The sequence below is a fragment of the Natrix helvetica genome (assembly GCF_964273705.1).
Source record: "Natrix helvetica genome assembly, chromosome: 1".
Lineage (NCBI taxonomy): Eukaryota > Metazoa > Chordata > Lepidosauria > Squamata > Natricidae > Natrix > Natrix helvetica.
Window position 1 is genome coordinate 202,879,012 of NC_138548.1, and position 62,413 is coordinate 202,941,424.

At 42.4% G+C, this 62,413-nt stretch overlaps 2 protein-coding genes and 1 gene segment (V, D, J or C); 2 read left to right on the forward strand and 1 right to left on the reverse strand.

Annotated features, from left to right (window-relative positions):
- Positions 1-9,524: 9,524 nt before the first annotated feature.
- LOC309385052 (lysozyme C-like) lies at positions 9,525-21,546 on the forward strand (the record flags this gene model as incomplete). The annotated part of the gene is made up of 4 exons (XM_081939124.1): positions 9,525-9,666; positions 17,413-17,571; positions 20,879-20,957; positions 21,447-21,546. 4 exons carry the CDS (start codon positions 9,525-9,527, stop codon positions 21,511-21,513), a joined length of 447 nt encoding a protein of 148 aa, XP_081795250.1. The 3' UTR covers positions 21,514-21,546.
- A 5,922-nt stretch (positions 21,547-27,468) lies between these two features.
- Positions 27,469-32,798, forward strand: LOC309394920 (lysozyme C-like; the record flags this gene model as incomplete). Its single annotated transcript, XM_081958632.1, has 3 exons — positions 27,469-27,610; positions 30,010-30,168; positions 32,716-32,798. 3 exons carry the CDS (start codon positions 27,469-27,471, stop codon positions 32,796-32,798), a joined length of 384 nt encoding a protein of 127 aa, XP_081814758.1.
- A 5,106-nt stretch (positions 32,799-37,904) lies between these two features.
- Positions 37,905-43,372, reverse strand: LOC309382665 (T-cell receptor beta chain V region 3H.25-like). The segment is given in 3 exons: positions 43,281-43,372; positions 40,361-40,719; positions 37,905-38,328 (listed from the first exon to the last, which is right to left on the reverse strand).
- Positions 43,373-62,413: the final 19,041 nt, after the last annotated feature.

The window sequence follows — 62,413 nt, forward strand, 5'->3', positions numbered from 1 at the left end:
ATATTAGTTATAGTGTACTAATACATACATTATAAAACATGTCCTCACTATACAAATGCTACATTTTAAATATTCTCTATGTTGGTATACCTTAATATCCTTTTTAAAAGATAAATTAATGTTTTCTTTCTGCACTCTAACATAATGTCTTGCAGACCCCTGGGTGCTCTTTGAAGACCATTGGTTTAAGAAACAGTACTGAGTGAATCACCTGTGGTGTTAAGTTCCTAGGATTGTCTATGAAAGGATACCTTACTTTCACTGGCACTGTTTGGTACAGCAAAATACCTCTTAAGAAAAGCCAACATGTTGTGTATCTTTGGCTGGGCATTTTATATTTTAATGTTTTTTAATGCTGGCAGATGGCAGCATCAGACACTGTGATATATTGATAATGAAATCCTGTGATAGAAACAGTATTTTTCTCTCTCAGTTCCATCTCACCCAAATAGCTAGGATTAAGCTTGGGAAATGTGATGCTTCATCCCCCACTCTCTGGGAGAACTTGAGATCGTGAGAGCCAAGGCAACACAATGGCCTTGCCTGAGAAACTAATTAATTTGGGTTTGCAGTGTTGAGGAATTTGAGCATCCAGGTTTGGAGCCAAAGACCTTTCTCATTAAGAAGTGTGCATCCCTCAGTTTGGGGAGGACCTTTGCGGTGGATTATAAATATTATAAACACTGTCAATCTCCCCCTACTATCTTCTTGTTGAGGAGGCCTTCTGTGATGGGGAAAAAATCCACCTTCCTTCCACCTAGTGCCATGTTTTTGTTTTGTAAGAAAGTTGCCCAGCTTAACAGAGCTGCCAGCCAAACCACACCAAGCAGGGCCACGGTTCTGTCCTGAATACAGGAATCCTAGATTAACCAACCCTGCTCCTCCAAAAGTCCGAGAAAGCCCTTTTCTAGGAACGAGGAGGTCACACAGTGGTCCGCAGCCCTGTAAAGTGTGGGTCCCCCCTCCCTCCTGCCCCCACCATTGCAGTGCAAAGAGAAAAACTGGAGGCAAATGCAAGAGACACTATCTCTGAAGGTTTTGTGCAGTGAATCAGGCTGCAAGATTTTTAGAGTTGGATTTACAGGACAGAATCAATCAGGTAGTGCTTGGATATGGCTTTTTGTTGTGTTATTCTGTCCAAGTCAATTTTTGCTTTAGAAAAAATATAGGAAAGCTTTAATTTGGAGTTCTGCTCTGTGGAAAGAGTGGACTAGATAGTCAAAATGGCCTGCTTAAAATTTAGATAAATTTCCTGGCATATATATGCTGTGCTATACCTTGGGGAGATTAAATGGGAAGGGAGGGAAGGAGAGAAAGAAAGAAGGGAAGGGAAGAAGTAAGTTAAAAAAAAAAAAACCACAGCAAGCATCGTTAATTTAGTAAGGAACCAAAGCACAGAAATGAAAACAATTTCAATCCTAGTGGTTTAGAAAAAAAGTATTCCTCAATTTATCCTGAACATGTTCATGGATTCTAACTCCTAGTTTCCATGATCTTTCATTTGGGAATGGATCAGCAATGTGCTGGCTCTCAATAAGTACAACCCTGAAATCCTTTTCAACAGCAACCTTTCCCTAAGTTGTTGGTTGATCTTTTCATCAACCCACCTTCTTCTACTCAATCTGCTTTGCATCTAGGTGCCCTTTGAATATCCCTGTTGCCTGTAGACCAAAGTTCTTCAACTCACCAGCTCTCTCAGGATATGCTTCAGTGAACCCCACACTCTTCCTCTTGCCTGCTTGTCCACCCTCCATCTCCTTTAAGATCTTCAGTGCTCCCCATTCCCAAACTTATAAGTGAAGGCTGACGTCACTTTTTTCACCTGACTATGGGGGTGTGTCAGGTGCATCTTGCAGCTTCCCGAGATGCCTTCTTGGCCTGGAGGGCACCATTCAGTGGTGGAGATCTTCAACAAAGGGAAGGAATAAAGCAAGACTAAGGAGCCTGGCGTATTTGAAATCCGGCCATGGCTACAGCTTGGCAGGTCGGTTTGTGTACCTATGAAAGCATCAAAGGTAGCTGCCCTTTACACAGACAACGGATGTGCACAGGTGCTTTAGATGAGTCTTGCTCAGCTAAAATTCCCAATAATTCCTTCTGGAGGCCAGGGTCTTTGTTAAGAGTTTATTGCAACCCTCTGTTGAGGCTAGGCTGGTGTAAGTGTGTTTTTCTTACCATTTCTGCAACATTCTCTGATTGATCTGGGAGCACTGAGGCATGCCAATCACTTTGGGAACGGTTTCCCTGCCTAACAGTGCATTGGAGGCCCCTCTGTGGGTGGCTGCCCAGGACTGAGATAAGGTTCCAGCAATCATGGCTGTCTATTGTCAGGGCAAATCCCTTGAAATAGCAGAACTACCCAGCCTCAAAGGAAGACCCTGCCTACATCACCGCCTCCTACCTCTGCCGCTTGAGTTTAATTCATGGCCTCAACAGCCTCGCCACATTCAGATTCTGGATATCCCACACAGAGGTGGTGTGTCCCCAGCGGTCCAGCCCTTGTTATTCTGCAGGGCTTTAATATTAACAATTACACAGCTTAAGAACAAATCCAGGCACAAAAGGGCAAGATGGAAGCAAACAGGTCTAGCAGCTGTGTGAATGTGGAGGGTGGGATGTATAGATGTGCGAGTGCGGAATTCTCAATTAGTCCAGATTTGTGGGTAATGCTTTCTGGCTATGGAATGAATTCCAGCAGTGTTTTGTTTTAATGTCTTACTTAGCCAGGTTGGTTTTGCTTATGTTTGTTCCTTGGCTGCCCAGGATAATCCAGTAATATAGAACAGGAGTGTGAAAGAGCTCCCAGTTCTTCAAAAAGGCAAGATTTCATTCGGAGGGTCAACTTAAATAGAAGAGGCTAGAAGAAGCTGTTTCAATTCCGTTGCATGCTTTTACCCCTACCATTGTTTGAATGTGATGGGTTGCAAAGGGGAAAGATGGGCTATGGGGTGGGTGGGGGAAACTATCACAGCTGTGTCTGTATCTCATTATGTTCAGTGGTCTTCCAGAAGCCAGAAAATAGATTCTAATTTACATGTAGATGGTAAACATAGAAGGCTACACTCGTGACCTCTGCACATCTGCTGGTCCTGTTTGGCTGAAAGCGATAAACACGCACATACTGTATAACTGAATGTGCCAGTCCTTTTCTGTCCTTTCTGCTAAACATGAGATCATGTGCTGAAGTTTGAATACCACTGTGCCTTGGTAAGGCCACACTTGGAATACTGCATTCAGTTCTGGTCGCCACGATGTAAAAAAGATGTGGAGATTCTAGAAAGAGTGCAGAGAAGAGCAACAAAGATGATTAGGGGACTGGAGACTAAAACATATGAAGAACGGTTGCAGGAACTGGGTATGTCTAGCTTAAGAGAAAGAAGGACTAGGGGGAGACATGATAGCATTGTTCCAATATCTCAGAGGTTGCCACAAAGAAGAGGGAGTCAAACTATTCTCCAAGGCACCTGAGGGTAGAACAAGAAGCAATGGGTGGAAACTAATCAAGGAGAGAAGCAACTTAGAACTGAGGAGAAACTTCCTGACAGTTAGAACAGTTCATCAGTGGAACAGCTTGCCTCCAGAAGCTGTGAATGCCCCAACACTGGAAGTCTTTAAGAAGATGTTGGATAGCTATTTGTCTGAAACGGTATAGGGTTTCCTGCCTAGGCAGGGGGTTGGACTAGAAGACCTCCAAGGTCCCTTCCAACTCTGCTATTGTATTGTATTGTATTGTATTGAATAGAAGGTGCAGTTGCAATCTAGCATCTTGTATTACAGAGGCATTTGCAGGGTGTCTCGGAACTTGGTAGTCTCTTCTCTCCTTTTTATCATCTGCATCACATGAATGAGGTCATCCATCAGTTTGAGGCCTGGTATCATCAATAGGTGGATGATGTCCCATTGTGTATCTTGAATCTGAGCTGGCCAACTGATGCTATCCGTGTCTTATCTCAGTGTCTGAAGTCTGGGTGAATCTGGATGGGGAGGAGCACACTCAAGCTCAATCCTGCCAAGATGGAGTGGATGTGGATTTGGGGTCCCTTGAATCTCTGGATTTTCTGTCTTAGATGGAGTTAATAGTGGTGCTCAGTTTGGGGGGGGGATCTTGGATTCACAACTCTTGCTTAAAGAATAGATGAAATCTGTGATGAAGAAGTCTTTTTACAAAGCTTGAGTTAATGTGGTAGTTGCACACATTCCTGGATTGGGAGGCCCTTCAGATGGTCATTCAAACCCTAGTTACTTCATTGTTTGACTACTGCAGTGCATTACACATGGCGTTGCTGTTGAAGGCCATTCAAAAGCTGCAAATAGCCCATAATACAGGCGGTGTTGGTCATGCTTCAATATGCCCACGTGAGATCATTTTTCTGTTGCCTGTAGAGTTGCTAGTAGGATTTTGATACACTTCAAAGTATAAGCTTGTATAAGCTATAAGCTCTTCATGGCATTGGCCAGGTTACTTGAGGGACTGCCCATCTCTGCCTGTATGGTAAGGTTCCCCCAGAAATACATATCATTCCATTATGATGATGTTCTGCAAGTTGTTGAAAACCCAGACACTCCTAAGCCTGGAGGTAGGGTGCTTGTGGAGCCCTATTTGGCCTGCTATTGGGTAGTCTGTCCAGATGCTGAAGTTCTTCTTATTGTTTTCCTGTGTTAAGTGTGAACCATCTGTAGACATTTTAGAAATGAGCATCTTCTAAATCAACCAACCAACCAATCAATCAACCAACCAACCAGCCATCCAGCCAGATAATTCAGGGCTGGTTTCATTCATCAAAGTTAAGATGGATTTTCAGAGGAGAGATAAAATCAGGAATGGCTGCCATTGCATGAATATGACAGATGAGAATGCCATTTCCCATTCCAAGAGGTTGAGCTTGAGGCTGAGAGTAGATATAGGCTATGACATCAAAGGATGACCTCAGAGCTGAGGTTCTAGAAGTCAGGTGAACTGCCATCTCTTCATGGAGTACATTGGCAAGACTGTCTTGCTGGGCCGATTAAAAACTTTGTTGTGGCCTGGAGAAGTTCGAGCTGGAAAGTTGGAGCCTCACTTTGTCAGCTGTCACTCAGAATCTTCTGCAGCTCATGATTTGGCACCCACAAAGGATAATACCCTGAATGCTTCTTTCTTTCATTTTACCTGGCTGCTATGCTAACTTGAAATTTGCTTGGACTTGACCTGCATGAGGCAAGCTATTTACTTATGGTTAACTTCAGGGCTGAGATAACAGATGGGCCACTCATAAAATTAGCCTTCCTCAATTCTTTGTCCTCCTCAGAGGGTAAACATTATGGGCTTGTTGTCCTGCATCAAAAGCCAGAGGACTGGCTTGAAATATAAATTGCTTGCTGTAGATCTGTTTAAATGGCTTTTGTTGAGGAGCTCTTTCTACCTTTTTGAGTGTGAGAAGTACCTGTATAGTCAAGTAAGTTTGGGAAAACAGTATCCCTCACCATTTGTTGGAGTTGAGGGCAGATTGGGCCCAGCAACACCTGGAAGAGCATAGGCAGGCATATTTCTGAATGCCCATTCACAGAGACTGTACAGAGAGTGATTATACAGCCATCCACATCTAACTGAACTGAAAGTATTGTTTATTTGTTTGTTCCCATGATCTTTCTACATGTTGATCATTGAGTGCTGATGGGACATATGATATCTGTATATAATTGTATTTTCCACATCATAAGCAGAGGGCAGTTTATTTCTCCTGAGTTTCTTCCTTAGTGTTATCATGCAGTTCTGTTTCTACCTTATTTCTCTATGGAATTGACTGGGACACCCATCAGGAGCATGACCAGTAGACCATAACATAGAATGATAATCATCTAATACCTACCCAAATAAACCAGTGTATAAATCTTACACACATTTAAGATATATCCGAAAGGGGCTAGGGTAGGCCAGCATTTGAATCTGAAAGATCTAGTTAGATCCTGAAGTACATAAGTCTGTTTCGTTTAGCTTGCACTGAGAGTTGCTCCCTGCAATCCTTTGCTGGGTGACTGTAACTAAGAACACTGCTGATTAGGTCAGGCCCAACAGATCCATGAATTCATTGGAGCCCTATGTACAATGGAGCTTTAAGTCACAAATTCATCCTTAGTTTACATTTGGATCTCTCATCCTAAAGCTTTCACCCATTGGTTCTTGTCTTATTATCAAGTGCCAGGGGGAATAAATCTACTCTCTCATTCCTGGGACATCCCTTCATGTATCAGAAGACTGCTCTCATGTCTCCCCTCAATCTTCTCTTCTATAAATTAAACATACCAACTTCTTAAACTATCCAAACTGTCCAAATATCATGCAGAATTAAATCAGAGTCTAAGGCAGAGCTATCCTTAAAGTTCCAATTTAATAAGACAGACATGTTGGCACATCTGGGGAAAATCCCAAATCTGAAGAACTTCCTGGGATTCCACCCAGTTGAAGGTTCATGATCTTATCCCCACACCCATAAATCCATCACATGGTCCAATCTTCTTCTTCCATGCTGGCACCTCCACCCAGCTGCTTCCGGTCAGGTGTCGAGGTGTGGAGACAAAAGATGACCTTGAGCTTCTAGAAAAGAATGACAACAACACATTCCACAATTCTACTCCTTTCTATTCCCCCCTCCTAATTACTACACTAATGAAACAGCATAATGAAATAATAGAAAGTGTGGCAGGCCAAAGATCCTAAAAAGGAATATAACTGCAGGCCTGACACTACTATTTGTAGGATTTAGCCTCCAAATCCCTTCATGTCCCCCCCCTCTCTCTCACACACACACATACACACCATGTATGTATGTATGTATGTATGTATGTATGTATGTATGTATTTGTGTTACAACCCCTGGTATGCCTAAATATAGGAGGAAGGTCACTACTCCCTCTTTCTGTCCTTCGGCTTATCACAGAAGACCATGCAGGCAGAAAACCATATTTTTATTTTTAATGTTGCCTTTTTATATTTGTGTTGTATTTGTACTGATAAATAAATAAAGGGAGACTAGTATAGATCTATTTCGAGCTAATTAGCTCTCATCAGCTAGCCATACCCTTACTGGGATTCGAACCTGGGCTGTATTATCTCTTAGGCAGGAGTCTTAGCCACTAAGCCACAGGCTGTCCTCCTTATCAGTTGAGCCAGGGAAATAGGTATGTATTTGTGTTACAACCCCTGGTATGCCTAAATATGGGAGGAAGGTCACTACTCCCTCTTTCTGTCCTTCGGCTTATCACAGAAGACCATGCAGACAGAAAACCATATTTTTATTTTTAATGTTGCCTTTTTATATTTGTGTTGTATTTGTACTGATAAATAAATAAAGAGAGACTAGTATATATATATATATATATATATATATATATATATATATATATATATATATATATATATATATATATATATATATATATATATACATACATACATACATACATATATATATACACATACATACATACAGATATATATACATATACACACACACACACACACACACACATATATATATACATACATACATATATACATATACATATACATATATATATACATACATACATACATACATACATATATATGTAATATGTAATATGTAATATTATAATAGTAATATGGGTGGTAAGATGGGCAGCCAATAACTCTTACAAATAAATAAATATAAAATAAGGAAGGAAAAGGAAAAACACAAAGAGAAAGTCTAAGAATAAGAAAGCTAAAGAAAAATAGAAAACAAAGAAATAAAATACAAAGAAATGGCTTCAAATACAGGTAGTCCTTGATGTATGACCACCATTGAGCCTGGAAGTTTGGCTGTAGGTTATTGCAGTTGGGTCATTACATGACTTATTTTTGGTCATTAAGTCAATCAACATGGGCATTAAACAAATCATGTCCAAATCCAGTTTAGCCCCAGGCCTGGGCACATAGTCAGGTGTTCAGGGCCTTACAAAAGACCAGAAGTATTTGGGCCATCCTAATCTCTGGAGGGAGAAGTTTCCAGAGGGCAGGTGGTAAGGCAGAGAAGGCATATCTTCTGGTTCCCACCATCAACATTCCTTGGCTAACAGGACACAGAACCTGAATGGGTAGAAATAACTGGGAGTAAACGAGCCCTTAGGTAACCCAGTCCCAAGCCAAGCAGGACTTTAAAAGAGACAATGAATTGTACCCAGAAGCACATTGGCAACCAATGCAGCACACATAGTGGCGATGTTACGTATGCCAAGTAACTGACATCATTTACTATTCATGCAGCTCAGAGGTGGGTTGCTCCCGGTTCGGTCCAGTTCGGGTGAACCGGTAGTAGCAATGGTGGGAGGCAGGCGCAGAATCACCGTGCAAGGAATGCGGCCGAACCAATAGTAAAAATATTGGCAACCCACCACTAATGCAGCTGCATTCTGCACCAATTGAAGTTTCCAAATGTTCTTCAAGGGCTGCCCCATGTGTAGAGTGTATTGCAGTAGTTCAGATGGGAGGTCATGAGGGTATAAGTGACATTCTGAGTAAATCAGCCTAGAAACTATTCCAGTTGCAAAAGTCAGGAGGCGACCTAGGTTGAGTGCTGTTAAGAAGGCAATGCATTTTTGGTACAGAAACCAAGGGCCTCTTCCCTATGTAAGTGTCTCTTAAATAAATACTTCGAAGTGTTTCATGAGCTGACCACTCTTTTCCACAATCCACAAATCAACTCTGGACATTTGGCTATGCCTGTGATGGCGAACCTATGGCACGTGTGGCATGCGGAGCCATTTCGCCTAGCACATGTGGCATCAGCCGTTCCACTTCCAGGTTCCTAGATGCCATCTGAACTTCCATCGTGTGTCCCTGCCTCTGCCCTGTGCTCTTGCTTCCCATTGTATAAAAACAACTCTCCATATCAAAATGCAACCTTCTCATCGACAGTTTGTCTCTAGATCAGTGGTGGGTTTCAAAATGTTTTAAAACCTCTTCTGTAGGTGTGGCCTGCTTTGTGGGAGTGGCTTGCTGCCCATGTGACCAGGGGGAGTGGCTTGCCAGCCATGTGACTGGGTGGGAGTGGCATGCCGGCCATGTGACTGGGTGGGCATGGCCAACTTGTAAAATGTGGTGAAACTCACTTAATAACGCTCTTGCTTAGCAACCAAAATGTTGGCTCAGAAACTCTGGCATTTGAAACACGCAAGTCTTAAAGCTGTCAAGTTACAAGACCTTTGCACCCCTAACCCTTTAGAAAAAAACCCCCAGGAGTGTTCAAACTTGACAGCTTTAAGACTTGTGGACTTCAACTCCCAGAATTCCTCCTCTCGCTCTTCATCTTGATGATGTGCGGACGGGCGGGTGGGAGGGAGCTGGAACCAGTTCTAAACAGCACTGTAGATTTGTGGAACCTCTTCTATAGAAGAGGTTAGAACTGGCAGGAACCCACCCCTGTTCTAGATGTTTCTCTTCTCTTTGTAGATCTGTCAGCCTGGGGAAGCCTCCCCTTCCCATTTTCAGGGTACCGGAGATAGCAGAAGCACATCGCTGAGGAGCAATGAAAGGCCTCTGCCTGGGGTTAGCTGTGTTGACCTGCCTCGTGGTGAAAGTCTATGGCAAGATCTTCAATCGTTGTGAACTGGCATCAGTAATGCGACGCTGGGGAATGGAGGGGCACGAGGGCTACAGTTTGGATGACTGTGAGTAGCCTCCACATAGCGTCCTGACTGTTCTTTTTTTTTAAAAAAAAATCCTGATCACAGCTTTCTGTCTGAAAGGGTGACAAAAAAGAACGCACTGGTTTTGCTGAACCTACTCATAGTACTCGTTTTAGAACAGACTGTAGAAAGCCTGAGGCAAGAATATTAAATGGCTCTCTGAATCCTGCATTCTTCCAGCTCTTTTCAAGTGCTGTGTTTGATTCTAGAACTTTTTCACGTGCTCACACTGGGCAGGAGTCAGCTAGTGCAAGGCTCGTTTATATAGAGCTGCCATGGCGAGATGGGTGAAAAAAGTCTAATAATTTTTTTAAAAAAATATTGATAAAAAATAGAATATTGTAAATAATTGGGTGGGGCACCTTTGGTACCCAGCAGTAGAAGTGTGGGGCTTAGTTTATCACTTTATGGTGTTACATATCAATGATCCCTTCTTAAAATATGCACGTGCAATTCTTATAACCCAGTTGACTTACACCAGGGGTGTCCAAACTTGGGAACTTTAAGACTTGTAGACTTCAACTCCCAGAATTCCCCAGCCAGCATAGCATAGCTGGCTGGGGAATTCTGGGAGTTGAAGTCCACAAGTCTTAAAGTTCCCAAGTTTGGACACCCCTGGCTTAAATTCAAATTCAAATTCAAATTTTTAATTTGTTAGCCGCTCCCTCTCCACAAGGGACTCGGGGCGGCGTACAATAAAAATATACATACATACATATAGACATACAGATCCACACATATACATACATATACATACATACATGGAGGAGGTAGTAATCAAACATATATCACATTAATAATAATAATAGAAAATTAAAATTAACCATTAAAAATACCCCATAATAAAATTACAAATTTAAAAGGACTGTCAGGAGGAGGATAAACTACGGTTGAGCCAGGCCAGATAATTGAAAAAGGTGGGTCTTGAGCTTTACACGGAAGGAGCGGAGATCGGAAGTAATCCTGATGTCAAGGGGGAGGTCATTCCACAGGGCTGGGCCCATCACAGAGAAGGCCCTGCTCCTGGGTGTCGCCCCCCGACACTGTTTAGCGGAAGGCACCCGGAGAAGTCCCTCTCTGTGTGAGCGGATTGGTCGTAGGGATGTATGGGGCAGGATGCGATCCCGCAAATAACTAGGTCCTATGCCATGGAGCACTTTAAAGATTGTAATCAAAACCTTGAAACGCACCCGATAGACCACAGGAAGCCAGTGCAGCTCGCGCAGGAGAGGTGTTACATGGGAGAACCTAGTCCTCCCCATAATCACCCGTGCGGCCGCATTCTGAACCAACTGTAGTCTCCGAGTGCATCTCAAGGGAAGCCCCATGTAGAGAGCATTGCAGTAGTCCAGGCGAGACGTCACTAGCGCATGGGTGACTGTGCGCAAGGCATCCCGGTCCAATAAGGGGCGCAATTGGCGCACCAGGCGGACCTGGTGGAACGCCCCCCTTGCCACGGCTGTTACATGGTCATCCATGGACAGCCGGGCATCTAGGAGGACGCCCAAATTGCGCGCCCATTCCATGGGGGCCAGTTGCTCGCCCCCAATGGCCAGAGATGGAAGCAACTGGTTGAACCGGGGGGCCGGAAGCCACAGCCACTCCGTCTTGGAGGGGTTGAGTTTAAGTAGGTTGTCATCCATCCAGACCCGTACGGCTTCCAAGCACCGGGACATCATTTCGACGGCCTCGTTGGGGTGGTTCGGGGTGGAGATGTACAGCTGAGTGTCATCAGCATACAGATGGTATCCCACCCCAAAGCCACGGATGATCTCGCCCAGTGGTTTCATGTATGTGTTGAACAGGAGTGGCGAGAGAACTGACCCCTGTGGCACCCCGCAAGTGAGGGGGCTCAGGGTCGATCTCTGCTCCCCTGCCAACACACGTTGCGTCCGGCTGGAGAGGTAGGAGCCGAACCACCGCAAAACGGTGCCCCTGACTCCCAACCCCCAAAGCCGGTGCAACAGGATACCATGGTCGATGGTATTGAAAGCCGCCGAGAGATCTAATAGGACCAGGACAGAGGAACAACCCCTATCTCTGGCCCTCCAGAGATCATCAACCAACGCGACCAAGGCCGTCTCCGTGCTGTGCCCGGGTCGGAAGCCAGACTGGCGCGGGTCTAGATAATCATTCTCCTCCAAGTGACGTGGAAACTGTTGGGCCACCACACTCTCTATAACCTTTGCTAAAAAGGGAAGGTTGGAGACTGGACGATAATTAGCTAGCTCCGTTGGGTCCAGGGAAGGCTTCTTGAGTAGGGGTCTCACAACCGCCTCTTTCAAGGCGGCTGGCAGAGACCCCTCGCCCAACGAAGCGTTCACTAGGCCCAGGAGCCAGTCGCGTGTAACCTCCCAGGATGCCAGTACAAGCCAGGAGGGGCACGGGTCCAATAAACATGTGGTAGGTCGCAGACGTCCACGTAACTTGTCCAAATCATTGATGGCAACCGAGTCAAACTCCTCCCAGAATGGTCTCTCAAGACTCGCCACGGGCGTCTCCACTGGACCACTGAAAGGGACCCATCCCATCCGGATTTGAGTGACTTTGTCCTGCAGATATTTCCCAAACTCCTCTGCTCTGCCCTGTAAAGGGGCTTCCCGCGGCCTCTGAAACAAGAGGGAGCGAGTCACCCGGAACAGGGCAGCAGGGCGGTTATCTGCAGATGCAATAAGAGCGGCACAATGGTGACGTTTGGCCGCTCTTAATGCCACAAGGTACGTCCTCAAATAGGCTCGTGCCTGTGCTCGGTCAAATTCGGAGCGGGAGGATCTCCAACGACTCTCTAGGTGTCTCTTGTGGCGTTTCATCACCCTTAGCTCCTCGGTAAACCAAGGAGCCAGGGTGGTTCGTTGCCGCAGGAGAGGCCGCAGAGGCGCCACCCGGTCAAGGGCCCCGGCAGTCGCACTATTCCATGCGGCTACCAGGTCCTCCACCCGGGGGCGGGTCAGGTCTACAGGAGGTGGCCCAAGATCCGTCTGGAACTTATCTGGTTCCATCAGGCGCTTGGGGCGGAACCATCTAATGCCTTCCGCCTCCGCCTCCCCGCAACGGGGGGTAGCACCAGGGAAGTCAAGTCGGAGAAGTGAGTGATCCGACCATGACAGGGGAGTGATAGTTAAATCCCCTATTCCCAGATCACTCGTCCACTGGCCAGAGACAAAAACAAGGTCCAATGTGTGGCCCCCTTCGTGGGTAGGGCTTAGACGTTCAAGTGATAAAGTATAGGTAATTTGCTCCCCCCACCCCCGCAAACTAATTGCCAGTTGTTTTTATATTTTAACAACAGTGGAAATAATCTACTGGGATTTGATGTAACTATTTGTTAGTGTTCTGGACCAGCTCTGACCACTTGGCAAGCCTCTTTCTGGCCTCAAGATTACATTAGCTTTGCATCTGATAACACCTATTGTGTCCCTAAGGAAAGCTGATTGGACCCATTCATAGGTTGTAAGATGTGAAAGTAGATCCAATTGTATTCCATACATCATTTGTGCTATTGGCTTGGCTTGAAATAATTTAATTGTTGCCAGACCAAATTTCCCTCCTTGTGTTCTATAAAAATTTAGACTGGCTGCGGCCCTGTTGTTTGCCTTTGAAGCAGCAAAATTAATTTGAGCCTTTAATTAGAGTAGCCCCACAGTGAGATAGGCAGAAAATAAATTTAACATATAAATAAATAATAAAATTCCATATTGTTTGAAAAATAACCTCTATATACTCATACTGATTTACGTCTTTGTTTATATATTTATTAACTGTTCATTTGTGCATTCGGCTGCTATTGGAAAACTTTATTTTTTGTTTTTGTATAATTTATAATCAGATGTTTATTTTTATAGATATAGTATATACTTTTCTATATACTTCCTTACTTGTAATAGCCACTAATGGACCTATAGGGGCAAGAATGGCCATCTTGTCCAATCTCTTTACCCAAAATGAAAAGGAACACAGCCTGTCTAACAAAGTTGGATGTATTATGTTATGCTGAAGCTGGTAAAGGATCCTCAGACCCAGGACAGGCTTTAATTTATGCAATAGATTGAAGAATGCTAATAATATTTGTAGCACTATGGTACATCCAGCCTCTTTGTTGCTTGGATTACATGGATATGTGGATTAGAAATAGCAAGAGCACTTAGACTTAGATACCTTTTCATAGTGCTTTACAGCCCCCTATAGGCAGTTTACAGAGTTAACATATTGCCTCCAACAATCCTCATTTTAATGACCTTGGAAGGATGGAAGGCTGAATCAACTTTGAGCCAGTCAGGATCGAACTTGTTGCAATGGGCAGTGTTAGCCTGCAATTCTGTATTCTAACCACTGTGCCACCACAGCTCTTGAAATCCAACTAGAGAAAAGATGGAGAACATATAACTGTGTGAAAAAGTCCTGCACACTTTACAGTTTACGTTCTATGACATTTTTTTGGATAGGCCATTGATTTTATTATATTTTCTGCTAACTGCTATGCAAATATTGTTATATTTAAATAAATACTGGTGGTTTTTAAGTGAAAAGCATAAGCTTTTTGCAATTTGGTGCTGTTTGGATGGGGATTGTGAATTTTCTTGCATGCTTACAATGCATGCTTACAATGACTATGAAAACAGATTAACTGATGCATACCCAGTGGCATACGTGTTGCAATTACTAAGACCAATGCTAGTGTTTTGTTAATATTTTTATTGTTTGTGGGCTGAAAAGGACCGTTTAGATAACCAAACATGGTTACTAATATGAAATTGGCCAGCCCTTATTGCTTATCACCAGGTGACATCACTTCAGCATAGACTGTATAAGATCTTTGGTGACAGTGCGGTGCCAGGCTGCTATAATGGATTCAGTCAGCTCCTGCTTGGTCTTCGGATGCTTCTTGCTTATTTCGTAACCAATCTTGACCCACAAATTCTCAATTGGGTTCAAATCCGGGCTCTGAGCTGGCCAATCCAGAAGTCGAACACCATGTTTCTTCATCCACTGCTGGATGGACTTGGCTCAATGACAACGAGCGTTGTCACCCTGGAAGCAAAAGTCCTTCCCTACAAGTTGCTGAGCTGAAGGAAGCATGGTCTTTTCCAGGACTTCAACATATTGCTTGGAATTCATGATTCCCTGCACGATTTGTATCCGACCAATACCAGAAGCAGCGATACAGCCCCAGATCATCATGTGCAATGGATGCTTCACAGATAGATTCAGGTAGTACGGCCTAAATTCTTCAGCTGGAAATCTTCTGACATACTTTTGCATTGATTCCCAGTCAAGCAGAAATTGCTCTCGTCACTGAAGATGACCTTGACCCACTGTTCATTGGTCCACTTGGCATACTTCTTGGCCCACGCACGTCGACAAGAGCGGTGTATGCCTGTGAGCAAAGGTCTACTTCAAGCCCTGCAGTTTTGAGTCCTCTGGCAAGCAGTCTGCGACGTACTGTGCTTGCGTACACTTTTACATCACATGTTTCACCCCAAATTCTTGTAATCTGAGGTGAGGTGAGCTTCCTGTCAGCCATTGAAATGCGTTGCAGAGCCCGATCTTGCAGTTTTGTTGACTTTCTTGGTCTTCCAGAGAGGAGCCTGTCATCAACTGAACCAGTTATTTGGTATTTTTGAACCACTCTGCTCACTGTGGTGCGATGGCATTTCACTCTCTTGGCTATTTCTGTACAGGAGTAACCCTCTTCATGAAGCACAATGATGCGATGCCACTGTTCAGTACTGGTGAAAGCAAAGGCCTTCATTCTTGCCCACAGCCAGAGCTAAATTAAGTTTCTCGATGCTTTTCATGCCTATTTATAGTCAGAGAGTTTGACAACATTGATTGGCTCATAGATTTAGCCTCTGTACATTTTGATTGGTCAGCCAAAGCTCGCTGCTGATTGGTTACTTTCGATCCTAACATTCTCGAAAATTCAAGTTGTGTTTGTTTTAGCATATAAACTCACTCAAAACCTTTAAAAGACTTTGTGGTTATATTAATAAAAATTATGCATCTCAATCTGACTACAGAAATTTTCATCAAAGTACTAATTTTGCATGGTTTCTATGAGTGAAAAGTTGATTAAACATGTAAATGCAGCTTTAAACTGAAAGCGTGCAGGACTTTTTCACACAACTGTACTTTCATTATTCAAAGAACACAAGATAAACAATAAAACATGTTTGAGCAACATAATGCATTTAGAATAAGGCTCCAAACATTTATGAGTATCTGCAAATATTCAGCACCCTGCCCAGCAACTCCCTTTTTTCCCACTAGTTCAATGTCTTATGCAGGTTCTCTCTTTGCAAGTTTTTTATTCCATGTCTTAGCGTAGTTATTTTGAAATAATATATATGACAAATTGATCCCCAGATATTTTATTTTCTTCTCAATCTTAAAACCTGTTTCATTCATCAGTTCTGTTTGATCTTCTACATTAAGGTTTTTTTGTTAATATCTTTATCTTCTGTTGTTGACCTTCAAACCTGCTAATGCACCAGACTGTTCTAGTTTTCCCATTAATATTTCTAAAGGATCTTCCAAACCAACATCAAAGTCATCTGCAAAAACCCTTAACTTCTAAGTTTCTTTTTGAATCTTTATTCCCACAATTTTCTCATCTTATCTTAGATCTCTAATCAATATTTTAAGAATCTAAAGAGAAAAGACACTGGGCATTCCTATCTTGTTCGACTATCTTTGTTTTGTTAGATCTCCATTAACAATTATTTGCTCCTTCCTTGAATTAAAATTTGATCTTAGCCATTTTTTAAAATTTTCTTCAAAGTTCATATCTTCCAAAACTTTGAGCAAGAACAACCATTTCAAATGATCAAAAACCTTCTCTGCATCGAAGAAAACCAGTGTGGCTTATTTTCATTAGATAGTTGTAAACTAAAAAAAAAAAAAGTTCATTTTTTATTTTAATTTCTTTTACTGTTAACATAGATAACTATAGTTGTACCAGTTTAATTCGATGAGAAATACCTCTCTGGAAATTTCTCTAGTTCTTGTTTTCTTTGTACCTCTTCCAAAACAGCTTGTCTTTCATGCTGCCTCTTCACGTTCACAATTTTGTTGTATGAAATAACATTTCTGTTGCTAAGTCAGACATTTGCGAAGTGAGTTTTGCCCCATTGTTGTGACCTTCTTTGCCACAGTTGTTGAGAGAATGACTGCAGTTGTTAAGTAGCAACATGGTCGTTAAGTGAATCTGGCTTCCCCATTGACTTTCCTCGTCAGAAGGTCGCAAAAGGGGATCACAGGACCCCCAGGATACTGCAACCATCATAAATACGAGTTCAGCTGTCAATCGTCTGCATTTTGATCATACGATCATGGGGATGCTGCAGCAGTCGTGTGAAAAATGGTCATAAGTCACTCTTTTCACTACTGTTGTTACTTTGAACGATCACTAAATGAACTGTTGTAAATCGAGGACTACCTGTATCCCACTAAAGTTCCTTTCCAAATTGATCTTCCAGGACTAATTTCTGTATTTTACTACACGCATACAACCAGGCACCTATCTTCACATATATGCCACCAGCGACCTGCTGTGCGCCATTGCCATTCAAGCCTTAAGCAAGCTGGATTCATCACGTAGTGCTAACAATCTGCCTGTAAATAATCCGCTGGCCTCATTTCTTACCTGCTTATTTCTTGTTTCTTATCTGCTTCTTTTCTGAACAAAACCCCCACAAGGATGTCAATCTGTACATCACTTTCTCCCTTCAGGGGTCTGCCTGGCATATTTTGCGAGTGGTTTCAACACAGCTAAGGTGACCCAGAACATTGATGGTACTTCTGAATATGGCATTTTCCAGATCAACAGTCGTTCCTGGTGCGCTGACCACCACAGCACTTCAAGGAACCTCTGCAGCTTATCTTGTCGTGGTAAGCGTTCCTTCTAAAATATTCGCGTTAAAGTCCAGTTTATAAGGAGAGAACGTTGGATCTGGGTCTGGATTTCTTTTAATGTCTCATTTTTGTTAATCAGCCAAAGCTTTTCATTAAAGAGAATATAGGTAGCTCAAGATTGTGGAGTCCTTGGTGCTCTCTGAGCTTGGTTGTTTTCTTGCAGATGTTTAATTACTGTACCTGACAAAAGAACCAGTAGCCTGAGAAGAAAAAGCAGGAGTCATCTACAACATACAGTGTAAGGAATGGAGCAGCCACTATATGCTTTATGACAGACAGGCAGAAGACTAGCAGAGAGCATCCATGAACACCAACTAGCAGGCAGAAGACATGATGAAAACTCCTTAATTTCACAATACACAGAGAGATTCAACCACTGGGAAACTATGAGCACCCTACACCAAGCCAAATCTAAAAATGATAGCAATTTCCTAAAAGCATGGCATTCAGATAAATCAGCCATCAATAAACGCATAGAGATAAATCACATTTATTCACCATTCAAAATAGACAATAGCAATAGCACTTAGCGTTATATACTTCTCCATAGTGCTTTGCAACAGGGATCCCCAACCCCCACTCCATAGCCCAGTACTGGGAAATGGGCCACAGAAGCTCCATTTGTGTCTCTGGTGGGTACACACATGAAACCATGCCTTTGCCCCCCCACCTCTGCCACTGCTGATCCACAAAGCTAGGAAAGTTGGGGACTGCTGCTTTACAGCACTCTCTGAATGGTTTGCAATGTCAACATATTGCCTCCCAACAATCTGGGTTCTCATTTTAGTGGCCTCAGAAGGCTTGAAGGCTGAGTGACCCTTGAGCTGGTGAGGATGGAACTCCTGGCAGTGGGCAAAATTAGCCTGCTGTACTGCATTCAAATCAGTAGCTCACCACGGCTCCAATAAAAAATGCTAAGACAGAAACAAAAAGACCAGAACACATTCTCCCTAGTAACTAGCAACACTGGCAGGGTAGGGCTACTGTGTATAAACAGAGAGCAAACTCCATATTCACTAACATTGATGATGTTATCTAGTCAGATAATGCAATGTCTATAAGCAAACAACCAAGCTCAGAGATCACCAAGGCACTCCACAGCTATTCATTGAACATATCTACTTTTCACAAATGTGTGTTAGTTCCCGCCCACATTACTTTCAGCCTATGTGTTTTGTACAATTTTCAATGTAAAACACCTTTGTTTACCCCACCCCGCCCATATATTAATGACCTCGATTCTAAAGTTTAGAAGTATGCAAGTGAACATTTAAATTGTATAGTAGTTGGGAGTCCAAAAACTGGAAAAATATGCCTCCAAATGCAAAATCAACCAATTTCTCCCCCATTCCTAGGTCGAAGTAGGGAGCCTATAAACAGGACTAACAAATCAATGAGAGACATCCAGTTGCTTAGATTCCTTATATAGTACATACATCAAACATCCTGCATTCATGGAGTTACTGCACTTTTTAGAGTCCTAGATGGGTTTTTTTTAGTGCTAAATCTGTATTTTAAAAATAGAACTTTTAAAAATAGTACTAGGGCTGTAGCCCTGTGCTACCGAAAAGTCCATTTAAACTGGGAAAGAGATTCATGTTTTGCCAGCTGGGTGCTATTGATTTGTCATTTATGAATCCATCTGATGTTTTCTACAGCAAGGGGTTAATATAGCCATATTCTTCCTTTTTAATACTTTTGTGAAGGCTATACCATTTGGCCTACCCCACAGGTTACCTACCCATTAGTGTTGCCAATCATGGCCACTCCTCACCAGCAGGGGGAGAGGGTGAGGCGGGAAGAAACTTAATTTCTTAGCCATCTAAATATACCATATTTTTCGAAGTATAAGACACACCTTTTTACCCCCCAAAAGAGGGTGAAAATCTGGGTGCATCTTATACATCAAATGTAGCTCCACCCACCCGCTCCGCACATCACATTTTCGGGGGGGTCCAGGCGGTGGGGATCCTCACTTTTACATGGCGCCTGATTCCTGAAGCTGCCTGGGGAATTGCGATGAAAGCCTTTTCAATAAAAGCGTTTTTGGCCTATAGGGTCCCCTCCCCGATTCCAAAGGGATGCTGGGCATCTCATCCCCTGCCCCACCTGCCACCTCCAAATGGAGGAGAAGGGCCCCATGTGCTGCTGGATTCTCCCCTCCTCTTGCTCGTTGGGGGGGTGGGTGAAACTTCGCCCAGCACGCTGCCTCTCCTCTCCTGTTGGCTGTTATCCAGGAGAGGGGGCGCAAAACCATGGTCACTGGCAGTGACACTTAAGGGCATGGGCTCTAAGAAGTGGCTGCCAGGGCACCCCATTCCCTGCCCCACCTGCCAACCCCAAATTGTACCCTGCCGTGAAATGCGCATCTTAATAGAGCCACAACGCGGGTTTCCTTTGCTGCCTGCTCACTCCGGGTGGCCAGCAGCCAAGCCGGCAATCGAATGCTGGCTTCTTTATCTGCCTGCCCTGTGTCCGCACCCGGCTTCTGCACCTTCTTCCGACTGCGCTGCCCTCTCACTTTTCTCGCTGCCTTCCCCTGCCGACGGTGCTGGCCAGGAGAAAACAGAGGAGGAGGGCGCATGGCCCTGCGATGTGCACCGGGGAACTGGGAAGGAAAGCATTTTCAGGTGGCAGCGCTTGCTGGAACTGCCTGCCACCTGAAACACGATGCACTTGTTTGGCCTCTGCACGCGCTCTTTTTGGAATCGGGGAGGGGACCCTGCAGCCCAAAAACTCTTTCATTGAAAAGGCTTTCAACGCAGTTTCCCAGGTAGCTTCGGGAATCAGGCTCCAACTGAGGTAGCAAAGATGTTAGCCAGATGAATACGGATAGATGCTGGGAGAGAGGCAGAAAGTTTTTTTTCCTGATTTCCTCCCCTAAAATTAAGGTGCTTCTTATACTCTGGTGCGTCTTATACTCCGAAAAGTACGGGTATATGGTGAGCTTCAAGGTTTATTGCTTCTTCAATCCTTAAGAAGGTATTTTAGAGAACAGGATGTTTTACCTGTCCTGACGAATGCTGTATTTCTACTGTAATTGTCATGCAATTAAAGAAGGCATGCATTTTAATTTTTTATTGCCAGGCTAAGAGTCCCACCTTCAATCCAGGGCATCTCCAATTTAAGAACATCTCCCTTACTGGAGAAGGTTTGGATTCTAATCTCCTAAAAAGGAAAGGTTGACTAGCTCAGTATGACGAGCTGTTAGGTCCGTTGGCTGTTTTATTCGAATAGGTCCCATTCTACTCCACGTCACAATTATTTCCTGTTTACTCACTAGATTTGGTGACCGATGAAATCATCGATGATATAATTTGTGTCAAGAGAGCTGTAGCAAGTCCAGATGGTTTGGAAGCCTGGTAAGGAGATAAATTTATCTTTCATCGGCTTTGCCTATCTCCTTCGCACAGCCATCCAGTCACACATCGAATACAATTTGAGCTTTCCCCCATTTACACCCAATTCCAGCTCAAACATGCCCCTGCAACATCTTTTTCTGCTGAGTCCTCATCATAATGCCTTCATCTTGATCTCAGACAGAGGGGGGCGGGAGAGGGAGAGAGAGGGAGAGAGAGGGATAGGTTTTCTTTCAAAGTAAAGTCAGGGGGCAGGCAGTGATTTGAAACACAACCAGAAGGAGGATTCATAATGGGGACAGCTTATTTCATGGTGGAATAGTCTCTGTTGACTCAGAGATGGGTAGGGAGCACTTTAAGTTTATACAGTATGGAAGAAAGACCATGGGCTACTTTACAATTATCTACTTCTGTTGTCATTTCACTGCCTTTTGTTTTTTAATTTTCACATAGCTGTATTTTCTTTTTCCTTTTCTTAATTTTGTTCTCTAGGGATGGCTGGCGAAATCATTGCCGTGGAAAAAACTTACATTACTGGACAGCTACTTGCAAACTGTGAATTTATTGTACCACCAACCGAACTTATCATCTGCTAATCAGCTTCTTTATCTGCTTGTGCTCTTCAATTGTGATCACAGATTACAATCTGATCAAAGGCATTTTACAGAATAAATTCTTTTTGAAATAATACGTTTCATGTGTTTGTTTCAGGAGGTGGGTTGCTACTGGTCTGCACCGGTCCGGGCAAACCGGTAGTGGCAATTGGGACTGGATTGCCGAACCGTTAGGGTCTGGCAGGCTGGCCATGCCCCCAAACTGGTTCCCTGGTTGCTGCTGCCATTGCTGGCTTGTTTTTTAATATTTTTTTCATATTCTGCGCAGAACAATTTGCAGTCAACTGCACATGCGCGTGCAAAGAGAACCGCCAGTAATGCCAGCATCAACCCATCCTTGTGTCAGGCCTGCAGTTATATTCCTTTTTAGGATCTTTGGCCTGCCACACTCTCTATTATTTCATTATGCTGTTTCATTAGTGTAGTAATTGGAGGGGGAATAGAAAGGAATTGTGGAATGTGTTGTTGTCATTCCTTTCTAGAAGCCCAAGGTCATCTTTTGTCTCCGCACCTCTGCACCTGACCAGAACCAGTTGGGTAGAGATGCCAGCATAGCTGAGGAAGATTGGATCATGTGATGGATTGATGGGTGTGGGGATAAGATCATGAACTTTCAACTGGGTGGAATCCCGGGAAGCTTTTAGATTTGGGATTCCACAGTTTGTTGCCAACATGTCTGTCTTATTGAATTGGAACTTTAAGGATAGCTCTGCCTTGGACTCTGATTTAATTGTGCATGATATTTGGAACGCTGACATTATCCCAAATCTTTTTGTCTGGTTGTTTGATCAAGGATGGCTGTGGCAAAAGGTGGGGGGTGTTGATAATGGTGATGGTGGTGAAGTGTTGGATCAAAACTTAGAATGCCAGACCTTTCAACTTTCTCTCTCTGAAACTTTGTGGAACATCAAGATCTGTACCCCAACTCTGGATTAGTGACAGAGTTGCTGCCACTACTTGTCTTCCAGTGGCACCTCATCTGGCCCCCTTCCCCTAATCCCAGTATGCGAGAGACATAAGTTTCTCACTTCCTATGCTGCCTTTCGCCCGCAATAAAAAAAGGTTAAAATGGAGAAAAAGAGAAATGATTCATATGATGCAACCTCCTTACCTTGTACCATAGATGCATGAAGCTAGGGTTTCATCTTCTCTCCCTACCATTTGAGAGGTAGATTAATCTCATAAGAGACCAACACAACCGAATTTTGTTTCAAAAAAAGATTGTGTATATGTAGGATATACCTACCAACCTGTATTTTAAAAGCAGTTCAAGAAAATTACATGCAATGTTCTAGGCAGACCGCAAGATGGTGCTGAGAGCTAAGAAACAATACTTAGATTATGCTTTAGCTCAAAAGAAGATAAGCTTCAGCCCAGTTTGTGACAGCAATAAGGAAACTCAGGTTAGACAGAACAAAGCAAAAAGCATATTTATATCTTTGTGAATTTGTAGTTTAAAAAGAACCATTAAGCAAAGAAAGCTTGCCTTTTCTGACCAGAAGCAGAGCAGAAATAGTATATATTTAAAAGTATATGTTACTGTATTAACATTTCCTTACGTTTCTCAGCACATCATGGTGACACCTCCCACCCAATTCCACCCTTTAACCTCTGAAATGCTCAGAACTCTGCAATGTTAGCTGCAGTTGGGACGCTGGGAGATGGGAGGCAGCCTGAGCCACGGATTCTCTTCTGTGAAAACACAGATAACCCTTGGAAACACCAATAAGAGCCTGCCATTTGTGTAGCAGCGTTTCCTTCCTTGAAACAAGACATCTCTAATACTACCAAAGCAAAAATCTATCCCGATTGTTTATAACGTCCTATCTCCCCCTCTTCACTGTAGCAGTGTGATGGCATCCTATGATCAATGGAAGGGGCAGTGACTCATCCAAAACCTGGGACCGTCTGTATTTGGAAGATTTCCCCACCTCTTGAAAACCTGTCATAATTCCTTACCTGCTTCAAGAAATACTTAGGGAGCTTGCTTACAAAAGGTAGAAATTATTATTTTTAGCTTTTCACCATCTTTAGAGTATTTCCACCCCTTTTTTTGCCATTAGTATGTTCCAAAAGTCTACTACGTAGCAACTGCTGCCATGCCAGCTTTTAACTATGTTCAGCTTCTTTGTCGTCCCCCCCCCCCCAAAAAAAAACCAATGAACTGACAGAATGCTTGACAAAAATGCCAGACATTGAGAATGTCCTTTGTTGTCTCAGTGTTTGGGGATTGACTCTGCAGTAAAGTGGTACTGAAAAAGTGGTCGATGGATTCATTTCTCTCCTACCGTACCAATTTCTCCCCCATTTATCAGTGAAACAACATCGGAAACTGAAAGGGAGAATAAATAGTGATAGTCAAACAAATAACGTACATTGATAACATACATACATACATACATACATACATACATACATACATACATACATACATACACACATTTTGGATTTGATAACATGTGTTTTTATATAAATTGCAAGTAATGACTATGGAAAGGATGCACAAAAACGTTGTAACCGATCGACACACTGTATGTAACGAAAGATGGTTTTATGTTTTGTGTCTTGTTCGTCTATGTTTGTTTAAAAAGATAAAAATTCTTTACAAAAAAAAAAAGAAACTGAAAATAAAGTGGAACCAGAAGATGGCTTTGTCAGTGAAGCAGGGGGGGTGGGGGTCAAGCAATACTCAGTGAAAACAATGTGTGCACTAAGATCCATCCACAGAAAGTGAATGGCATGAGTGGAAGGAGTAAAATAATGGGGAAATATCCAGCAATCAGGCAGCACAGCAAGCAGAACAGATGATTACAGGTAGTCCTCAACTTACAACAATTCATTTAGTGACCATTCAAAGTTACAACGTCACTGAAAGAAGTGAGTGATGACCAGTGGTGGGTTTCAAATTTTTTTAGAACCTCTTCTGTAGGTGTGGCCTGCTTTGTGGGAGTGGCTTGCCAGCTATGTGACCGAGTGGGAGTGGCTTGGCAATCATGTGACTGGGTGGGCGTGGCCAACTTGTAAAATGTGGTGAAATTCACTTAACAACGCTCTTGCTTAGCAACCAAAATGTTGGCTCAGAAACTCTGGCATTTGAAGCACGCAAGTCTTAAAGCTGTTAAGTTACAAGAGCCTTGCACCCCTAACCCTTTAGAAAAAAAAACCCCAGGGGTGTTCAAACTTGACAGCTTTAAGACTTGTGGACTTCAACTCCCAGAATTCCTCCTCCAGTCATGTTGGCTCAGGAACTCTGGCATTTGAAGCACGTAAGTCTTAAAGCTGTCAAGTTACAAGACCCTTGCACCCCTAACCCTTTAGAAAAAAACCCCAGGGGTGTTCAAACTTGACAGCTTTAAAACTTTAAGGTTTAGATACGACTCTTAGAGGTGGGCGGGGCGATTGGTGAGCCAGCCAATCAGTGAGTGGTGGGCGGGGCAAGCATGGTGCGGATGGGTGGGGGGGAGGGAGCTAGAACCGGTTCTAAACGGCACGGTAGATTTGTGGAACCTCTTCTATAAAAGAGGTTAGAACTGGCAGGAACCCACCCCTGGTGATGACCATTTTTCATACTTATGACTGTTGCAGCGTCCCCATGGTCACGTGATCAAAATCCAGGTGCTTGGCAACTGACTCATATTTATGACGGTTGCAGTGTCCCAGCGTCACGTGATCTCCTTTTATGACCTTCTGACAAGCAAAGTCAATGGGGAAGTCAGATTCACTGAACCCCCGTGTCACTCATTTAATAACTGCAGTGATTCACTAAACAGCTGTGGCAGGAAAGGTCGTAAAAATGGAGCAAAGTTCACTTAATGAATGTCTCATTAGCAACAAAAATCTGGGGCTTCATTGTGGCTGTAAGTCGAGGACTACCTGTATAGTCCTTCCTCCCTTTTAGATGTTATACAAATCCCTTCATCCCCTCGTTTGAGCCATGTCTTTTTAGCCTTCAAATCTAGAAATTCTTCCTTCTTCCTTCTTTTAGTAAAACGTTTCCGGTCTTTCCGAAAAATATTTGTGTTTTTTCCCCTTTGATCATCAGGTCGGTGTTGCCATTTCTGTGATTTCTGACCTTTTCACCACCCATTCTCTCATGTCGGGGGATTTCATGATTCTTTCATCATTGTGCATTCCTAAGGGAGCATTTTTGCAAAATATTTAGCAGCGCCCCAATTGCATCCTGCAGAATTTCACCTTCTCCCTTTGCAGCCTGCAGAGAGTAAGCAGCCTGGTTTATACCAAAGCCTGCAGCAGTGCATGGGCTTTGGATTAAATATACACCTGGACAATGGCTGCCATTCTAGAATGCCCCAGATGTTCTCAAGAGGAGAAGAGAGCTGGTATCCCAGGGCAGCTACAGCTTCTATGAGAAAGCAAAGGTGGCTGTGGTGGCCCTCCAGTTTCAGTGCCACCTATTGCCCTAAGAAGCCTTATTTTCTTACAGATGGTGAGCTTGGTGGGTTGTTTGGGGGTGACTGGATGAGACCCTCAAGTACCTGAGATGCAGCACGGGAGGAGGGTATCCTGTGCTGTCACATCATTGAAAGGAAAGAGGATAATAAAGGAGGGGGTGGGGGAGAATACATTCACCTGATATGCCTTAACAGTTCACAACAGAGGCTCTTAATGTCACTAGTTTTAAGGAACAACTTCACACCGATGGTGACCTACATCAAGCATGAACATCGTACTACAAATTCTGGACTCCGTTTCTCTCCTGGAGCATTTTACAGGTTGCTGGGGTGAAGGACTTCTCCAGCAACGCAGCTTCAACGGCTACAGAAATTGGAAATTATTTCACTTGACTTCCAACCTTTAAAAATAATTACATATTAAATAACTTCCTACATCTAAAATTCTTTTTTTAAAAAAATTGCTGTGCCTTCTGATCACTTGCCTTGTATTATTGTGGCTGGTGCTTCTAATTTTGAGGCAAATATCATTCTCCCAAAAGCCATTTCAGATGCTTTTTTTCCATAGCCTTTAAGAGAAGGGTGTCAAACTCAATTTCATTGAGGGCCACAACAAGGTTGTGTTTGACCTCGGTGGGCTGGGTGGACATGGCCAGGGTGGGTGTGGCCAGCCCAACATCATTTGTTTCAGGGGCACTTGTGGTGGTCCAGGTGGAGCTGGGGCATCCATTGTCTCCAGCAGAGGAAGGTGAGACCAGGGAGAGCTCTGTTTTTGGGCTCTGTTTTCGACTGTGATGGCTTCCTGCAGCCATCAGCCAGCGAAAATTGAGTTCCCAAGCTCTGTTTTTGCTGGCAGAGGCACTGCGGGTCAGTCCTTTGTTGTTTCCAGGGTGGCCCTGCGGGCCAGATCTAAGTACCCTGTGGGCTGGATCTGGCGGGTGGGCCTTGAGTTTGACACCCCTGCTTTAAGCCATTGTCACACTTTCTCTTAAAAGTTAGCTCTGAAGAAAAGACCAGCTAATCTAAATGTCCTTCTCTTTTGGGGCTAAAATGAACCAGTTGCTAAACAAGGAGCACTTGTACTTTACAGTAATGCATATGGGTTTATCTCTAGATATAATTTACATGAAGTTATTGAACATCAATCAACCTGGAACATAGCCATCTGAACAATAGTTGGGAAATTTCTTCAGGAAATGACATTGATCCAGAACTATTTATTAGTAAATAGCCAGGGAGTACTTCTACAGTTCTTTGGTTCATACTTGTGTGGCAAAACATTTTCATATTCTAATCTAGAGAGAGAAAATATTCTTTTTTTGGAAGTTAGAAAAGGTATTTTCAGTTCTGTTTGTTGCATTTGAAATGTTATTATTTCAATAACTCTGTAGACCCGTTTTTCTATCCCCAAGGAATGACCTTCCAAGACTGCAGAATTTGCTCTGATTTAAGGATCATCTGTCTCCCATCCTACATCCCAGGGCCAAGATGATGACCTTCTTCCTACAGACATTTCTTCTAGCTTGCTTTGTAGCTACTATACAGACCAAGATCTACGGTCGCTGTGAGTTGGCTCACATACTGAAGAAGAATGAGATGGATGGATATGAAGGTTACAGCCTAGCCAGTTGTGAGTGCCGTTCCTCACTGGATAACATATTGCTCAAGTACTGAAAGTTGGACTAACGACCTACACTAAATATTCCCAATGTAGCTTTTATTAAGCAGCATTCATTTCCTGTTTTTTTTTCCTCGATAAGCAGGTACTGCTTTATTTGCTCTGGAACTTGCTCCAGCTTGTTTCTTATTAGATCTCTTCCCACAAGTTCACATGATTAATGCCTCTGTTTTCCTGGATCTGAACAGCAGTACTTGAAGCTAATGGGTACCCATTTCTGGTTATGCTCATCAAATCTTTAAGAAGTTGCAAATTGGTGTAGCCAGTTCTGACTGCTGGCTAGTAGAGAATAGAATAATGGAATGGAATGGAATAGAATAGAATAGAATAGAATAGAATAGGAAGGGATCTTGGAGGTCTTCTAGTTCAAACCTCCCCCTGCTCAGGCAGGAAACCCTATACCATTTCAGATTTTTTTTTGTCCACTGTCTTCTTAAAAACCTCCAGAGTTGGAGCATTTACAACTTCTGGAGTCAAGTGGTTCCACTGATTAATTGTTCTAACTGTCATGAAATTGTTCTGTCAGGAAAACCTTAGAAGTTCACCAGTGCAAAAGGCCCTGGACTGAATAGGTATTGTTTACAAATTCCATTGTGTAGGCATCTAGCTCATTCAGTAAAATTAATCCCATAATTAATTTTTCAATGAAAGACTAATAAAAGGAAGCTCATATTTACACCAGACAGTTAAAATACAGAATTTGCCACTATAATATATGGTCTAATCATCAATTTATATTGTTTTAAAAAGGTTTCAGCAAGTTCAGCAAACTAAATTATCGGTGGCTGCTAATGTTAATGTAATGTTATAAAGTTCAGCTCCATTTTACTTCCAGAAGGAATGATATGATGTCTTTTTTGTGAGTTTCTTGGGGCATCTGGTTGACCACTGTGTAATATAGAACTTTGTGCTGAATGAACCTTTGGTGTGATCCAGAAGGGCTCTGATTATACTCTTATGGGAAAATCCTGGTGGATGATGCTCTACATTGCAAGCTAGGAAAATGATATAATCTTGGATATTCTAAATCAGTCACTACATTTCCTTCTAGTGCATGCCTTTTAATATTGCTTGACTCATTTGCTTGATTTCTATATGGACTGATGACTGATAACTATGATATGGAGAACCTAGAGATTTGGCAAAGTCTGAACAACACCAAAAGAAAGCTGATGTCGGGGAAGTCTGTGGAAGTCATTAATGTCTGTGGAAGACAAGAAACAATGTGTGGTCTTTCCTAAATAGTTTTACTGTTATTATTATTATTGGAAGTATTTGTTATCTTTAGATCTCATCTTCTGAGTTCTTAAAATAGTGCACATAGGGGAGAGAGTAACTCTCATGTTGTCTTCACAAACAACAACTGTGTGAGATGGATGAGACTGAGCAGTAATTGACCCAAGGTCACCTAACTTGAGTTGAGGCTCAACTTTGGGCTCCCTGGTCCCAGTCCAACACCTTAACATTTATACACACTGATTGTCACCGTTTTGCTGTATAATGTATCTATGAGTGACAGCTCAGTAGAATACCTGGTTCAGAACAATTGTTAAACTCTCTTCCCAATGTTCTTTATGTTTAAAGAACTTATCCTTAGTGGGGCTCCTCCAACTAATTTGAGCACTTTCCTTACCTACAGCTGCACTCACATTTGAAGAAATCAAAGGGAACTGGATTGGAACTCTAGATGTAACATGTAAGATGTAACAAGTTTGAAAGGAAAGGGAATTGTTTCTCAGTAAATGATAAGCTCTGCAAAATTGGACAGACTTTCTACCAGTCCTTAACAATTCTGCTTTTTAAACCCCAAAGCATTTCCCCTTTTGTAAACCAGTTTGATGCCCATTTTGCCATTTCCATAGATCATTAGCAAGATATTAATTCCAATTACCTATTCATGGAGAGGTTGTTGTTGCTTGCCATATAATCCTTTGATATTACTCCTCACTGCTCTTTTAAATATATATACTGCACATGCACATACAGACTTTCAAAGAAGGGAAAAGCTTCTTGTCTCAAAATGTCTAGTAAGAAGATTAGAAACAAATTTAAAGTCAACGTTTAAAGGAGGATGTTCTTAAAATTTCCACAAGGGCACCTTGGCATGACCATGCAAGATAGGGATAATGGAGATTAAAGTCCCATGAATATAGAGGACCACAAGTCACAGAAGTCAGAGTAGAATATTGGAATGAGAATAGTTAAACAGTCACCAGACATATGTTTCATATCTAGGCCTCTAGGCTGGATCTTGCCTCTTGGGAATATTTTGGAATATTGAGAAAGTCAGAAAGAGTGGAAGGCTGTGAAATGAACTCCTGAGGAAACTCACTGATTTCTCTCCTTTGTAGGGATCTGCATGGCATTTTATGAAACTGGCTTTGACACCAAGACCATTGACCGGCACAAAGGTGGCACCAAAGACTATGGCATCTTCCATATCAACAGTGGTTCATGGTGTAAAGAAAACAATGCCTTATCACAGGGCAATTGTGACATAGCTTGCTCAGGTCAGTTTCCATCCCTCCCCACCAGTAATGGTATCCTATTTTCTTCACTACTGGTTTGGTAGCAGGAGCGCACCTGCATGCATGCACAGGAAGTCCTTGATGATGTCTGGATGGGTGGGCGGGGGCTCACCCGAACCGGTGTGAACCCGCAGCATACCGCTTCTGCTCCCTAGGATTTGGATTTGTGCCCTAGGACTAGAAAACATAAAATATGGTAACCCCATCCCCCCCCCCCCCAAATGAAGATGGGGTGGACTTTTTAGCAATGTTCTAGAAAGTGAATAATCTTGATAATTGAATAGGATGCTAATGAGTAAATGGCAACTTTTCTAATTTTCACATCAAAATAAGAATAGTAAACATCTTAATATATTGACATAACTCAAGTTACTAAGCCATTATTAAGAGCCGTGGTGGTGCAGTGGATAGAATGCAGTACGGCAGGCTACTTCTGTTGCCTGCCAGCTGCCTGCAATTTGGCAGTTCAGATCTCACCAGGCTGAAGGTTGACTCAGCCTTCCATCCTTCTTAAGTGGGTAAAATGAGGACCCAGATTGTTGGGGACAACAGGCTGACAAATCACTTAGAGAGGGCTGTAAAGCATTGTGAAGCAGTATATATATCTAAGTGTTGTTGCTAATATGTATATTATGAATGCATTTTTATATTGCAATGTTGGAAACCATTAGAGCCAATGATAATGAGTCTGTGCAAAATTGAAGTTTAGATTTAGATTTAGATTCAAAATGACAATAAGGAGATCTGAAGCCTTGGCAAAAAGAATTCTACCAAGTTTGGTTGTTTACTTCCCCTCTTCCCAAGATCCTGGTTCATGAGAAATCTTTTTTTTTCTTCCCTAATATAGCAAGCGGGCAAACTATTGTTTGCAAGTTCCTTTTCTTAATTTTTCTGTACATCACGATATGTAATGGTAATTCCTCTGACACTCCCCACCCCCATCAAAACAATTGTACCACTCAAGAAGTATTGAAACTTCACCACCTGCTGGTGTGTGTGTGTGTGTGTGAAATATTTAATTGAGAAAAAGATAACTAAATGCTCTCTGGGGTTGGTTTGTTTTTAGATCATCATTCTCTTCAGCCTATTTTAGCATGTTTAATGGGAAAGGACTATGGGAACTCTCTAGTCTGTATCAGTTGGCCTTCGCCTGCTTTGTATTTGGTAGCCCTGTCAGGCATACGAATCACTTCAGAGATGATGTTGTAATGTGTTTAGGAAAGATAACCATAAATAATATCTAGGTTCCTTCTTTGCCCTGTGCAAACTGAGTTACAGATTCAGAGTAATTGGGTTGACTAACTGCGGTCTCTAACTTCAGTCTGCAGGTGACTTCTCCTCATTTCAAACAAGTGTTCCTTTAACATAGTACATAAAATTGTTTAAATGTCTTGGCTGGATTTAAACAGCCCAGTTTTGATGTTGCAAAAGTAGTTAAGTTTGGAATTAGTACAGTGGCTTTCTAAATATGGAGAATTGCCATATTTTTTGACGCACCAAGATTTTGAAGAGGCAAATTAAAGAAAAAGTTTTTGCACTCTGCAGACCACCCTGTTCATGAAAATGCCCCCCCCCCATTTTAAAGAAAGAGCATGAATAGCCTTTAGGAGGCTTGTAGAGGCTCCTGGGGGGGGGTGCCCCCCAAAATGAGCAAAAAGTGTTTTTTTGTTAAAAAAAAAAGGCATGCATAGCCTTTAGGAGGCTTATAGAGTGCTCCTAGGGGGTGGGGTGGGGGGCAAAATTGAGCTTAAAACAGCCTGTTTTTCACTCATTTTTGCCCTTACCAGCCCCCAGGAGCACTCTGCAAGGCTCCTAAAGGCTATTAATGGCCATTTTGGTGAAGGGGGCGGGGTTTCAGGAGGCAAAAAAAATGCTGTATTCAGTGTATAAGACGCACCCAGATTTTCAGCCTCTTTTTTGAGGGGAAAAAGGTGTATGCCCTTTTCCTTTGGCAGATCCCTTACAGAGGCATTCTGACTTCTGAAGGTCTATAGCTCAACTTTACTGCATGATGATCTGTGCATGTATACAGATTGCCTCAGTGGGCGTGAAAACCTGAACCTAACATTTCCAGTTTCACAGACCTGCTCAGGAGTTGTAGAAACATGTACAGATGGCTAGGTTCATCCCTATGGAGAAAAGCATAAATTAAAATTTGGGGACTAAGAGGAAGCAGTCCTGTTTAATTGGACTTATAATTATGTCCAGGGGTGGGTTCCTACCAGTGTTGGTACTGGTTCGCTTCATGCGCGCTTTGTGTGGGCCAGTGAAACAGTTGCGAAGCGTTTTAATTTTGACCACGTGATCATGCTGCAACGGTCATAAGGGTGAAAAACGGTCATAAGTCACTTTTTTCAGTGCCATTGTAGCCTTGAATAGTCACTAAATGAACTGCTGCAAGTTGAGAACTACCTGCATTCTTTCCTCTGCCTCAAAGAGCTTCTTCCAGCTTTGTGTCTGCTGCCTTGGTTGACCCATTTCTATCATCTTCCTCTGTTGCTTGTCCTCTCTCTCTCATTCCTTCTTAAGATTTGCTGAATCCTGATCTTGAAGATGACATCGCCTGTGCCAAAAAGATTGTGAAAAGCTCTACTGGCATGGCTGCCTGGTAAGAGAACAAATAGCTGCTTCTGTCTAATAAGTAGACCCCTCCCTATGATTTTTGTAGACTGGGACAATCTCACTTAGCTCACAGACGGGAAATCTGGTGCTGCCTGAATGCTTAATTCAGGGGTGTCCAAACTTGGGAACTTTAAGACTTGTGGACTTCAACTCCCAGAATTCCCCAGCCAGCCATGCTGGCTGGGGAATTCTGGGAGTTGAAGTCCACAAGTCTTAAAGTTCCCAAGTTTGGACACCCCTGGCTTAATTAGATCAGTTTTTTTAAAAAAGAAAAAAACCTGGGTTAATGGATGGGGTTCTGTTTCAGGCAATTCTCGAATAAACTCTGTTCTAGAGTTGTGGGTTGCACCCCAAACACTGAACAACATCTGGCTGTCTATCTCAACCTCATTATCTACATGTGATTTAGCCCACTATGTCCTCTGGAACTGTGTTTTCACATGGAATTGCTAGTTTCTGCCCTGACCTTCCCTTGTCCTTTATGGCTAATATTAAACGGGTACAGGGGTAAGTGGGTACTCAACTGGTTTGAAACTGATTTGAATTCGGTACTCGATGCATTTTGATGTGAAAACTTTGTCCTGGTACTCATCGTTTGTTTGATACTCAGCGCACAAACTAGAACTTGTTGGTGTCGGCTGACTTGTGACTCTCTACATCCGTGATGGTGAACCTATGGCACACGTGCCACAGGTGGCACACAGAGCCATTTCTTAGGGCACATGAGGTGTTGCCTTGTCAGCTCCAGCGCGCATGCATGTGCTGGCCAGCTGACTTCGGCCTTCATTTTCAGCCTTTTTCGCCCTCTGGAGGCTTCCGGGTTCCCCTTAGGGCCATCTTTCTCCCTCCGGAGGCTTCAGGAGGCTTTCCTGAAGCCTCTGGAGGGCAAAAAACGGGCCTACGGGCAACCCAGAAGTCGGAAAACAGGCTGTTTCCGGCCTCTGGAGGGCTTGTGTGTGTGTGGGAGGCCATTTTTGCCCTCTCCAGGTTCCTAGAAAGCCTCTGGAGCCTGGGGAGGGCGAAAAATGGGTCCATCGTGCCATTGCGTGCCAAAATCGAAGGGAAGGGTGGGAGGGCCGTGTGCACATGCACGGGGGGAGGGCACGCAAGCCCCCCCTGCTCCCCCCGCTTTTGGCAAGCGATGGCAAAAAGGTTAGCCATTACTGCTCTACGTTATTCCCTAAAGGGAAAAACTGTTTGGTAGTCATCCTTTTTGGTACTCACTGTGCCTCCTGAAACCAATGAACGATGAATACTGAGGTTTCACTGGCCTTTTGTATCTGAAGTTGTTGTTGCCAAAATGACGAAAAAACCCTCCCATATAATAGAGAAATGTAATAGAGAGAGTTGGGGTGCATGTCCATTGCGAGTTGTTTTAAAGGAAGGAAAAATCTGCAGGTACAGATTGTCCAACAATTCCCTCTCCCAACTCTTTTAAATAACTTGAGCTTTTTGTGAAATACAGGTGAACTTTGTAATTTGTGTGGGTTCTTAATCTCAACCCTAACTTTTAACAATTGCAGATAATAAAATTATGGCTAAGAAAACCTTGAAAAAAAATGTACTTTATGCATATGCAAATGCATGTTTGCAATTTTTCATATTCATAACATTAAAAACCCCATTCCAAATGTCCTCTTCAAAGAGAACCACGTGAGGCAAACTATAAATGCATGAAACTCTTTACTATGAATTGCAAAATCTAATCTATTTTCTCATTGCCGATATGTGAAACTACAACTAACAGAATGAGAAAAATGAGGGCTATTTATGCTCAAGACGTAGAAATCCCGCCTCTTTTGTGCCTGTTTCCTCATGTGTTCAAATAATTCATATTTTACTGTTAGGTAAGTAATTCTGCTGTAATCTATCTGGATTTTCAGCAAAAAGAAGAGCTGATTTCCCATATCTGGGTCTGCATGCAGAATCTACTTCAGAGGGATTCTAAAGAAACAAATATTAGAGTTCCTAATATTATTTTTTGTGTCTTTCACAGCAAAATAGATTTAAAAACCCAGTTTTTAGTTGCTGGGAGAGGCAATTATAGTAAGGCTGACAGAGATATGAGGGCCTAAGTGAGAAGGAAAAAAAGTTAAGAAAGCACAGTTATAATGTCCAAATAGCATGCTGTGTTTAATCTACACCACTTTATGACTTAACATGCTGGCCTAATTTACACAACTCACTAAAATTGTGGTGGATCCCTGCAATATGCTGAACCACAACAGCAACTGCATTTTAGTTTAGTCTACAGAATTGTATGAACCCAGCCAGCAAATTCCAAAGATGCAAATAAGTAATTTTATAGACTCTAGTAATAGAACTGTGATCGTTTTATTTTAAAATAAAATGAAAACAATAATATCTGGTCTTTTTAGGGACCTTCCCTGAAAAATTAGAACGTGCATAAATATGCCTTACTATCAACTACTGTACACTAGTCAACGTATCCATACGCATGATTATCTTATGCACAAGACTTTCAGAGAAGTGAAATCAAATAAGGATGCAGAAACCTATCAGAATAAAATATCAGATTAAATATTTTAAAACCCAGCCGACCCAATAAGATTGCAACTGAAGCAGGGGTGGGTTCCTGCCAGTTCTAACCTCTTCTATAGAAGAGGTTCCAAAAATCTACCGTGTCGTTTAGAACTGGTTCCAGCTCCCTCCCCCCCCCGCCCATCCGCACATCATCAAGATGAAGAGCCAGAGGAGGAATTCTGGGAGTTGAAGTCCACAAGTCGTAAAGCTGTCAAGTTTGAACATCCCTGGGGTTTTTTTCTAAAGGGTTAGGGGTGCAAGGGTCTTGTAACTTGACAGCTTTAAGACTTGCACACTTCAATGCCAGAGTTCCTGAGCCAACATGACTGGAGGAGGAATTCTGGGAGTTGAAGTCCACAAGTCTTAAGGCTGTCAAGTTTGAACACCCCTGAGGTTTTTTTCTCTAAAGGGTTAGGGGTGCAAGGGTCCTGTAACTTGACAGATTTAAGACTTGCGTGCTTCAAATGCCAGAGTTTCTGAGCCAACATTTTGGTTGCTAAGCCAGAGCGTTGTTAAGTGAGTTTCACCACATTTTACAAGTTGGCCACTCCCACCAGGACACATGGCTGGCAAGCCACTCCCACCCGGTCACATGGCTGGCAAGCCACTCCCACCCGGTCACATGGCCAGCAAGCCACTCCCACCCAGTCACATGGCCGGCAAGCCACTCCCACAAAGCAGGCCACATTTACAGAAGAGGTTCTAAAAATTTTTGAAACCCACTACTGAACTGAAGCCACTAACAGGATTCAAAAGCCCACCTAATAAAAAAAAATTCATCATCCTGCAGAAGGCCAGTAGTAAAAAAAAAAAAGGGTGGGGGGAAGGAGAGGGATGAACCTACAACTGGGAGAAAAGCATTGGCATTTTTTAATGTTGATATTGTGTGAAAATAGTACATGTGCATATGTGGTTTATTCCCTGATTCATTTTCTCTTAATACAGGCACCAGTGGAAAAAGCACTGTGAAAACCAAGATATGAGCAAGTGGGTAAAGGGGTGTAAGGTTTGAAAATGGAGCTTGTTGAAGTCTGTTTCACCCCTCATGTATCAAATAACATTTTTTTTACAAAAAAATACCTCACCTTCTTTGTTCTTCATTGGTTCATTCCCTTTCCACTTACTGACGGAAAATACATTATTTTCTTTTGTCATTTTGCTAACTGCACCAAAGTTTGGGGCAGCAGAGATTCTACAGTGAAGCTCCTTCTGTGTGGGACGCACTGTGACGGAGAGATGTCTAACGAAGTGCTCTCTGCAACATCATTGATATTTACGATGTTAAGGATGAAGTTCATACTTTGTAACTGCAGGAGATGTAGGAAGATGCAGAAGAAAGCCACAATCTGATTTACTCATGGCACTGTAAATGGAGGCCACAGTTGCTACCACAGTTGCTTTGTTGTATTGCAATTTCCTGTTCCAGTGTTTTGACATTAACATATGCAAGGCCAGTGCGAAGAATGCCAGATACATGCGTGCGTACACACACACACACACACACACACACACACACACACACACACACCAGAGGTGGTACTCAGCAGGTTCTGCCCAGTTCTGGAGAACCGTTAGCGGGAATTTTGAGTAGTTTGGAGAACCGGTAAATACCACCTCTGACTGGCCCCACCCCCATCTATTCTCTGCCTCCCGAGTCCCAGCTGATCTGGAGGGAATGGGGATTTTGCACACCCACCAAGCCATGCTCGCCAAGCCATGCCACGCCCACCAAGCGACACCCCATAGAATCGGTAGTGAAAAAATTTGAATCGCACCACTGATATACACATATATTACTCGTATGGAAGAGCAACATGGCAGGCAAAAATTGTGAGTGGGTTGAGAGCAAAATTTGGAAAGGGGATGACAAGGGAAAAACATGGATAATCAAAAAAGTTGTGGAAAGACTTTCAGAGAAGTGAGTCTCCTGCTCTCATCACACTTAACCGAATGAGAGACAATGCTGCTGAAAATGCAGAGAACGCAACACGGACGTTTTTGTGCAACAGGCTTATTAAGTTATTCCTTCATTTCCATAAAGGGGGCGAGGAGGGGCAACAGAAAAAAATTGGGCATTTTGAAATTTTTATTCAAATCATGAGACTTAACAACTTGCATTCAACATAAGGATGCATGTACGTAACGTTTAAGGTGGGATGTTCAGTTAGTAGTAATCTTGGCTAGTGGGGATGGGGCTTAGCAAAGAATGTAAGTTCAGCTCAATGGATTAATTTATGATGAAACAGCTTGGGCCAACTCATCACATGTTAAAATGCGATCCCTGTCTAAGCACAATGGCTTCATTTCATTTCATTTCATTTATTCGATTTATAAACCGCCCCCTCTCCCCAAGGGGCTTCATCAGAGATCAGTCTTTCCACATGGAAGCTCTATGAATTCAAGGTATCCCTGAACTCAAGGGGAAGCAACTACTGACCAAGCCCCATTCAAATCACAAGAGACTTCCATGCACTTCCTTCCACGCTCACCCTAAATAAATAAATAAATAACCAGAAACCAATAAGGAATGAATATATTTTTACTGAGGGGTGAAGCCAAAGCTTGCATCAGGGCACACTTTGCAGAGAGCTAAAGGGGAAACAGAAGTGGCAGCAAGGGAAGAAGGGAGGCGTTGATGTGAAACCATTCACTTCTCCATGCACCATTCCAGGCTGCGTTCAATCTTGGCCCCAGAAGATTCATGACTCACAGAGCACCGAATAGGGGCGACAGAGTTAAAGAAATTGCGTGATACATTCAGGATGCTGGAGGTAGTGTAAGTGCCATCCTCATTCAAGGTCACTTGTCCAGAGGTCACTCCCTCAGTTATATCCTTCCCAGCTGCACTCCACTTGATCTCTAGTAAGCCTGGGTAGAAGTCTTCAACTGTGCATAAGGCATGGACATCGGAAGATCCTGGTTTCTGGGAAACGTCAGACAATATGATGACCGATGATGGCACTTTTGCTGATTGTCCTGGGGGGAAACAAGAATAATTGAGTCTTGTCATTCTCCCAAACTGCCATACAATTGTCCTTTTGGAACCATACAACCGTACAATTGTTCTTTCTACCATTTAGAGTCAACACTTACTTTTGGAGATCTGATACAGATACAGGTTAACAGATACAGATTAACAGAGTTGGAAAGGATCTTGTAGATCATCTGCTCTAAAAGTCTGCTGGATTGGCTGATAAGTTGCCACAGTACTCATTCAACACTGAGATCGGTAAAGGTGTGACTTGTGCGGTGTGAAGTGTGGCATTTAGAGACAGAAACTGATCTTTAGATGCTGCCCGATGAATCTGAGCTTTTTCATTCACCCTACGGATGATTTTTTGCTATTTATTAGCTATCTTTTCACAACTTACTTCTGAATCACAGGGAGGTTAACATATTGTGAGAATTTTTTTTAAAAAGGATGTTTACCTCCAAAAAAATCCAGTCAGTTGTAAGGTGGGAACATCAAAACGTATCAATTAAACTCTTTGCCACTCTGGTCTTCCATTAAAAAGAAAATCTAAAAACTACTCTTTCTATTACAGAACTCACTGCTAAGGTTTAGTGACACAGAATAGGCATTTCAGACACAAGACAGTTGAAATGGTCAAGCTAAGCCTACAGGTAGTCCTCAACTTACAACAGTTCATTTAGTGACCAAAGTTACAAGGGCACTGAAAAAAGCGACATGACCATTTATCACACTTAATGACCGTTGTAGCCTCCCCATGGTCACGTGATCAAAATTCAGATGCTTGGCAACCGACTCATTTTTATGACGGGTGCAGTGTCCCAGGGGTCACACGATCCCCTTCGGTGACCTTCTCACAAACAAAGTCAATGGGGAGAACAGATTCACTTAACAACCGTTTGAGTAATTTAACAACTGCAGTGATTCACTTAATAAGCGTGGCAAAAAAGGTCGTAAAATGGGGCAAACTCACTTAACAAATATTTCACTTAGCAACAGAAATTTTGGGGTCAATTATGGTCAGAAGTCGAAGACTACCTGTATTGCTCTCTTCCTGGCTAATTGGAACCAGACTAGTGGTATCATGTTATCTTGCCGATATCCGTTTGGTGCAAGGGCTTGTGGGATATCAGTTCCTGGAGAACTTGTATGGACATTTTGTTCTAATTCTACCAGATCTGGCTGCAAAAATCCACATGACTATTCGATAGTAGTAAAGATTTTGGCCATTCAGGTCTAATTGCTCTGCTCTGTCCTCCATGTTTCCCCACTGAATTAATAGAACAGAATTAAGTCCTGTCAGAATCACTGGCAAGGAGATTTGACTCGGTTAATAGCTGCCTGGAGGATATACGCATTGTGGGAACAAAACCACAATGCAAATGCAGCCCAATCACCACTAAAGTATAACAAGCAATAGCAACATTAACTTTGCTGCCATCTAGTGGCCCCTTCTAAATAGAGCTTTTCATAGGCTGGCAGCTTTCAGTTCTTTGGTTCAGCTGCGTGTAGAGTTCTCAGGAGGCTTAGCCAACGGCTGCTGTTCTCACAATAAGAGCAAACCCCATTTGTTACTCATTAAAGCAGTGACCCACAACCTTTTGGGCACCAGGGACCCGTTCTGCGGAGAGAGGTTTTTCCGCGAACCGGAGGGGGTGTGATTTCATGTGCTGCTTGCATCCCTTGGATGGGGCTCTGCTTATTTGCGCAGACCGGTTTCTGGCATGCCACGGACTGGCGCCAGTGCATGGACCGGGAGTTGGGACCCCTGCACTAAAGCCTCAGGGCAGCCCAGATTCTCATAACATTTAAAATGCTAGAGACTGTCCTCATCTTTGGCAGAAGCAACGTATTCAATTTTTTTGGCTTCAGGATTGAGACTGCTTCAGAGTGTACAGCTCAAGGGAGCATCTCATCACTGTTTTCCTGTTCAGATATTCTAGCAGCATTTATTCCCTCCCGCCCTCCCTTGTAAAGACACAGAGAAAGAAAGTGACTTGACTTTACTCCCATCTGTTATGCAGTACTCCTGCTCACCTCCTGTGATGATGAGCTGTGTTCCACTCCCGGAGACCGCTGTCTGGAAATTATATCCCTCTGCTAAACAGATATAGGTGGCACTTTCATCTGTTTGCACCTTCTGGATCTGCAAGATGTAGGCATTGGTGTTGGCATCCCGGATGGGCACAAAACGTGCATCAAATGAAGAGGATCGGTGTATCTGTCCATTGTTGCTATGCTTCAGGATGAAGGCTGGGCTTTTGCTTGGCTTTTGCTGGAACCAGAAGACATGGTAGTCCTGGATCTTGCCACTTTGCAGAGGGCACTGCAGGACAGCAGTAGAGCCCTCGGCATATAAGGCCTGAGGTGGCTGGATAGGCACAGGTTGCAAGCATCTACCTGAAGAAGGAAGAAGAGGAGCAGAGATATGTCCTGTAACTAGAGCAGCAAGTTGGAAACACCTTGATTCATTTTTCTTTTGAAAGCATCTGCTCATGTCCTGCATGCTGAGATCTCTATGGAGAACTTCCCTTTCCAGAGAAGGAAAATTGGTTGGGCCCATTGAACAAAGCATTTTTATTTGGTTTTGCAACACACTTAATTAAATTAGTTCAAGATATAGCAACTCTAATTTGCAGAATAGCCCAAACTTGGTTTGTTTTAGCTTTGGCTATTTAGTTGTCCAAATCTTGACCAATGGATTAGCTCAGGGTTCACTATACTCTGCAATACAATACAATACAATAGCAAAGTTGGAAGGGACCTTGGAGGTCTTCTAGTCCAACCCCCTGCCTAGGTAGGAAACCCTATACCGTTTCAGACAGATGGCTATCCAACATCTTCTTAAAGACTTCCAGTGTTGGGGCATTCACAACTTTTGGAGGCAAGCTGTTTCACTGATTAATTGTTCTAACTGTCAGGAAATTTCTCCTCAGTTCTAAGTTGCTTCTCTCCTTGATTAGGAGATATCACTTGATACCACTGACATCCTCTCCTTCTCCCTGAAACAGGGAATTCATAGCCATATTGGGTAGTGGTGATGCAGTGGTTAGGATGCAGTATTGCAGGCTAACTCTGTATTCCCACTGCCAGCAGTTCAATCCTGATGGGGTTCAAGATTGACTTCCATCCTTCCAAGGTCAGTAAAATGAGGACCTGGATTGTTGGGGACAATATGCTGACTCTGTAAACTACTTAGAGAGGGCTGGAAAGCAGTGTGAAACGGTATATAATCTAAGTGCTATTGCTATTGCTAAGTGATATGTTAAGTATATTCTGTTTCTGTAGCTTTTCTATCATGGCCCCAAAGCTCTTGATTTCCCCCCTCAGAAGCCTATCTGTCTGCCAAAGTGAACAAAGCTCATGTTTTTGAAAGGGACTTTCAAGATTCACAAGTGTGATTTCATAGATATTCTGTTTTAAATAGTATTACATAGCCTTTTAATTAGTAGTAATGTGAGGCTGTGCCTTTGAGGGAATAAAAAAAGAACAATCTTTTTTGCTACTTTGCAAGCTATGTTAAGATAACCAAAAGAAAGAGAAACTCATGGCAATAATATTGTTAAAACAGCCTTCCATTGTAAACCTGCAGGGGAATGTTGTTTAGAACATTATGTAGCATCTTGATTTTCAACAATGACAGCCATCCTCTCAGCTGTTCCCAGAAGCACAGGACAGTTGGTTGACTTGCATACTAAACTTAAGTGTGCCTAGTTAGACAGAGGTTTTGGTGAGAATTTGTCCCAAGCATAGTTATGTATGGATATCCCAGAGATGATAACAAAAAACCATTCTGTGAGTGTATCATAAATGGTAACATCATATGTTTGTCAGCTTTTATCCAATCGCATTAATAAATTTAAACAGATCATAGCTTCAATACCCCACAGCCCCACTTCATTATTTGTGTATTCAATGTACGGTCTGATAACAGAACTAAAAAATATACCTGCTAGAAAAATTTCCATACTGCTAGTTCAGTATTGGTTAAAGAATGGCCAGAGCCTTGCTTGGTGGAAAAATTTAGCTAATCTTGGTTGAACAAAAACACTCTAATTATAGGAACTAATTAGCAGTTAGATGGGAGACAAGGGGAAAATTCAGAGCTGTAAGCGAGACTCCAAGAAGTCAAGCACAACTTGAAAGAGGTTTTAATGATTGGAAAGATAGGAGCAGGGTAGTATAGTGTTTTCTGTTCTAGTTTAGTTTATTAAAAAAAAATCACAGTGAGAAGGAAAACAACCCACAGCGCATCTCAAAACTGGCATGGTATCATGGTACCAATGTAACAATAATTGTTTCTATCTACTTGTTATTGAGATTCCTGCTTATTCCATGCTCCGGGAAAAAAATAAAGATGCCTGCCAGCCTATCCACAAATAAAGGTTCCCCTCACACATATGTGCTAGTCGTTCCTGACTCTAGGGGGCAGTGCTCATCTCCGTTTCAAAGCCGAAGAGCCAGTGCTGTCTGAAGGTGTCTCCGTGTTCATGTAGCCGGCATGGCTAAACTCCGAAGGTGCACGGAACGCTGTTACCTTCCCACCAGAGGTGGTTCCTATTTTTTCTAGTTGCATTTTTACCTGCTTTTGAACTGCTAGGTTGACAGAAGCTGGGACAAGTAATGGGAGCTCACTCCGTTATGCAGTGCTAGGGATGCGAACCACCGAATGTCCGACCTTTCTGATCGACAAGCTCAGCGTCTTAGCCACTGAGCCACTGGCCTATCCATAAATAGAAAGACATACTTACTTTACCCTTCAGTTTCCCAGATGTGCATCACTATTTATATGCAGTCATTATCTCTGCTGTATTCATTAATTGTATTGCATTCCCATGAAAGACGAGAGAGGTCTAGATTTTCCCAGCCCCTCATTCTTACTCTTTGTCCTAGCACAAGCTCTACATTTCTCCTTTCTCACTGCAAGTACTTGGTTCCCTTTAGTTGACATATGTACTCACCCTGGATGAAGAGAGCCAGTGAGAGACACAGCAAGATCTTAGAGCTCATCTTTCTCTGCTCAGGGTGGGGCTCTGGAGCAAAGCCGATTTTCAGATCTTCACCGTAGAGAACATGTATCCCACATGGTATTTTATGGTCTCAAACTCATTTGCAAGCATTTGCTTACAAAACCGGCTTCTTTCCTGACTTTTGGGCAATATAGCTTAGTGATGAGCTCAAGGCAATAGAGCATAAAGCTGAATATAACTGTATACGGGGGGATTTCCATGGGGGATTTCTTCAACATTTGAATGTGTGCATGTTATATATAATTTATTTATTTCCAGGCAGAAAAGAGCAAACATTCACAAATAAGTCCTTTATCTAAAGCAGATTTCCAGAATACAAGAACAACAAAAAAAGGTTGCTGCCTAATTGTTAGATCCTTAATGATAAAAAAAAGTCTTAGAAATTTTGTTAGAGTAGTATTCCACCTAGTTAATTATTCTCCATCCATTCTTCAATCTTCTGAGGATGACTTAGCTGGTCTCTACTGGAAATGTTGAACTAGCTTTCCCACCTTTTAACATTCCTTTAAAGTGTTCTTTAGCATTTATCTTGTTATGCAGGAGTCTTTATAACTACAGAGAATAATTATTTTCCCAGTATGGTTTCCATCCTAAATATCGAATGTTCTGATCATTTTCTTAAAAGTGCCATCTGATTTAAAAGTACTACTCTTTAAGTTTGATTTCTAACACACATTAAGATCTGGCAGGTTCTATAACTCTAATCAGTAAATAATTTAAAATTAAAATTTAATAGTAAATGTTTAATTTAACAAATTAATATTAAACATTTAATTTGAATTTTATTTAACATTTAATAAACAATTAATATTTAATTTAATAAATTTAATTTAAAATGACCCTTTATTACTGAGATTTCTGCCTCAGTTCAGTCTGACAACTGAGAAGTATCCGTAAATCTAATCCGTAAAGAAAAATAGTCTACAAATAGCCAAAAATTTGGCAACTGACAAAAGATGTCTAAATATTTATTAAATTCCTTTTCTACATAATCCTCTTCTCTCAAATGATGGGAATAACATCCTTATAGTTCCATGAAAAAAATAAATGGGAAAACTGGGAAAGTTCCATGAAAAAAAATAAATGTAATCACTTTTCAAAATGTTCTGGGGAATAGAGCCAACCCCATACCAGGGATAAATTTCTCAAAGGAAGGGTGTCCTAACAGAGTCTTATTATTTCCAGGGCCCTGTCTAGGGATATTCATACTGGAGTAAAAATGGACAAAATGGCAGGCACTGTGCCACAATTGAAGTCCCACCTCTCTCCTATGCGTGTGCATATAGACGGGCATGGCCTGGAATGTGATACGGTGTCAGCTATCTAGCAAATTGTGTGTTCCCTCTTTGCAGAGGTTGTGCTGTTATATCTCTCAGTGAGTGTGAAGTTGTAATGATCTGTGGGAATGACCTTGGAGATAGAAGGAAGAGCCAGGGGTAGACTGCTATGGGTTCGCCCATAGCTAATATTATGGCTGATTCAGAGAACCTCCAAATCCCATCCCTGGTTGCTCCCCCTCCCCTCCCCTGCCAGGAGTCTCCACGAGGCCCATTTTGGATGAGAGGTAAGTGCAGGACCCGCGCAGAACCTCGGGGAGGGGGAAAAATGGCCCTCCTGGAAATTCCGTAAGGGCCTTCCCCTTATTGGAGGGCCCCCGGAGCCTGGGGGAAGCAGTTTCCACCCTCCCAGAGGCTCGAGGAAAGCCACTGGAGCTTGGGAAAGGCAAAAACAGCCCCCTCGCTGTGGTGCAGGAGGTTGGCTAGGCCACACCCACCAGGGCCACACCCACCCAGCAATTGGGCAGATAACCTGTTGCTGAAATTTTTGAAACCCACCCCTGGGAAGAGCCCCATCTTAGACAACTGTCATGCAAATGGTATCTCAGGGCAGAGAAGGAAAAGAAATGTACATAGCAGCTCAGAAAAGACCCCACCTCCCCTCCCATTTCTCTGGAAAGTAAATTCAAGGGAGGGGGCAAGTGCAGTATTTGTAGACTGGCAAGATCTTGTTACTGTAAACTTGCAGTGAAGGTAATGTTAGCACTCATGATTTATACCCCCTGTTTGGACATGTCTTGCCTTGCTGGCAGGAAGAGACTGGCATCTATATTGACCTTCCTGGGAGCATCTATTGGGCAGGCATATTCTACCTGGAGCAGGTCCTTGTGTACTTGGGAAGAGTAGTCTATGTTTTTCCTTTGTGTGTGATTTCTATTAGAGGTAAATACAACAAAAGCAAATCCCTCTTTAATCTCTTCCCTTCATTTAGGCATCTCAAATAATTTAAACAAGGAATATCCATTTTTCTTGCAAAATCTTTGCTGTTGTTTTCATTGTGTTGTTATTATGACCACCAACTAGATTCAGTTATAAAAATGTACATTTTGGTGCCTTGTTGCTGATAGAATTTTAAGAATTGCATCATTTGTTGGTGGAACATTACAACTGTCTTAAAATTTTAAATTAACCTTTAAATGTTTGATTTCATTAACGTTTGTACAAATCTATTCTTTGTAATATGTATGTAGAAGATCTAAATAATATTGTAAATCGATGGCTATTAAAGTCATGATATATTTGTGCTTTAATATGCTCTGAAACTACTAAGAAGATGACTGAATTACTGAAAAAGATTTGGGTTAAAACCATTTATTATTCTGATAAATGAGCTTAGAAGTTTTCACAGATTTATATTAAATTACATACCATCAAGTAATGAAATGTTTGCCTTTTTAAAATTTTTCAATGCAGGCTATGAGATTGTCTTTTCCTCTGTTACTCTGTTTCAGTGGCCTATAATTTCAAAAAGTAGGGACATAATTTTGTTGTTGCCGTGGTAGAAATTGGACTCGGAAATCTTTGCATATTATTCAGAGATCTTTCAGTAAATCTTGATATATTTTAGGTCTATCTACCTTCTTCTGAATCATTTACCTCCATTTTACCTTTTGTTCAGGAGATAGTAACATCAGAGCATAAGAATTAGACTTCGTCTTGCAACAAGCAAAGAGAGGATGAGCAGAAAGAATCTGGTGGCTTTCACTATGTGGTCACCCTGCTTTAGTGGTCACCCTGTCACAGCTCCTTTACTTTTTCTAAAGGTTGGCCAGTCCCTGCCCATATAAGGAGTTAGGAGTTACTCCTTTTCCTTTCTTTAATCCCAAAACCTTGAAGAACCTCCATCCTTTGAACTTAAAGCACGCCTTGTAGTGGACCAGGCCACTTGAGACGGAGAATAAACTCATTCTACAGTCATAAACCCATCATGGAAGCTTGGAAACAGGATGTTTGCTTTCCCAGAGTAAAGGAATATGATACTATACTGGCCTCCTTAAGTTATCTTGCTACTGTGTTTCATGTGTGGATGATTAAGTTCTGAATAAGTGAATTAATTACCTTTGATCTAATTTAAAGGCAGACATTTCTAGTCGTCTTTTTTGGATGACCATTACATGTCATAAATTTAACCCAAGTTTGTTTTAAGTTGAAATATCTTTGGTTAAAACTTATTATTCTCTGGTTTTGTTTGGTTTTGCTGAGAACTTTATTGTCTAGACTAGAGATGTTGATCTCAAATTGATGAATGAGAAACCACTATGTCTTTGGAAATATCAAATGAATTTAAAAGTTTTTATTAAGATTACTTTAAACTCTCAAGTTACTGCTCTGCTCTTAAATTATATTTGGTCCATGTGAATTGATCAAATTTTGCTTTCTCAGCAGAGGATTTATTGATTTATTCCTCAAGATTTACTTGTTTATCACTGTTCTCTTGAACTGATAATTTTCTATTAGGTTAGATGTGTATCATTTGTATCATGAAAGCAGATTTTTATTTCATGTGACAAGAAAGAAGTAAGTAGCTATCATTCTCATAATTCCTCTGAAGGCCAGCCAGTAAAATAATGTTTCATCAAAAGGGGAGTTTCACTAGAAACTTTTCTAGATAGGAAAATAATTCACATATAATTAGGTAAAAAAATAAGAAAATTTGAAATGAGTCTTGTGAGAAAATGCTTTAAAAATACAGTATCTATTGATAAACTGATTGAAAAGCTCTCATCTAACATGCTGTATAATTACATTTATTTGAAATCCTATTGCCAATATGGTAGAAAATAGCATTCAGCAAATTCCATGCAATATATGCTTGTCATGTTTTGCAGCTGATGCTTGCGATTCTTCCAAAGATAAAACTACATAAGAAGCATATATGGAATGTGACATCCATGTACAAAGCAGAAGCTATCCATTGAAGAGTGGAATGTTACATTTCAGTTGATTCTGAAGCATATTGGCTTCATGACACTGCCTTTAAAAGTAATTTAAAAAGTGCTAAGATATGAACAGGAGGCTTTTTAGAAAACCATGATGAATGTGCCAACTTCAAAATTAGAGCTAATGACAGGAACGGGAGCAATATTTCATGAAATGGGGACCCCTGATCATTCATAGCAGAGATAGCATGCTATGATGGGATCTCTGAGGACCCAAGTATCAGCAGATACATCTAACTGACACGTCAGCCTCTGATTGGTGAAGAAGGAGCAACCTGATGGACAAAGAGGCCTAGTCTTGCAAATTCAGCTATTTTTCAGTTCCATTAGTCAAATGAATTGAGATCAATCTGGAATACATCTGAGCTAATTATAGGCTGGGGATGGATGTTTCTGACACACCTGGTCACTGTTTTTCTCAACTTGTTTTCTTAAAAGACTTAAAAATACTTTACCGCAAACCACTCGCGCGCTCCAGAGCGTGTCTGCAAGGCTTCCAAAAAAAAAAAAAAAAACCAGTGGTGGAGCCAATAGAAATGTATGAAATGGTTTCCAATAATTAAATATGGGGATAGGTCTCCACCCAGAGAGACCATGCCTTTGTGACTCTGGACACATAAAAACAACAGCACACGTAAGAGACAGTTGTACTCATCTCATCTCACCATTATTGTGTAAATATGCAAGACACATGGCACAATGCTATGGATGTCCAATAGTGCTACAACATATAATGTTGCTAGGTTCTGCACAACAGCACTTAAAATCTGTCAGATAATGAATGACCTGTACCTCAAGCAGCTAAGAGGGCCTTACCTTGTGATAGACTTAGTTAGCCATACACCAACTTTTCCCCTGCAGCCATTTAATGTTTTTACCCCTCCCTTTAGATTCTTTTAGATTCCTTCCTTCCTTCCTTCCTTCCTTCCTTCCTTCCTTCCTTCCTTCCTTCCTTCCATCCATCCATCCATCCATCCATCCATCCATCCATCCATATATATTTAAAATAAATTATAAATGCATGTTAATATATTTAAAATGTATTTTGGGCTTTCCAAACTTGTGTAACTTTGTTTTTCTATCTTTTAGCTTTGTAAAATTATTGTTGGCAACCCAGCCTCCTTACTCTAGTCTCTGACCCTAATAAAAGATTTGTTTGTTTCTTTGGCTAAGGATCCAGCTGTTCTAGTATTTATTTCATTGGAGTGTATAGGATTGGATTCTTAGCTAGGATTTCAGATCAGATAATGTCCCCAAAACCTCTTGATATCTTGAAATCTTCCTCTGACCTGACAGATAGGCTTCTGTGATCTAGATTACATCCACATTTCAATCCTCTGTTCATCCCTTCTTGTGAAGGAGGGCAATGGAAAAATATGAAACTAGAGGGAAATAGAGAATAAGAAAGAAAACCCACTGTTATATCCAGTTCTGTTCAGCAGCATTTTTATACATTGGTTAAAACTTCAGGTTGCAATCCTTTTAATTATTAAATCAGCTACATTCTACTGAAGTATGAACTTTAATGCTTCATAAAATAAAGTATGCTAATTTTTACCTCCTGCATCACCAGAGCTTAATTATGAGGAACAGTATATTAAATTCTCAGATCAGAATACTTATTCACTTAATCTTTGATGGGAAGACTGTATCACTTCAGATAAGACTAGCCTTAATGCGTTGATATTTTAAAAACCTGGTGTAATGGATTTCAAAATCTTTCATTGGCAAGTCTAATGGTTTACTTAATATTTTTTTAAAAAGCGAAGTCACAAATGGCCTAATGAATAAAACTAGGGAATATAGGTTCAAATCTCATTTGAGTTTTATCTGGTGTAGAAATGTTACATTAAAAAGATAATGCAAACATCTGTTTTCTTAATGGAAGACACATTCTCTAGAAAAATGCGCTGAATGCCATTAATTTTGTGAAATAGAATTTGTGTTTAAAATGTAATGTCTAGTGTCATATTTGGATTTCATGTAACACTGTTGTCCATGTTATTTGGCCATTTACTCTCACAGCTAAATAGGCTAAATCAAACATTTTTCACTTCTTTCTCAGCTCTAACTGAAGAATGGTTATTTAACTCTATACATGACTCTTACAGAAAGATGCAGAATATATTATTTTTTCAATTTAAATTTACTTGCTTCACATTGAAAAAAAATCAAACAGCATAATCCAAACAGGTGCTTTATCCTTAGTATTGGGGGCTCTTGAAGTACTGGGTTACTTGTTAGCTATTTATTTGTTTAAGATTCAGTTCTGAAATGACTAAAAAGAAAGGATGCCTCAATGGAAAGTTGATGCTTTATAAGATATAAGATCAATCTAAATAGAGTAATGTAAGAATAATACTGTGGTGCTTTCTGGTTAATTCTCTAGTGTAATTTTAAGTCAAGAAGGCAGGATATAAACTCCTTAATCTCATAATAATTCCAGTTTTGATTGGGAAACTATAGACATTTTAGAGTAAGCCAGATCCAAAAATGGAAGGGAATTCCCAGATGTCCACAATTCTGATGAATGAGCCATTAAAAGACACATTGAGATAAGCTCCATCTTCACACCATTCAAGAAAGGAAGCAAGATCCAAGATCAAGGAAAATGGCAAATCCCTACACAGACCTTTCCTTATCACTTCACCCAGATAAGCAGGTACCAACTGGAAAAACAAGAACAATCAAAAAACAAAGAATGCCCCCCCCCCAATTAAGAAGAAACAATACCCCAATCAAAGCTGGTAAGAGAAGCTACCACAAATAAACAACTAGCAAACTCCATTCTCTCATGCATTAAAAGTTACCTAGCTTTGTAATGCAAGAACTTCAGTGAAAGATACAAGCTGAAAGAACACCAAAAACTCAACAATTACTATACTCTTATCCACCTATGTTTTCTTTTAGGGCAATTTCAAGTCACTAGAATTAATGCTAGGGATAGTGTAACGAGCCTTATGCATTCCAGTAAATGATGTTTAAGCTCTTATTCTGTTGCCATTCAATCTAAATATTTATTTGTGCCAGCTACGTATATGCCAACACTATATTTTTAAAAGAGAAAATTCATTTAAAATACGTCATCAAATTGTTACTGAGACTTTTGTAGATTAAATAAAGATGTTGGCTACTTGCACTTCTGTTTGCATCCAGAAAAGAAAGTTATGGTTGGGATGGATTTAAAACTGTACCCAAATGCAAAAATTAGATGGACCAGAAATTTAAAGCCAGTTAAAGCCAAATTTCTTCTCCTTCTTGCCACCACCTTATAGCTAGATAATGAATTGCTACCAATCTAACAGAAATGAAGGGAGGAGAGTGGAAACCCTGAAGAACTCAAGACACGGGCCTGATTTTCAATAATTGTCCCAACAGTTTCCATACAGCGAAAAAAATAAGATAAAATACGAGCATCAGCTCACCAAGAACATTAGAAAAGGAGGAATAAAGCTGGCATGAATAAGACAAAACTATGCTACCCAGATAGCTGCCCCCAACTCTTTTCTTCTGGAGAAATAAAAGAAGGCTTAGCACATTGGCCATGTACGTTGCACATCAGAGTGATTGCCTCAACTTCAAATTTAAATGTCAACTGACAGCACCATGGTTCAGTAGGCACGATTTACATCAGTTAGTGGAGTGTGGAGATAAACAAACTGATAATGATCAACCTTCTTTTCCAATCCAGATTGGTCCAAGCAAACATGATGTTAAAAATATTTTGAGTTATTGAAGGAGCAAATTATAATAGTTTTTTAAAAAAAACATAAATCGTAATGATCTGATGCTCACCGAGCCATGAGAAGGACATTTTCTTGAGGTTTTTATACTAATTGGTTGTTTATTTAATACTTTCTTTAGTTCCCACTTTGCTTTTCACTTTACATGTCAACATTTTAAACCAAGATGTCAAGGTTTTAAATGTTAAAAATAATAAAAAAGAGAACTCCAAGACTGTAGGGAAGTATTGAATAAATTAAAAGATTTCCCTTTGTGTCCAAACAAATCTGCCACGTTAGGATTTTCTTCTCCATATTAGACGTCTTGCCAACAGACAACCTGGGCTTTCTTTTCAGATGTACTTAGCATGTTTCTTTTATTATATTGAGATTTAGCATCCCAGTATTTCACAATTAAAACATTGGCACGACAGCCATGAAATAAATGAAAATCTTAGCTGAAAACACTGTAAATGGTAAAAACGGTCTGACATGCTACTTTCTGGAATGAGATTGCTTTATGGGTTGCCACTGCAACATGACACACATTTTCCACTGCAATCTAGAGTTTCTCCAGGTTGAAGAAGTGAACCATGGCTAGGAACAGGCACACTGAAATCAGCCATCTGGCAAGACCGATCCAGTGGAGTTCACTTTCAATTAAGAAATTAGAAGACAAAGAAAGAAGATACTTTAAAAAAATTATGCCGTAATTCTGCAGAGCAAATTTCATTAGTAATATTCTCAGTGTCAGTGTCACAGGTTTTTTTTAAATGTAGCTGAGACTCCAGGAAGCTTATGTGATAATTCAGTACAAAGTGATTAGCACACATCACCGTGAGGTGTCCTTGGTGCTCTCTAAGCTTGCTTGTTTTCTTGCCCTAACTATGTAACATCAGCAGTACTAATGATGTTACATAGTTAGGTGTTCTGCCCCCCCCTTCATACATCAAACACGCTGAGACAAAGATACTGCACGATGATTTATTAACACACAGACTAGACTTTGGCAGCAATCCAGACTGCCAAAAGGACAAGACCCGATAGCTTCTTCAGCTCTGGTAAATATGTTGATTTCTGCAAACAGCTTGTGGAAAGTCCCTCCTTAAATACAGTCTTGAGAGGAGCCTAATTACAACCACCTGAGTTCAATTATCTCCTGTAACTGCGTAGCTGTTCTTTACGTCTATTAGCCCTTCGTTGCCAGGTGTCCAGAACCACCTCCCTTGTCTCCTCCCCACTGCTCCAGTGCATGACATCAGGAGCACACTCCCTTGTCTCCTCCCCACTGTTCCAAGGCATGACTTCAGGAGCACACTCCCTTTGGCTTTCACTGCTGCTCCATGCCTCAGGCGCCTCCTGGTGGCCAACCAGCCTCTCTGATCCCTGCTCAGAGTCAGAACCCTGTCCAGGGTCCTCCACATCTTCCAGAGCTGACTCAGAAGGCCCCTCACTGTCGGAGTCTGGTTGCAGCTCCAACAACTCCTGCTGGCCCACAACAGTTAGGGTAATGAAACGTCAGCAAGAAAACAAGCAAGCCCAGAGAGCACCAAGGACCCTTCATTTCAATCCTGAGCTACAAATATTCTCCTTTATGGGTAATACATCACCATTTCATGACCTTTCATTTGATCCTCAAGATTAGAAACTTTCTTTTGGATCTGTTCAAAGGTTTGTTAATTTCTGTAGTTATTACTTTCAAAGAAAAGGGATTTAAATTTTTTAACTTAAATAGGTTTTTAAATTGACTTCAAAATTTATAATTGGCAAAGAATTTATTTTAATAAATACTTGGACACCTTCCTCTCCTGCTTTTTGATATAAAAGGGGGTGACACAGCTCATGCTGGTGTTGCAGCAGAAACTTTCTTGATTTTAATTGACATATTTAGAGCAAAAGAATTATCTAGAGTGACATATTACACTGAATCACTTTGATGAAACCTTGTCCATGCGGTGCAGAATTTCATGTAGTTTAAAGAGAAAATAAATGAGAGATGTAAGCTTTCACTGCCATCTCCAACTGGTAGCTTCCATTATGTGAAGTTTCTTTGCTGGGGCCAGTTGCTGTTGTTGAATTTCTGCATGCTACCACAAGATATGGGATATCACACAGATCTAGAGAAGAGTCAGCATAAAAACCCGGTTGCAATGAGGTCTTAAGACAGTGATGGCGAACCTTTTTTGGCTCGCGTGCCACAAGTGGGGGGAGCGCAGGGGGGTCGAGTGCGGGTGTGCCGCACCGATAATACAACGTGCGACACCCCCCCGTGCGCATGCAGGCAAAACGTGTGACCCCCCCATTTTTACATGTTTTTTTACCCTCCCCAGGCTCCAGGGGCTTTATAGGAGCCTGGGGAGGGCGAAAAGAGCCTCCCTCGACCCCCCAGAGGCCCTCCGGAGGCTTCAGGGACTGTCCAGAGGCTTCCCTGAAGCCTTCGGAGCGCTTAAAACCACCCTCCGAGCAAACCGGAAGTGACTTCCGGTTTGCTCAGAGGGTGATTTGAAGCGTTCCGAAGGCTTCAGGGACGGTCCCTGAAGCCTCCGGAGGGGGCGGGGGAGGCTCTTTTCGCCCTCCCCAGGCTCCTATAAAGCCTCTGGAGCCTGGGGAAGGCGAAAAATAGCTTTTAAAAAGGTGAACTCAGCTGGCCAGCGCGCGCATGCGCCCTGGCCAGCTGACAGGGCAGCGCCTCGCGTGCCCTGACAAATGGCTCCGCGTGCCACTTGTGGCACGCGTGCCATAGGTTCGCCATCACGGTCTTAAGAAGAATAAAGTATCTCTCCATCCAAATGTTCCAAGAAGATTGCAGACAAGAGAAGAAACTTCCAAGGGACAGGACCTTGCTAAATCTGCCCAGCTGCAATATTTTAGGCGCTTTTCCCTTATGTTTGTATCAACTATCAGGGAGAGTCAAAAAGTTTCAAACATCAGTGTCAGCTAAAACTCTTAATGGGACTGAAAGCTAAAACAGTAGGTACTTCTGCTCTTTCAGTTCCTGATTTCTATCCTCAAATATTGAAAAAATGATGAATGACATTGCCTTCATGGTTATCATTTTTTTTTTTAAATCCCCTTCTTAAAATGCTTCAGTAAAAGACTTCCTAACAGGATTTAAAACTGATACCGTTTCGATTTTCCTCCTGAACTCTTGAATGCATCTGGACTGTAACATGTTAACTAGCTTGCTCCCTCTTGTTTAGTGGCTTGGTATATTGTCAAATTATGTTGTGTCTGATTTCCCACCCACCCCTTTCTTTTCTCTTTTCCAAGCTTTCTCCCTTCCTTACAGCTTTTTCTATTTATTTTTATTCCCCTTCTGTTTAAGAATGAGGTTAAAGGTTTCTCCAGAAGGGAGAAGCTGCAGAGTCATGTCAACGAAAAATAGAATGTTATCCTTCCTGAGGATAGGATATCCTATCCTATTTTTCTTTTACATTTTATGATTTAAAAAAATACTTCACACTTGTAGTCTTTATTTCATTTGTATTTAGAACTGTTAATGTACAACATTGGAAACAAGATAAACTTTTTATTTTAAGATTGCTTTATATTATAGGTGCCCAAAACTATTTAATAAATAATACTTTAACTAATAGTACTACAAACAACAACAACAACAACAACAACAACAATAAATCCACTGGTCATTGTGTAAAAAGTACGACTTACCTGTATCCAAAAAATCATCATTTGGAACACAACATGCCAGATGTCACAGTTGTAGAGGGCCGAAATGTACAATTTATTGACATCGCGGTACCAGGAGAGTCGAAGAAAAAGAACTGGAAAAAATCATGAAATACTGCGACCTAGCCATCAAAACTACCCGATTATGGATGAAGCATGTAACAGTCATACCCACTGTCATTGGGGCACTTAGTACCATGTATAAGAATTTTATAAGATATATCAACAAATTGCAGCTTCCTGCAATAACACCAGTGGAACTGCAAAAAACTGCACTACTTGGAATATCGTATATTTTAAGAAGGTACTTGGTTGATACCTAGAACACTGGCAGCAACCCGTATCAACCATTAGAACCAGTCAATGGTATTTGTGATGCATTTTTGAATATTCAGTTGGCTGAGTTTCATGTTTAATGAATAAAGTATAAATAATAATAATAATAATATCCAGAATTAAATCACAAAACCAAAAGACTTACAAATAGAACAACTGTGGCAAAAGAAAGCAAAATATAGGTAATAGGCATCTTGGAAGCAATCCCAAAACAACTGGAGCACCACTTGAACACAATCAGTATTGACAAAATCACCATCGGTCAATTGCAAAAGGCAGCTTTATCTGAAACAGGTTATATCCTATCACAATATCTTTAACACCATCAAACAACATCTGCCTATTTCAGATCCTGGGAAAGGACTCAGTAGGTGGATAAAAATACCAAATCCAGTCTAAACATTTGGCTGACTGTGTGACAAACCATAATAATTTGTTGTAATAAAGAGAGACAATCCAAGGTTGCTTTAGTTGATGCTTGAGTCTTACCACTATGTTAGCCATCTCATTTTCCGGACCGGGGACCAGGGGTGAAATTATTTATTTATTTATTTATTTATTTTATTAAATTTATAGACTGCCCCCTCTCCCCGAAGGGACTCAGCAAGTTCTGACAGGTTCTGGAGAACCAGTAGCGGAAATTTTGAGTAGTTTGGAAAACTGGCAAATACCAACTCTGGCTGGCCCCAGAGTGAGAAGCAATGGAGATTTTGCAATATCCTTTCCCCAGGAGTGGGGTGGGAATTTGGATTTTGCAGTATCCTTCCCCTGCCATGCCTACCAAGCCATGCCCACAGAATCAGTAGTAAATTTTTTTGAATTTCAGCGCTGCCTGGGACTCTACAGAGATCCCAAAAGATTAACTAACCCCAATTTACTTTTCGTTATTTATCAATCCCCTATTGACCCCCAGATATTTACTGACCCCCTTTTGCTCTCCAGCCACTTATCCTTGGATAAATCCTTTGATGGTCTCTTTGGGACTATCAAGACTGACTACTGCTTTATATCATATACTTCATATTATATTTGTCTTATAAAATATTGGCAATTGAGTGATGGATATTTATGGGCTAATAGAGTGCTCTTAGCTGAATGTAGTCTTAATTAGAGTTGCGTTATCCTGACCTATGGCAGCTATAGAACTTAAACTATTGCACATAGAGAGGTAGTGCTCCACAAGGAGCACAATATTGCAGTGTTGAGAATTGGGAACACACACCATTCAACAATAGAGTTCTGCAGTGTCACCAAATGACTTTCCAATTTTACCCCTTGTCCAAAAGATGCTGGCCTTGCTTCAGGCCAGAGTTTATGTGGATTTATCCTCCTGTTTTTTGTACTGCAAAACACAAAATTTCCATCATTATATCAACAATTACGTCTAATGCTCTGAGCATCACTACTAAGGAAAGGCCAGAAGGATGCAAGTTGTAGTAAGAGTCCAGGGCAGAAGTAAAGGAATGTTCAAGTCAACCCAGAGCAATGTCACAGAAGTCTAGTTGGATTCTAGAAGTACCTGTAACTTAGAACCCACCGCCTTCAATTCCAGAGAGAATCAGACTGTTTTTCTAACTTATTCAATGATTGTTCAGTAAGTGGCTCTCACTAAGGGCACTAAGTCCCAGGTTGGGTGTGAATTCTTTAGACTGACCTTTATTTGCTGCTCTGGGATGGACGTGTGGTTTTCTGAGACAAACAGAAGGGCAGAGGTGCATGAAGCTAGATTCCTAAATTGTAGTTTTTCTGCAAGAGAAACTCAGCCTAGGCCTTGTGTTTAATGTGCTGGAAGGATAAGGGTCTGTCTCCAACTCTCTAAAGAAAATTGACTCTAGTATATTGTTCCCCAAAGTTTTGAAAGGCGAGGAACATTTGGGGGAGGATGTCTATGGAGATTCTCACTAATCCCAAAGGTGCTCTTTCAAAAGGCAACTGGATTTTGTTTTTCCTTGAAGACATTTTGCTTCTCATCCAAGAATCTTCTTCAGTTCTAATTTGGGGGAGGAGTTTGCTTTCCTCTTTGAGTGAGAAGTTGGAGGCAAGCTACATCTGACAGCACTTTGGATGATGGGGGCTGGGGCAGAATTGAAGAAGTGGGAAATTTTAGGCAGTTGTATTTTTTTTTTATTTGACTTTCAATGAATTGGTGTCATGGCTGCTTTTGGGAGGGGAGTAAGACAAAAAAAAACCCCCATCCCTCAGACAGAAATCCCTCCTCATTTTGTGGTATTTAGCTTGAGACTACCTATAAATGTGCACCAGCAGTGGTGCAATTAGAACTGTGCCATAGGCTGCCCTGAAGTTTTGCAGGCTAGGACCCCCCAATAACCAGTCAGAGAGGGAAGGGAATGAAAATAGCAACTACCATGGGATGTTAGTGCTCACGGGGACAGTGTGTTGTAATTCCCCCCCCCAGTTTTAAAACAATTTTTACAGTTAGATATGACAGATGCATACATATTTGTAATTGCTTATGTTATTGTGTGTACATTAAAGGCTACAACAAAAAAGTAATATTTGGTGTAAGTGCATCAGGCAGCAGAAAGAAATGCCTATTATTTCAGGAGTGAGGAAATAAAAATGATATAATGACTGAAGTTGGTTAAAATAAGAAACTGCATTTGAACTGACTCTCCTTCCTTCTCTTTTTTCCTCCTTCCTTCCTTCCCTTCCCTCCCACCCTCTGTTCCTTCCTTCCTCCCTCCCTCCCTTCCTTTTTTTGCTGTAAGGCAATGTTTTATAACTGTAGCAACTTTAAAATTTATGGCCTTCAGCTCCCAGAATACTCCTGCATGCTTACTGGGGAATCCTGGGAGCTGACTGTTAGATCTGGGCAACGAGAGACAGACTGCGGACACGAAGTGACTTAACAGCTCTTTATTAGTAGTAGTAGTGATCCAGCTTGCTCTGCGGTCGGAGGGTTCCCCTTTTATAGGGATCGGGTACGCCCCTCGACCAATCAGAGGGATACCTGTTTCCCGCTGTAGTAGCGGACCAGAGGGGAGACTTATCTCGATATATGCTAATATCTAACACCCCTCCCCTCCTAGATGGAACGTTGCGGTAGGTAACATAGTCTTTTAGGTATGTGGGTGTTTGTCTTGCTCGGGAGGAACGTCGTAGTTCGGGTTGGTTTGAAGTGGTTGCAGGACCGGGTGCGGGTTGGTTCGAAGTAGTTGCAGGATCGGGTGCTTTTCCTGTTTCCCGTTCTGGAGGTCTTGTGCCTTCGTTGCTCGGGCGTTCAGGAGTCTGTTCGGCTGCGTTGTCTGGGGGTTTCTCTGCTTCGTGCGTGTTGTCTTGTCCCACGCTTGGCTCGCCGGCGTCGTCGTTTCCTACGATGGGGCTTTCGCGTGGCTGACTTTCTGTAGACAGGAAACTCTCGTCTTCGTTTCGAAGGTCGGAGTGTGCTAGGCGACCCCGAAGTTGATCGATGTGCCTTTTCCAGTTTCGCCCATCTTCTAGTTCCAGCAGATACGATCGTGGACCCGTGATGCCAATGACCTTTGCCGGCATCCATAATGTTCCCCCTGCGTAGTTGTGGGCGTAAACTGAATCCCCTACTCTGAAAGACCGGATTTTGCTTGTAGAGTCTGGGGGAGCCGTGGCAGAGTAATTCGGGTGAAGCCGGTCCAGGTGAGACCGTAGGCGGCGACCCATGAGTAGTTCAGCGGGGCTCCTACCCGTTGTTGCGCTTGGGGTAATGTGCTGAATTAGGAGGTAATGGTCAATGCGTGTTTGCCAATCACCCGGACCCATCCTAGCGAGGGCCTCTTTTGCGAATCGCACCATTCTCTCCGCCTGTCCGTTTGATGCTGGATGGAATGGCGCGACGAGGGCATGCCGAATTCCCAAACCTGCTAAAAATGTTTCAAACTGCATGGCCGTGAATTGGGGCCCGTTATCGGATACTAGGAGATCTGGCAGGCCATGGGTGGCGAAAAGTCGCCGTAGAACCTTTATGACTGCCTCTGCCGTGGTTGAAGTCATTAGGACTACATCTAGCCATTTTGAGTATGCATCCACAACTATAAGGAAAGTCTGACCTTGGAATGGCCCTGCGAAGTCGATGTGTATTCGCGACCAGGGTGCTTTGGGTTTCTCCCATTCTGTGGCGGGCGCTTCCGGGGGTGCTGGTCTCGATTCCTGGCATGGGTCGCAAGTGGCCACCCACTCCTCTATTTCTTTGTCCATGTTTGGCCACCACACGTAACTTCTTGCTAACGCCTTCATTCTAACAATCCCCGGATGACCCATATGTAAAGCATCTAATACATTTTTACGTAAAGCATACGGAATAACAACTCGATCCCCCCACAACAAACATCCCTGTAGCACTGAGAGCTCGTCCCGTTTTGACCAAAACATTTTGAATTCCGGGCCCACATTTCCCTTCGGCCACCCCCTCCAAACCCAAGTTTGAACTTGTTTTATTAAATTGTCTTTAGAGGAGAACCTTGCAACATCGTAGGAAGAAACCGGTCCCGAATCCAAACAGACAATGAGCAATACCGGTACTTCTGGAGTGGGGTCTGGCAGAATGTCAGGTAATGGGCAACGGCTGAGTGCGTCTGCGTGTCCAAGAGTGGAGCCCGGTCGATGAATCAATTTGTATGAATACGCAGCCAGGAAAACAGTCCACCTGGTCATGCGAGGAGAAAGGGAGACCGGAGTGGGGCGGTTTCCCGCCAGAAGTCCCAACAGCGGTTTGTGATCTGTGATCAGTTCAAAATCGCGGCCGTAGAGGTATTCGTGGAAACGCTTTACTCCCGCTACGGCAGCCAGCGCTTCCCTGTCCATTTGGCTGTAATTCCTCTCGGCCGATGAAAGAGTCCTGGAGTAGAACGCGATGGGTGCTTCTTTTCCATCGGGCATCCTGTGGCTGAGGACTGCTCCAACTCCGAAAGGTGATGCGTCGCAGGTCAATACCAGCGGTAGGGTCTGGCTGTATTGAACAAGCAGTGAGTCAGTGGTGAGCAGGCGCTTTACCCCGGCGAACGCTGCAGCTTCGGGTCGTCCCCATTTCCATGGTGCGTTCCTCTGGAGTAGACGGTGTAGTGGCTCAGCAACGGTCGCCTTCTGCCTCAGAAAAACGCTGTAGAAGTTAAGTAATCCGAGGAAGGCCTGCAACTCGGTCTGATTTCGTGGTGTGGGGGCGTCCTGGATCGCCTTAATTTTCTTTGAAGTGGGGTGTATTCCCTGACTATCGATTCTATAACCCAGGAATTCTACGCTAGGCACGTTAATTTGGCATTTTTCTTTTTTAAGGCGGAGGCCCTTTTCTCTGATTCTGGCCAAAACAGATCTGACTCTTTTGTTTAATTGCTCCTCATTTGCAGCGGACACCAAGATGTCGTCAAAATAGGGGACGACTCCTGGTATCCCTTGCAAAAGTCGTTCCATGACGCTCTGGAACAATCCTGGGGCAATGCTTACGCCAAATTGTAGCCGGTTGCATTTGAATGCTCCTCTATGCGTCACTATAGTTTGGGCCTCCGCTGTGGCGCTATCCACTGGCAGTTGCTGGTAAGCTTGTGCCATGTCTAACTTTGCAAATACCTTTCCTGGCCCCAACGAGTGCAATAAGTGCTGTACTACAGGCACAGGATATGCGCTCTGTTGTAGCGCGACATTAATTGTGCATTTATAGTCCGCGCAGATGCGGACTGATCCGTCTGGTTTGACTGGGGTCACGATGGGCGTTTCCCAGCGCGCGTGATCTACCGGCTCAAGGATTCCTTGCTCCACTAACTTATCTATTTCTTTATCTATTTTTGGGCGGAGTGCAAAAGGCACTCGTCTCGGTTTAAGTCGGATTGGCGCCACTTTGGGGTCTAAATTGAATGATATTGGTTTACCCACATACTTACCAAGACCGGGGCTGAACACATCCTCGAACTCCTTAAAAATCTGTTCAGCGCTGCTGTTTCTCACGGCGTTGATTCGGGTGACTTCTAACCCCAGGGCTTCAAACCAATCAAGCCCCAGAAGGTTCTGCAATGGCGCGCTGGCGATGGTCACGGGCAGCTGGGCTTCGATGTCCTTGAAACGGATGTGGAATGTGCCTTGGCCCACGATGGGGACTTGGTTCCCCTGGTAGTCTCGTAGCAGGACGTCTGGAGCGTGTAGTTGGCTCTTTCTGAGGCTAGGGATAGCCTGTTTCATGGATGCCCATGAAATGATCGTCAGGGTCGATCCTGTGTCAACTTCTAGCTCGCAGGGTGAGCCCTCCAAGAGGACTGTGACTCTCAGCCTTTTTGGCCGCTTAGGGCGGACCTGATGTATTGTGGTGAGATACTCCTCTCTCTGGGTCAACTCTATCTCATCGTCAACATCCTGAAAATACTCTCGTTGAGCGTCTTGATAGAACGCTCTTTCAGCTCTTTGTGTGTATTCTCTCTGGGGATACGCTCGCTCACTTCCTTGTGAGTAATCTCTCTGGGAATACGCTCATTCAGCTCTTTGGAAATTTTCTCTCTGGGTAAACACTTGTGGATTTCTCTCTGGGCGCCCTTTTTGATTTCGCCAAGCCCCTGGGTTGGGCTTCTGTTGGCGGTACATGGGTGGCTGCCGTGAGGCAGGGACTCCGCTCCGGCACACTCGTGCGATGTGCCCAAGTTTGTTGCAGTGCGAACAAACAACGTTCCTGAACCTGCAAGTAGACCTGGGGTGATTCCCTCCGCAGCTTGCGCAGGGCGGCAGACGGGATCCGGGTCTCCCCCCAGGCCTCAAGTGACTGCTCTGCATTAGGTGACTGTCCTCGAACTCGGGATTCTCGTAGTCGGGGCTTGTGTCCTCGTAGTGAACTCTGGTTTGTCTCGGTGCTGGCTGGTTTACGCTGGCCCCTCGTTGTATGGTCACCGATGATTTCTCCGCTGATTCTGACGCTCTTGCTTCGTTTAACGCTGTCTGTAGGGTTAAATTCGGGTTTGCCAACAGCTTCTTTTGCAACGAAATGTCTCTTATCCCACAGATGAGCTGCTCTAAGATGTGCTCTTCCAAATCCCTGTATTCGCAGTGAGCTGCTGCTTTTCGTAGGGCT